The sequence below is a fragment of the Oryx dammah genome, unplaced genomic scaffold (assembly GCF_014754425.2).
Source record: "Oryx dammah isolate SB20612 unplaced genomic scaffold, SCBI_Odam_1.1 HiC_scaffold_11, whole genome shotgun sequence".
NCBI classification, from domain to species: Eukaryota; Metazoa; Chordata; class Mammalia; order Artiodactyla; family Bovidae; genus Oryx; species Oryx dammah.
The window spans coordinates 22,504,870-22,576,958 of record NW_024070195.1 but is presented as its reverse complement, the minus strand read 5'-3'; the positions used below and the strand labels follow the sequence as shown (position 1 = coordinate 22,576,958).

The following is a 72,089-nucleotide window of genomic DNA, read 5'->3' as shown; positions in this document are numbered from 1 at the left end:
CCAATTAAGCCTAAGTGTACATATTTTGAGCTTTTGTTAGTTCTGAGAAAAAGACATTGATGTTACTCTTCTGAGATATTTTCTCCTTGTTGATAATATCCATTCTTGAGTTCTTCATTCCAAAGATGGTGCCCTTTCCCATGCAAAACTGGTTATAAAGTTTAAATAAACCTCTATATTCACATTTGCTTATCACTTGATCAGATAATGTTTTTGTATCAGCATGTATTTCTAATCAGATACTATAAAAGTTAGAAAGAGCCTAGGCTTAATCTTGGAATATATGCTCTCCTATCTCAGTTCAGTTCAGTTGTTCAATCATGTCAGACTTTTTGAGACCCCATGAACTGCAGCACGCCAGGCCTCCCTGTCCGTCACCAACTCCCGGAGCCTACCCAAACTCATGTCCTTTGAGTTGGGATGCCATCCAACCATCTCATCCTCTGTCGTCCCCTTTGCCTCCTGCTCCCAATCTCTCCCATCATCTGGGTCTTTTCAAATGAGTCAGCTCTTCGCATAAGATGGCCAAAGTATTGGAGTTTCAGCTTCAACATCAGTCCTTCCAATGAACACCCAGGACTGATCTCCTTTTGATGGACTGGTTGGATTTCCTTGCAGTCCAAGGGACTCTCAAGAGTCTTCTCCAACACCACAGTTCAAAAGCATCAATTCTTCTGCACTCAGCTTTTTTTATAGTCCAAATCTCAAATCCATACATGACTACTGGAAAAATCATAGCCTTGACTAGACAGACGTTTGTCGACAAAGTAATGTCTCTGCTTTTTAATATGCTGTCTAGGTTGGTCATAACTTTCCTTCCAAGGAGTAAGAATCTTTTAATTTCATGGCTGCAGTCACCATCTGAAGTGATTTTGGAGGCCCAAAATATAAAGCCTGGCACTATTTCCACTGTTTCCCCATCTATTTGCCTTGAAGTGATGGGACTGGATGCCATAATCTTAGTTTTCTGACTGTTGAGCTTTAAGCCAACTTTTTCACTCTCCTCTTTCACTTTCATCAAGAGGCTCTTTAGTTCCTCACTTTCTGCCATAAGGGTGGTGTCATCTGCATATCTGAGGTTAATGAGATTTCTCCCAGCAATCTTGTTTCCAGCTTGTGCTTCTTCCAGCCCAGCGTTTCTCACGATGTACTATGCATAGAAGTTAAATAAGCAGGGTGACAATATACAGCCTCGATGTACTCCTTTTCCTGTTTGGAACCAGTCTGTTGTTCCATGCCCAGTTCGAACTGTGGCTTCCTGACCTGCATACAGATTTCTCAAGAGGCAGGTCAGGTGGTCTGGTATTCCCATATCTTTCAGATATTTCCACAGTTTCTTGTGATCCACACAGTCAAAGGCTTTGGGATAGTCAATAAAGCAGAAATAGATGTTTTATGGAACTCTCTTGCTTTTTTGATGATCCAGCATGTTAGCAATTTGATCTCTGGTTCCTCTGCCTTTTCTAAAACCAGCTTGAACATCTGGAAGTTCATGGTTCATGTACTGCTGAAACTTGGCTTGGAGCATTTTGAGCATTACACTACTAGTGTGTGAGATGAGTGCAATTGTGCAGTAGTTTGAGCATTTGGGATTGCCTTTCTTTGGGATTGGAATGAGAACGGACCTTTTCCAGTCCTGTGGCCACTGCTGAGTTTTCCAAATTTGCTGGCATATTGAGTGCAGCACTTTCACAGCATCATCTTTCAGGATTTGAAATAGCTCCACTGGAATTCCATCACCTGCCACTAGCTTTGTTCGTAGTGATGCTTCCTAAGGCCCACTTGACTTCACATTCCAGGATGTCTGGCTATAGGTGAGTGATCACACCATCAAGGTCATCTGGGTCATGAAGATCTTTTTTGTACAGTTCTTCTGTGCATTCTTGCCACCTCTTCTTAATATTTCCTGCTTCTGTCAGGTCCATACAATTTCTGTCCTTTATTAAACCCATCTTTGCATGAAATGTTCCTTTGGTATCTCTAATTTTCTTGAAGAGATCTGTAGTCTTTCCAATTCTATTGTTTTCCTCTATTTCTTTGCATTGATCACTGAAGAAGTCTTTCTTATCTCTTCTTGCTATTCTTTGGAACTCTGCATTCAAATGGCTATATCTTCCCTCTTCTACTTTGCTTTTCACTTCTCTTCTTTTCACAGCTATTTGTAAGGCCTCCTCAGACAGCCATTTTGCTTTTTTGCATTTCTTTTTCTTGGGGATGGTCTTGATCCCTGTCTCCTGTACAGTGTCACGAACCTTTGTCCATAGTTCATCAGGCACTCTGTGTATCAGATGTAGTCCCTTAAATCTATTTCTCACTTTCACTATATAATCATAAGGGACTTGATGTAGGTCATACTTGAATAGTTTATTGGTTTTCCCCATTTTCTTCAATTTAAGTCTGAATTTGGCAGTAAGGAGTTCATGATCTGAGCCACAGTCAGCTCCTGGTCTTATTTTTGCTGACTGTATAGAGCTTCTCTATCTTTGACTGCAAAGAATATAATCAATCTGATTTCGATGTTGACCATCTGGTGATGTCCATGTATAGAGTCTTCTCTTGTGTTTTTGGAAGAGGGTGTTTTCTATGACCAGTGTGTTCTCTTGGCAAAACTCTATTAGCCTTTGTCCTGCTTCATTCTGTACTCCAAGGCCGAATTTGCCTGTTACTCCAGGTGTTTCCTGACTTCCTACTTTTGCATTCCAGGCCCCTATAATGAAAAGGACTTTTTTTTTTTTTTTTTGAATGAAAAGGACATCTTCTACCTCAGTGTGGTCTAACTCTTATCTCCCTCCCTCCTTCTCTTCCTTCTTTTTCTTTCCTTCTTTCTCTTTTATTTTTATTTATCTCAATAAGCCTTTTTTAAACTTTTAAAAATTATTATTTTAAATTTTTAATTGTGGTAAGAGCACTTAACCTGAGATCTACCCTCTTCATAAATTTTTAAGCACACAGTACAATTTGATATTGTCAGTTCTTTTTTAAAGTAACAAAGAAAGTTGGCTCATGTAATTTTGAAGTTCAGAGGGGATCGACTTCCAGTATGGTTGCATCATGGCTCTGGCCCCATTTGTGATTCTCCTGGATCTGCTCCCATCCATGGAGCTTCATCCTCAGGCTGCCTTCCAGCAGCATCCATAGTTGCTGGGCATACCTTCTTTTCCAGGGGTGAAGTTAGATTCCTCCCCACACTCCAATCTCACAATCATTGTAAAAAAGGCCCTGGGTTTGTCTGACTTGATCTTACTCGAGCCTGTTCTGCCTCTTGGAGCGTCTGGTTCTAAATGGCTGTTTAAGGAGATGGAGCTGATGAGCACTTCTAAGTGACACTTGGCTCCAGGACTGACTGGAGTCAGGAGGAGTTTCTGCTAAGGTGTTGGAGGAGGTAATTGAAATGATGAGCTAGCAGTTGACTCGAGAGCTGGACCTCAGCAATCAGAGCCTCCTCACCTCCTCCTCTGTCCTTGGATGTCAGTTCGGCCCATCGTTCCACAGCAGGAGCCATATTTCAGGGTTGCAGCTTTGAGAGAGCAATGTACTGCTGAGACATCTGGATGGTATGCACGACTGAAACCAGGTAAGGCCTGTATGTAAACTTTAAGATTCTTAGGGTGGATGCCAAGATCTACTCTTCTGGCAGCCACCCAGGAGAAGTCTTGTAAGTCCCCTGCTTACTTTTTAATTAGCTGCCACCTACTAATCTGGAGTGTTCTCTATTTATGTTCTCTCCCCCTGCCCTCTATTTATGAGTCAGTTTTTATTTCACCCCAGAACTCCTGAGTTTGTGAACCAACACAAGTATTCTCTGCTCTGACTTGCTAATATCTGATTTTACCTAAGAATACAATTAGCCTGACAACAGGACGCGGGAGCTGGGACACCTAAGCCTGAGCCCTTCAGGATTTAGTACCATATGAGGGGTCTCTTTGAAGACTTATGAGTTCCAGTGCTGAGCTTTTGAAGGTTACACTATACATCATGGTGAACAGATTGAAACATGGCTACACGCCACAATCAATATAAGTAAAACCTGGGAGTGGTATTGATAAGAAAGCAGTAGACACTCAAAGCGCTCTTATGTGCCCCTGTTAGCCTATGTAGCTGCTTTATCTGTCTGTCCTTGCATCACGGATAATGGCAAGGCTGCTACTCTGCTAAACTGACTTCCACTCTTTCTCTCTTAGACAAGATTTTACTGTTTTTGTTCTGTGATCTATTCACCTATTTAGTGCTAACACCACACTCTCAGGTTTACTTTAGGTCTAGGACTATAGTAAGCCTTGAGGTAATGTTGTTTAAATATTCAAATTGGTCTTTTTTCAAAAATGTATCTTTGATTTACAAATAAATTTTGGAATCAGCTTGTCATTTTCCACTGGAAAGATTGCTTTTCATAAGAAAGGCATTGAAAGTATAGATCAATTAAGGGAGAGTTTACATAGATCAGTGTCTCCCAATCTTTTAAAATTATCATCCCTCTAAGAATCCCATTCCTACAAAATTTTAATGCCTCAGACAGTGATGCTAGTGGTAAAGAACCTGTCTGCCAATGCAAAGGACTTAAGAAGTTTGGTTCAATCGGGAAGATGCCCTGGAGGAAGGCATTGCAATTTTCAACTTCATTGATTATTGTCCTTTATTATTTTAATGTATATTCATAAATTGGGTTATTTTCTTATTCTTTTTCTCTTTTGTTAAGGTTGAAATTCAAATTATTAATTTGAGAACTTTTAAAATTTTCTAGTAGGAACATTTAAGCACTCCTTTAGCTGCATTTCACAAATCTTAATATGTTATATTTTGATTACATTTAAGTACATATTAATTTCCTTTGAGACTCTCTGATCAGTGACATTAGTGGGAGCAGAGCCCATAAGAGTCAAACTTCTGATGGAGGGGAACCTAATTTTCCATTCTGTGGAGTTAACAGTTTCATGAGACTAGAACCAACTCCAGCTCTCCCTGGATCCCCAGCTGGCCAGCGTAACTGCAGATTTCAGATTTACCAACTCTATAATCACATAAGCCAATTTCTTAAATCTCTCTAAAGGTACGCATCCTATTGCTTCTGTTCTGTAGAGAATCTAGACATATACAGATATTGGTACTCCACATTCTGAGCATTAGGAATTCACTTCATGCTCCTTGAGCCAGAGTGTCAGCGGGCTTCTCCTAGAGCTCTCTGTGACTGTGGTATGGTGTTACCTGTTCTTGCTTCTGTTTCTGATTGTGTTAAACTCAGGCTGAGATGTTGCTGATGGAAAAAATGGAAAACACCACCAATTTGGTGGCAATTTGAATTCTAGTATTCTTCCCCAACCCACCTGCTAATATTTATTTTTCAGGATGCTCAAATAGCTTCTCCTTGCTTTCTGCTCAGATTTTACAGGTGCCATTTCATGGAAGAGACAGAGGGAGCATGTTTATGTCATCATCGAGGGAACTAGAACCTGTATTTTGGAAATTTTATTGATACTTGGTGAAGCAAAATAGTCAGGACTTCTTTCTTCCAGTTTTAGTTGTCCATACTGTTTTCAATTCTGTCAGTAAGGGAAGGGATTGGCTCTAACAGCACTTGCTGGTAGGTCTAGAAATAGCTGTGACGTGGTGGAAGCACATCAGATTAGTCAGTAGACTTGAGTTTAAATTTGGACATTACTGTTAAATACCAGTATAATTTTATTCTAGGCTGTTATTCTTTAATTTCAATTTTGTTTTCTGTTAAAATGAACATAGTCTTTAAAAAATGCAAAAGTAACTTTTGAGATAAACTGTAGAAAACAGCACATTGTTATTTGGGTAGCAGATTAATGAGAGCTAACATCTCTTGTGTGCTTACTGCGTGTGACACGATTATGACACTATTTAATGTGATTAGTATATATTAGAGGGCTAACCAAGTGGCTCAGCGGTAAAGAATCCATCTGCCAATATAAGAGACCAGATATGCAGGTGCAATCCGTGAGTCAGGAAGATCCCCTGAAGGAGGAAACAGCAACCCACTCCAGTATTCTTGCCTGGAGAATCCCCATGGACAGAGGAGCCTGATGGGCTACAACTCATGGGGTTGAAAAGAGTAGGACAGGACTGAGAGACGGAGCACTAAGTATATTAACTTATTTGATAGTCACAACAGCCACACGAGAGAGGTACTAGTACTACCTTTTTCTTACAAACAATTGAACCACAAAATTGTTAATTAGCTTTCCTAAGGTCACATATTTAACAACTGTTGGGCCATTGTTTAAACTCAAGCAATCTCAATCTAAAAACTGTGCTGTTAACTAATGCATCACTGATAGCTCAGTTGGTAAAAAATCCACCTGCAATACAGGAGACCCTGGTTGGATTCCTGGGTTGGGAAGATCCCCTGGAGAAGGGAAAAGCTACCCACTCCAGTATTCTTGCCTGGAGAATCCCAGGGACAGAGGAGCCTGGTGGGCTGCGGTATATGGGGTTGAACAGAGTCGGACACGACTGACGCGACTTAGCAGCAGCAGCAACAGCACAGAGTCAAACATGCCAGAGCGACTTTCACTTGGACTTGGATGTATATACTACACTGAGAATGAACCTCATGGTTTATTGCTTTCATGAAATAGTTAAAAAGAAAGAGGGATTGAATCAATCTGTTTGGAATATTTCACTAAATTATTTAATCACAAAGCAAAAAAGAATTTGAAATAATGGAGCTTGAATTCCTTCTTCTAATATAGAGAAGTAACTAGAATAACTTTGAAGGCCCCTACAGTATTTATTTTCTCACCAAGACTTGAGATTATGGCGATTGCTAGCCTGTACTAAAGACATGTGCTCACCAAACCTTGTCCCAAGAAACAATCCATTCATTTCACATAGATCAAGCAGCAGCTGCTGAAAGCCATCATTTTGCAGTTTCCAAGCAATTAAAACTTGTCTCCTTGGAAATTGGCTGTTGTCAAGCAAGGTCTTGTTCTACTACAGCCACTAGAGGGATCATTAGAAAATTTCCAGACAATTGTATTATTAAAATATGAACGTTTACACCAAGTCAGTCAGTAGCTAATTGTTTAAGTGCTTCAGAACCATTTTCCCTGAAGAGCAAGGTGATTTATTAGGGCACACAAGGTTGTCTCCAGAGGCCCCAGCTTTGTTAGGCAATCACTGACACTTCTATCTCAATTTTGCCTTAAGGTTTTAACAATCTCACAACTTAACTCCTGGAAGAGGCCTCTGGGGGCAGGCTTCTTAACAAAGAACATTGAGATAAACTTTATTCAAAGTTTAAAGCTTTCCCCAAGGAAAAGGAGATGGGTAACTGAGCACAAAATACCAGTCAACCGTAGTCATTACTATAGAAAAAGGAAGACACTTTAGGAAACCTCCAGGGTGTTTTATTTTCTCTAAGAGCCGCTGACTCCAGAATGAATGAGAACAGATGCTTTAACCTCTGAGCTACCAGGGAAGTCCCGAATGAGATCTAGACTTCTGTTAATATCAACTCTCTTTATATTCATGCAACCGTTCATTCATTTATTCACTCAGTTCATTCAATTAGCTATTCTGATATCCTGGATCATTGTTATAATAACTTCTCATATCCAAAGTTCTAATTACCAAGTTGAATAATAATTTAGGTAACATAATTGCAAAGAATGTGTCTCACCTTGTAGCATGGAAGCTTTTTACCACTTGATATTTCTATTTGCAGCATTTAAAATAAATTTGTCCAGTTTATAACAAAATCTCCTGCTTTTCTACAGTTTTACTACTCTTTATGAATCATGGTTTAGATTTTTCCTGCTGCTATTGCTAAGTCACTTCAGTCATGTCTGACTCTGTGCGACCCCATAGACAGCAGCCCACCAGGCTCCCCGATCCCTGGGATTCTCCAGGCAACAACACTGGAGTGGGTTGCCATTTCCTTCTCCAATGCATGAAAGTGAAAAGTGAAAGTGAAGTCATTCAGTCATATCGGACTCTTTGTGACCCCATGGACTGCAGCCTAACAGGCTCCTTCGTCCATGGGATTTTCCAGGCAAGAGTACTGGAGTGGGGTGCCATTGCCTTCTCCTTAGATTTTTCCTATTTGAACACAATTTACTGTTAGGATTACAGATTAGGATTACAGTCTTGGATTACAGTCTTTTTTTTTTTAAGACTGGCCTTGTGGCCAGGGATCTTGGGTCCGGGATGAGGGATCAAACCCACAACCTCTGCAGTGGAAGTGCAGAGTCTTAACCACTGGTCTGCCAGGGAAGTCCCATGATTACAATCTTATGTTTGATATTTATTACTAGATTGTCTATAAATTCTTTTTACCTAGATTTGAAAGCTATATACATTTTATATCTATATATAAAATGCTACATACAGATATTACAAACATACATACATATAGATACATTTAATAAAATTGTGTATTTGGAGTATTTCATTAGGTAATTCCAACTCATGAAACATGTATTATCACAATTAAGAACCTACACAAAGTGAGATTTTGAGCTAAGGAAGAATAACCCCCTAAAACTGGCCCACACCCCTTTCTAGTAAATCCTCTCCCCCAAGCAGCCACTGTGACCATAATCTGTTTCTGTGCTTATAGTTTCAGCTTTTCCAGAAAGTAATCATATAAACAATTGTAAAAGTGGAATCAAATAATATGTAGTCTTTTACACTACTTCTTTTTCATGTCTTTGGCTTAAAAAATAACTTCAGTTTCAGACCACACCCTCTAGAGCTGGCACTCACATCTCTAAGAGTGAGAGTAGAAAACTTCTGCTTTTTTCTGTGACTTCTAGCTCCCCAGAGTATATATTCTCCTTCCTTATTTCCACCACACACCCCAAAGCAGCAGTCTCTTCCACTCATATTGCTCAGAAAATCTGGAGAAAATTCCACAATAATGTACTCTGATATCTTTATAAAATAATGAACTCACTCTTACTTTTCAGTGATTTGTCCTTTGTTCCCAATTTTTCCTGTTTCCTTCTGGAATTGTTTCAAAATTTACCATTTTTCTTTAACTTATCTATACTCTCTTCATTATTGGTGGTGCCCTCACCTTCTGTTTTACAGAAGAATGTAAGTCATTAGGCAGCATCATTTAATGGCAGTTTTCATATTCTCAGCCATCTTCTACAAATTCTCTCATGTCGGCATCACCAAATACAATTATTGCTAAGAAATATTATTCACCCATGACACTGTTGCTAATTGCAAGGAAGTGATTACTGGCCATAGGCAGGAAGTTTGGGTGTAGTAATAGAAGTGAAAGCCTGATTACGCAGTTGGACGCAGCATGAATGGACACAGCCTATCATATAAAGACTTCATAAATACAGTATGCAGTCTTTCCCATGACCTCTTTTCCATTTCTTCATGTATGATGTTGGATGATTGATATCATCCTATCAACTTATTCTTACTTCTATATTTGGCTGTAATGTGCTTACTTGGAGAAAAAAGTTGTTCAAACATATTTAGCTTGTCATGCAGTAGCTTCCTTAAGCCACAGTGCATCTAGATCAGGATTTCTCAGTGGCAGCTGCATTGACATTTGGGGCTGGATCATTCTTTATGTCTGGAGTTGTGTACATTGTAGGATGTTTAGCAGCACCACTGGCCTCTACCCACTAAATGTTAGGAGCATCCTCCCAAGCAACTGTGACAACTAAAGATACCTCCAGACATTGCCAAATGTTCCTACAGACAAAATCACCCTCTCTGCGCATCACTGCTGTAGATGGTACAAAGTTCTGTATTTTCCAGATAATGTAGTAACTGTTGTTTTGCATTTTGAGTTAACAGTGGTAATTCAAAGGCCATATCACCATCAAATGACTGATCAACCAACCCACTGGCTTCTTCCTCACTCTAGGCTCCTGCCTTTAGAAAATCTGAAATTGTAAACTCTTTTTCTGTCCCCTTTTAAAAAGACATAAATCTGGTGCGCTGAGATGACCCAGAGGGATGGTATGGGGAGGGAGGAGGGAGGGGGGTTCAGGATGGGGAATATGTGTATACCTGTGGCAGATCCATGTTGATGTATGGCAAAACCAATGAAATATTGTAAAGTAAAATAAATAAATAAAAATAAAAATTCAAATACATTAAAAAAATCTTTTTAAAACTTCCTATCATTTTTTCCCCTTTTTTAAGCATCACTGTGGAGCTTGTAGGTTCTCAGTTCTCTGACCAGGGATTGAACCCAGGGCTGCAGCAGTGAAAGCCTGGAATCTTAATCACTAGGCCACCAGGGAACATCCTTTCTTGTCAGTTTTACAACCCAGGAATGTCTTTCTCAGGGATGGGAGCCATCATTTTGAAATATAATTGTCAAGGAAGAAACCTTTCTGATCTCTTAATATCTCTGGGAGAGTAAGAGTCTAATCTTCACAGGAATCAATTACTGCTAGAGTTATTAGAAATTAATAAAGTGGCTAGGTTTAAGTTCAGGATTTAAGAATCAGTGTAGTATTCTTAAGTTACAGTTCTCAAATTTCTTAGTAGCAACACACAGAACCAATCCTAACTGTATTTAGCTATACCACACAGTCTCTTGGAAGGTCTGATAATCAAGCTTGGAAGATATGAGCTCAGGACAATGACGCTGTCCTAGAAGGGAGTACCCTGCTATCACTGCTAGACAGACTCTGCATTTCCTACCATGGATGTGGGGAACAGGGATACAGACTCTACTACTTCCACTCCCCCAAACTGAATGCCTGGACTACTAACTTCTTTAGAAATGGATGCCACATAGTTCTTGCTTTTCACATTTTTGTTTTCTTAGTTAAAATCTCAGGCTGAAATATCTAATCTCAGAATCAAGGTCCTATGTCTACATTTTAGCTGAAATAAACACCAAGAAAGTGAGTTTTTGTTTTCTGCCTTGGGAGATAGTGGTAAAAGTAGTGTGGGAATTCGTACAATTTATGGCATTGTTCAAAGATGCTTGGTACCTGCAGTGAGTGTTTAACACGAATAGAAATTGAATCAGGTTTATAGTAACCGCACAAATGTAAAATCATAGAAAAAGGCTATTGAGAAGTGTGAGCTACTTTCATAAAGAGAATTAGCAAAATATTAGTGTAAAATATTTTAGTGTTTCTTGGTTAAACTATATAACAGAGTACATATCCCAAGTTAATTTGTAAATTTTGAATGATTGAATGCTCTCAAGAACAAATGCAGTGTTTATTGAACTGAATGAAGAAGTTCAAAATAAGAATACAAGGCAATAAAAATACTTTGTAAATCAAAGAATAGTCCTCTACCTAAATCACTACAGTAAAAAAAAATACAATATTACTTAACTAGCTTAAATACATAAACATAGATTAATAAAAATTTGAAAGCATGGAAATGGAGATAAACATGGACATACTTTATAATTCAGTATCATTAAATAATAGGTCAATAAAAGAAATATTTCATAAATTAACATATTTAGTTGGTGTGTAGCATAAAAAATATAATTACACATTATTGCAGATGAATTGAAGAGCCTAATAACTAACAAAAAAGATTTATTTATTTGTCATTCAAGACTATCCCTGGTAACTTAGACTGGTTAAGTTTTGTTGCTACAACCTTTAGAAACTCATATCAAATTATATGAGATTGCATAGTAAAGAAAACTAAAATAATAAAGTTAAAGAGGGACTAAAAAAATGGTTTTTGCTGTTGTAAAACACAGACTTCTAAGATTTATAAAACTTTTTACATAATGGATAAAGAATAAAAATATTTAAAATTAAAAGGAATAATATGAGAGCAAAATAAAAATTGTAATATATTTAATATCTTCATCTATCACATTAAAAATAATTAAAGTTAAAATATTGCAGCTATAAAGATTAAAAATCTCTACACTACCCAATGTGTGTATATTTTATATACTTTTATGTTCCAGGCACCTATTGTGATTTCAGCCACCTAATAGAATCTCTCTGCATGTTTGTTGTATGAATTCATAAATCACGGGAGACATGTAGAACGACATGGCCACACATTCCTAATAGCCACATAAAATGATTTAACATTTTTAGAAAACAATACAGTCACATACTCAAAGCAGCTTAACATTTCACACGCTTTGACTCAGCAATCTCATTCCATGGAATTATGAAGAGTAGAAATTCAATTTCTAGCATGAATGAATAATTGGAAAAAATATATATGTATAAAATAGGTGAATGATTAAATGTATTATGATATGAATTCCATCGAATTCTGTGTATTCAAGAAAATTATATTAGTGAAACTATTTAAATATGCATAATAATTGTATATATTTGTATCAGCATGTAAACTTAGTATTTAAAAGACAAAGATTTAAATGGACATTTGGAATTAAACAATTGGTGAGTGGAACTGTGGGTAAATTGTCACTGTTTTTCACTATTATTTTGTCTGTGCCGTTTTTCCAAAAGTGCTATGCTTGTTGGCATGACCTGATATGTGTTTGTATCTGCATGTCTATACGTATTGGGAGGAAAAGGAAAGTAGTGGACCTACACTAAAATATTATATATAATTGTTTATTTTCTCTTAATTTGAAAGAATAACAAAAAGTCTTATTTCAGTGTCTAAAAAAGCGAAGATGTCAAATTAAGCACTTTCATTATGATTACGGTTATAGTATTTGGCTTAGCAACAGGAAAAAAAGTGTTGTTTTTCCTCAACATTACTATATACATATTACATGCATGCTCAGTTGCTCAGTCGTGTCTGACTCTTTGGCAGTGTTTACCATTTATATATAATGGATTCCAGTTATTAAATATGCTCCTCGTGTGTAATATTGGACAGCCATCGACAACAGGACAAAAATGGTTTTTTCCTGGTGAATTCACCACCCAACAGTAACTTTCTTAAAGCTCCCTTCATGGCTTCATTCCTCAAGCTGTAGATCATAGGGTTCAGCGTTGGGGGCACTACTGTATAAAAGATAGATATGATAATGTCAGAAGCAGTTGGAGAATCTGAAGTTGGTTTTAGGAACTCAAAAATGCCGGTGGAAAGAAAAAACGACACAACAAAGAAGTGGGGCAGACAAGTAGAGAAGGCCTTGGAGCGGCCCTCAGCAGAGGGTATTCTTAGAACTGTGGAAAAAACGTGCGCATAGGAAAGAACAATGGAGACGAAGCAGATGAACGCCAGCACAGTCGTGAAAGTGGCCACTCCAATCACGCCTAGGTAATCATTGGAGCAGGAGAGCTTCAGCAACTGGGGGATATCACAGAAGAACTGGTGGATTACTTTGGCCCTACAGAATGTGATGGAGAATGTGGCAGCTGTATACAAGATTCCAGAGATGCCACCACTCAGCCATACAGCTGTCATAGCCCCCTTACAGGCTCTGGGATCCATAATGACTTCGTAGTGCAGTGGTAGGCAAATGGCGGCATAGCGATTGTAAGACATCACTGTGAGAATGGCCACCTCAACCCAGGCCAAAGACGTGAAGAAGAAAACCTGAAGCATGCACTGACCGTGGGCAATATAGCCATTGCCTGTCAGTGCATTTTCAATGGACTGGGGGACCGTGACAGAAATGAAGGAGAGGTCCAGGAGCGAAAGGTGTTTCAAGAAGTAATACATTGGGGTTTGGAGATCTTGGTCCAGAGTTGTGATGGCGATAATCAGGAGGTTTTCTGCTAAGGTTAATAAGTATATTAACAAGAAAAGCAATGCGTGTAAGATCTGCAGCTCACGGTTGTTGGAAAACACCATGAGGAGGAATCCGCTCATTGTGGTTACATTTGCCATAACCATTTTGAAGGTACAAATTGTGTTGGCAGCTGGAAGACAAAAAGGATGGAGGAAATGCAGTAGAGAGATGTTAAAATATGCATTTATTCATCAATGCTTCTTTCAACAATTAATTTTTGAGTACCTGTCATTCATCAGCTGTGCCCTAGATGTTGGGGACTCAAAGGTGAAGATATGTGTATCTTGTGTGCAGGGAGCTTACAGAAAACAAAAGTAAACCTGAGTGCAGATGTGATCAGAGTCACTGGTCGTATCACAGAAAAATGGTTGCATTTCCGCCACTAAAAACACTATTCCATTTCCACAAAGTGAAACTTGTTGCTTTGCTTTAAGTCAAGAACAGAAATTAAGTGATCAGTTCTTAATTAGGGGTTTCACAAAATTGGATAGATTATATTGCTCTATTTTAGTATTCTGAAGGGCCCTTTAGAGGAATTGTGGTTGGATGGGATGATATCTAAGGTTCTTCCCTGGCAAGCCATTCTAATAAAGAGAAAGTTCCTATAATTGTGAGGCCAACAACCAAATTATGCAGTGTTACTGCCTTTCCAGCTAACATTTTATTTAATAAACACGTCTTGAAATCAAGAACAAAAAAGCTTTTACAAAGGAATTACTTACATGTCACTATCAGATTTAGTGTTTAATCTGTCTAGGGCTTCTGGTACCTAACAGTTTTCTCTCTGAAATTTCATTTCATTTCTCTTCATACTGTCTTCAGCTAAAGTCATTAAGTATGTATTGACTATTTACTACATGCAAAGGCATTTGCAAAGAAGAGGAAGAAAGAGTGATTGCTCTGAGGTGGCTTTCAATGTGGAAGGAAAACTTTCAAAAACCCAATATACAACTTCAGAAAGACACTCTAAAAAGGTATAAAGTGATCTACAATTCAGAAAGGAAATAAATCAAGTTTTAGGCCATTGTGTAGTGTTTTGGGCTTTGCAGGATGGAGATAAACAAAAGTTCTCCATTCATTAAAATATACCTCAGTATATGAGAACTGACCAGTCACTTAGTCATGAGCCTCTCATATTCCTTAATTTTTTTCTCTGCCTGTGAGCTCTAGGCAGCAGCTAGGGGGAAAAAATAAAATGAAAAACTGCTGAATGAAACAATCTCTTTGAGTTTTATTCTGAACCATGTGCAAGATTGAGGGCAGGAGGAAAAGAGGTGTCAGAGGAGACATGAGGAAGACAGAATAAATCTGAACTATAAACAGGAAAGTTTGACATTAGAGAAGAGAAAAAGAAGGTAAATGAGAAAGGCTATTGAACTAACAAAAGCCTCTCAGACTGATGAGAAATGGGGGTGGGGTGATGATCTAAATAAGATTCTCTTAGATATGATTAGCGACTTAGATATGATTAACAGATGTGAAATCTCACCAGAAATTTGTATGTGTGTGTCTCATTAATTCAGTTTCTTGGAAATCAACCTCCTCCGTGAAGAATGAACTCAACATCTGCCCCCCTCCAACTACCAGCAGAAGTCAGTAGTATTAGATTTACAATTTTACATTAAATTTAAATTTTTAAACTTTTGTTTTGGCTGCCAAATTAAAAGTCTTTCTCTTTCTCTGTGCATGTGAATTGCAAAGTTAATCTAGAATATCACCCTCTTACTCCATTTTTATTAAAGCCTCACAGCTGATAGAAAACAGAAAGAATTAAAGAGTAAAGGCTACACTTTCAACAGTTTTTCCCTTTCTGCCTTGGAGAGGCAGTTGCTGTCTGTTTTTTTGTTTCTCTTTTCGTTGAACTGATAAAATAATAAATGACTTCATTATCCATACTTACTTTTGATATTGGTACATTAAGTATTTTAGTCTGCCAAATTTCCACCAGTGATTATCAACAGTCTGGGAAATAAACTGAAAAATTTTGAGCATTCATTTTCATGAGACAGACACCATGCTAGAGTTTGTCATAAAATATGCCTCAAGTTTTATTTTTTTATCTTCTATGGCCTAAGCATTTTAATCTCTATTTTTAAAAGAAAAAGATAAGATTCAGAATACTTAAGTGACAGAATTGAATCTAAGCACCAAACCTTTTCCTTTGCAATTCATACCACTGTCTTACATCTAAAATCTCTGAGTATTTATGGAAGACACGCAGAAACATTGGGGAAAAAAAGCCAAAACTGAACATTTATCTATTCAAGGCTTTGTCTTTCATGGTGATATCAGAGACTATGATATCACTATAGTACAGTTACTCTACTGTTATAGTACAGTGTAAGTACTATACATGTTATAGTACAATTACTTTACTGAATGTTTATATAAACATATAAAATATTAACCTTTCTTAAATTATTGACTTTTCTTAAATTGCTCATTTTATAATATATTCATGTGAATTAAATCTATGACCTTTGTTAATAGCTCATTTTCCTTGTTAGAATGAATAGTCTTGCTTTTTCAAATTCAATTTGAAGACTATAACGTTCTGTCAATTTCCATAAAACATTTTTCTCTTTCCTCATTCAAGATTGTAAAACTTACCACAGCCACTATTGGTGTGTGGGTAGTTATGAAAGTTGATCAAAAATTTTTGACCTTTCTCATCTATAATGACATCTTTTAAAACATGTTGTTTCCCTTGAGAACCCAAGGTTTCTGTTGCTTTGGGGATCTTTTTTCCCCCCGTCTTTTGTAATGGAAGCCTGAACTGAATGATGAGACTATTTCATTTTCTCTCCTTCTCTGTCACCTGGGACTTGAAACTTTCACATAGAGGAGGAGTGAGTTGGTAAACTGTGGGGATTTTCTTCCTAGTTCAACGGTTTGCAAACTTTAGCAGAGGTATGGATCACCTGGAGAGCTTGATAAAACAGGTACCTAAACCTCACACTTAGTAATTCTGATTCAGAAGGTTTAATGTTAACTCTATACATTTGAATGCCTAACAAACTGCCTGATGCTGCTGCTGATGGAGTGAATGCCACATTTAGAGAACCACTGTAATAGCTAAATCATGCATTCCAGAAAGGCAAAGAAAATTTTAAACATTAAAAGAAATTTTTAATGTCAGGTGTCCTTGGAAACTAGAAATCAGTGTTTATAGAAATTGAGGTCTATGAATTGCATCTCAGATTTGGAACAGCTATTTTGGGCAACCATTGTGGTCTCTAATAAACATAAAACTATCTACTAAAATATCTTAAAACAAATTTAGCAACAGTACCTGAGAATCTCATAAAGAGGCTCAGTCCATTAAAATTTATTATTTAAATATATGCAACTACTTTATAAGTATACTTAAAAATGAATGTAAATCCATGATGTTGTTTTGTAATTTCTGAATTCTTTTACCATCTTTTATATGCATTATTAATATTTTTAAGTAATAATCATATGACTATAGATTTATTCAATTTATATTACAAAGGCTTCTTATGAAGCTGTAAGGACATAGATTTACTGTTTTAAAGGCTACACAGCATTCTATTGAAGGCTCTCTCATTAGAGTATAATAGTAGAATAGGCTTATTTTTACAGATGATACAAAAACATATATACTCACATGAGATCGCAAAGAGTTGGACACAGCTGAAACGACTTAGCATGCACGCACGTGGAGAAACAAATCATTTGCAATGAGTAGAGGCAAATACGGAGAAGGCAATGGCACCCCACTCCAGTACTCTTGCCTGGAAAATCCCATGGACGGAGGAGCCTGGTGGACTGCAGTCCATGGGGTCGCTAAGAGTCAGATACGACTGAGCGACTTCACTTTCACTTTTCACTTTCATGCATTGGAGAAGGAAATGGCAACCCATTCCAGTGTTCTTGCCTGGAGCATCCTAGGGACGGGGGAGTCTGGTGGGTTGCCATCTATGGGGTTGCACAGAGTCGGACACGACTGAAGCGACTTAGCAGCAGCAGAAGCAACTTAGAAGAAGCAGCAGCAGAGGAAAATAAGTGAGCTTGGAATCAGACAAATATAACTTTGAATCACTATTTACTATTCTTGGAGAAGTCTCAAGAAATTAATCTGTTCTAAATTTAGTGTCCTAATTGATAGAATGGGGCATAGGTAGAACAGGTCTGCTGCTGCTGCTGCTAAGTCGCTTCAGTTGTGTCCGACTCTGTGTGACCTCATAGATGGCAGCCCATCTGGCTCCCCCAACCCTGGAATTCTCCAGGCAAGAACACTGGAGTGGGTTGCCATTTCCTTCTCCAGTCAGGAAGCAACAATTAGAACTGGACATGGAACAACAGACTGGTTCCAAATAGGAAAAGGAGTACGTCAAAGCTGTATATTGTCACCCTGCTTATTTAACTTCTATGCAGAGTACATTATGAGAAACGCTAGGCTGGAAGAAGCACAAGCTGCAATCAAGTTTGCTGGGAGAAATAGCAATAACCTCAGATATGCAAATAACACCACCATTATGGCAGAAAGTGAAGAGGAACTAAAGAGCCTCTTGATGAAAGTGAAAGTGGAGAGTGAAAAGGTTGGCTTAAAGCTTAACATTCAGAAAACTAAGATCATGGCATCTGGTCCCATCACTTCATGGCAAATAGATGGAGAAGTAGTGGAAACAATGTCAGACTTTGTTTTTTTGGGCTCCAAAATCACTGCAGATGGTGACTGCAGCCATGAAATTAAAAGATGCTTACTCCTTGGAAGGAAAGCTATGACCAACCTAGATGGCATATTGAAAAGCAGAGACATTACTTTGCCAACTAAGGTCTGTCTAGTCAAGGCTATGGTTTTTCCAGTGGCCATGTATGGATGTGAGAGTTAGACTGTGAAGAAAGCTGAGTGCCGAAGAATTGATGCTTTTGAACTGTGGTGTTGGAGAAGACTCTTGAGAGTCCCTTGGACTGCAAGGAGATCCAACTAGTCCATTCTGAAGGAGATCAGCCCTAGGATTTCTTTGGAAGGAACGATGCTGAAGCTGAAACTCCAGTACTTTGGCCATGTCATGCGAAGAGTTGACTCATTGTAAAAGACTCTAATGCTGAGAGGGATTGGGGGCAGGAGGAAAAGGGGACGACAGAGGATGAGATGGCTGGATGGCATCACGGACTCGATGGACGAGAGTTTGAGTGAACTCCGGGAGTTGGTGATGGACAGGGAGGCCTGGCGTGCTGCGATTCCTGGAGTCGCAGAGTCGGACACCACTGAGCGACTGAACTGAACTGAGAACAGTTGCTTGATAAAATTAAAAGAAAAATGTGTATACTGTACCTGGCATTTATTAGAGACTGAAGAAATAGGTATGGGGAAAGCTATTATAATACATAAAAGGAAGGGAAAATTATATGGGTACTTAATGCACATAAGAAACCTGGAGGTCTATTGGAATTCACAGAATACACCACAGATATACTATCTCATGAACACAATCAACTTATGTGGCAGCAGTCTGGAATCTATTTGTTAAAAGCCAACTTTATTTTTGTCAAGCCTTTCTATTTTTTATTGGGGTATAGCTCATTAACAAACAATGTTGTGATAGTTTCAGGTGAACAACGAAGGGACTCAGCTATACACATGTATCTATAAAAGCCAGCTTTAAATTGTGCTCACCATGTCCCAGACTAATTGCCTTTTCTCTTTTATTTCAGAAAAAAATCCTATAAGATGCCTAAAAATAAAAATTGAATTTGTAGAAAGAAGGCCAATATCCCTAAAACCATAACATCTTAAATTCTGAAGAATTATGTTTTGAGAAGACTATAAAGAACAGAAAAGTTAGAAGGGAGTTCTGGAAAGAAATCAGATGTTTTCCTCCTACAATCTGAAACATAATAACAGTACCTTTTATTTGTATGGTACTTTAGAGTTTAAAAATGGCTTTTAAATGCATCTTTCTCTGAGTAAATTCTTCTTTTGACAGTATCTTCCTCAGAGCTGCCTTCATGGCTTCATTCCGTAAACTATAGATAACTGGATTGAGCATTGGAGGTATCACCGTATAGAAGATGGAGAACATGAGATCCATAGCTGACTGGGAATCAGAAGGGGGCCTTAGAAACTCAAAGCCTGCAGCTGAGAGGAAGAAGGTGACTACAAAGAGGTGGGGTAGGCAGGTAGAGAAGACTTTGGTTCTTCCCTCAGCTGATGGAATTCTCAGCACTGCAGAGAAGATGCGAATGTAGGAAAACACAATAGAGGTCAAACAGATAAACGCTGTTGAGGTTGTGAATGCAGCCACTGCAATCTCATTAATGAATTCATAAGAGCAGGCTAGTTTCAGCATCTGAGGAACATCACAGAAGAATTGGTGAATGACTCTCTCCCCACAGAGTGGTATGGAGAAGTTAACAGCTGTGTGCATGAGCCCAGAGAGGCCCCCAGCAACCCACACAGCTATCACTGCATGCCTACAGGCACAGGGGTCCATAATGGTCTCATATTGCAGTGGTTGACAGATGGCTACATACCGGTCATAAGACATCACTGTGAGGATGGCCACTTCTGACGAGGCCAGAGCTATGAAGAAGAAAACTTGAAGAATGCACTGACCAAGGGAAATGTAACCATTGTTCCTAAGTGAATTTGCGATGGACTGAGGGACTGTGACAGAGATGAAACACAGGTCCAGAAGAGAGAGGTGCTTCAGGAAGAAATACATGGGGGAATGGAGGCGATGGTCCAAGGTAGTTATGGTGATAATGAGGAGGTTGCCTGTCAAGGCCAGCAGGTATGTCACCAAAAACAGCAGTGCATGTAGAATCTGAAGCTTACGGTCAGCAGAAAACCCCACGAGGAGGAATCCACTCGCTGAGGTCAGGTTGGCCATGATCACTCTGAAGGTAGCATGGATGACTCTGTTGAGGAAGCCAAGGAACAGCAGGAAAGAATGTATATTGATATAGCTATTAGTCAAGTAACTAAGTGTACTCAGCAAGGAGCTACTAAAATCAAGACAAATCTATCTTCATGGGAATGTGGCAATATTTAATTCAGAAAAATCCTCATCCCTTTTTCAAAAACTGAACTTCTAAATGTGATCAACAGCTTCACATAGGTTGAAAAAAGTTATGAGAATTTTCTGGAAAGATAATAAGCAGATAAAGTCTTGATGGTTGATGAATGTGCAGATGAAAGATAAATTTTCCTATTTTTTGAAACAGATAACAGTGACAGGGAGATGATTGGGAGAAGAAATGAGTTCTGATGGGAGAAGCCCAGTTGGAGGTGTGCCAACCATAAAGTTGGATATGAGGATTTGGAACTCAGAAGACTATGGCAGTGCTTGAAACACTGCCAATTCAGTAAGAGTGCTCTTACAAGAATACTTCTGAGTTAAAAAAAGGATGGAAAAGAGGTCTGAGGATAGACTTTTAGATACCATCAAATTTAAATAGATGTAGAGAAGAGGACTGAGTCAGACTGAGAAAGAATATTTACAGAAGAAGAACACCCTGTAAGGAGTAACATCGTAGAGCCAATGGAAGACAGATGTTTTAAAAGAAAAAAAAAATGTACAATTTTTGCTAAGTTGCTTCAGTTGTGTCTGACTCTTTGTGACCCTGTGGACTGTAGTCTACCAGGTTCCTCTGTCTAAGGGATTCTCCAGGCAAGAATACTGGAGTGGGTTGCCATGTCCTTCTCCAGGGGATCTTCCCAACCCAGGGATCAAACCCACATCTCCTGCACCTCCTGTATTGCAGGCAGATTTTTTTTTTTTTTACCACTGAGCCACCAGAGAAGCCCCCATGTACAGTAGATTCATTAATGTAAGAAAGGAAATTTAAAATAACAATAAAAGTATTGAATTTACCACTGTGAGGGTCATTTGTGGATTTGCTAGAAGCATTTGGGAGGACTAATGGGTACAAAAGCATGAAAAACGCGGTTTAAAAAACAAATGAAATGTGAAAGGAAATATAAAAATTTTGGAGTACACCTATAAAATGTTTCATAAAATATAGAGAAGTTTCACTCACCAGAGCTGATCTTCATCAGTAGGAACCAATCTCTTTTAATCCTAAAATTGAACATCTTTATTCTGGAATTGAGTTGGTGGCTTGATCTTTGTAATTTTTATGTAGGGAAAGGACTGAGATGTTTTCATATAAGATTAAACAGTGAGCATAGACCCAGAGACATTTTAACTTTCCGCTGAGCCCTTGATACCCATGAGCCTAGGGACAGCTCATGAAGTCAGTGCTGCCCTGGCACTAGGGCACAAACTTGTTTAGCGTGGTTGATGTTTCACGTAAACACTATGAGTTCAAGCATGGGACTTCATGGACCTGTCCCTCAAGGATTGCTTCAGTTAAAAGTAGTTAATTATCATCTGGGTTGAACTGAATCTTAGATTCTGCATTCCAGGGAGTAAAAAATATACAACACATATAATTTATTTTCTATAGTATAAGTTCAGACTTAAGTTTCTCTAGTAAGAATGATCAATTTAAACTTTACTGTTCACCCATGAAGTCATGCATGTTTGTATGGACCTCATTTAAAAAGAGAATGTTTAGTAATTGTTACATAAATGCATACAAAATTACAGAATCAAAGGAAATTAGAGTTAAAAGATGACTTCTGTGTCACTGAGTCTAGGTTTCATTCAAATACTGTGTCTTTTCTAAGATAACTCTGAACCTGATCATCCACTCACCATTTTAACAATAGGCTACCACAGATGGGTAATATGTCCAAAAATGAACATATTCTGTTTTCAAATCCTATGATAATGGGAAAGGCATTTAAAAAAAAAATCGTGGTATGAACATTGAACATGATGGGATCTACCTTTTAAACAATAAGATAAAAAATTTTAAATGTTTAATCTTGCATCTACTCCTAAATGTAAAAGAAAAGCAAAATAATGCTATTTGCAGAAATATGATGGACCTAGAGATTTTTATACTAAGTGAAGTAACTCAGAGAATGAAAAATATCATATGATATCACTCATATGTAGAATTTCATTTTAAAAATATAATAAATGGAGATATCTATGAAACGGAAACATACTTACAGGTACTGAAAGCAAATTTGTGGTTACCAAAGGGGAAATGTTGCAGGGAGGGTTAAATCAGAATTCTATACTTTTCTTTAGTATTTCCTTGTTTCTACTTTATGTGAGTTCATTTTGTTTTTTATTTAAGGTAAAATTTTATATTATTGACTCGAGATCTTTATTCTTTTTTAAAAATGAACATTTAATAATAAGTATTACCCTTTAAGCACTGCATCCCACAAATTTTGATATGTGGCATTTTTATTTTCACTTACTTCCCAATACTATCTAATTTCCTTTGATTTTCTCTTTGATCCATGGATTACTTAGAGGAATATTACTTAGGTTTCAAAGGCTTGGATATTCTCCTGTTATCTTTCTGTTGCTGATTTCTAGTTTAATTTCATTATGGTCTGAGAACATGTCACAGATAGATGAGTGGGAAATTTAAGACCTGAAATCTCATTCACCTTTTACTTTCAAGGATTTGCTGACTTAGAACCTAGTGCTGTGTGATTGAGGAGAAAGACCTAACTATCCCCTCTATTTTTCCTTCTGAATACCAAGGATTAAAATACTGGAATTTGTTTAACAGGTTTCTTTTTTCTTCTGCTACTCCTTAATCTAGAAAATTAAAGTAACTAGTAAGATTGATTCATGTAGAATTATTGCCATAAGCGAGTGGTCCTAAGGCTATGGTCCAATGTAGTTATTAATTGAAAATTTCCCCCAGAATTTAGTTTATGAAAAATCCAAGTATTTGTGGTAAAAAGAGTGATAAAGTTTCAGTTGGATACCTTTATATTAGTAGTGCCATCTTTTTGTACAAATTCAACTAATGTAAGAAATATGACTTTAAACCTGCTTGCTGGTTTGTGTTCTCTATATAACACTCTCACCAATCAAGCTGTAGATTTAGAAAGAAATTTAGAGATTTTAAATTTTATAATTCTAGCTCAGACAATCATGTGCTGGCTTACGTTTATAAACAGGACTATTCTTGTAAGGGGCAGCATGAACAAAAGTGGCTTATATTTCTAGTAATTTTACATGATTCATAATGGGAATACTGATATTTTACCTAACTGCAATATTTACTGCAGGTATCAGTTTTAAGTGTTTTTTTTTTTTTTTACAATTATATTTAAATAATACAATTTCTTACATTTGGGATTTTATGTGTATGGTACTTATATTAGTCAAGGTAACATAGGTTTTGCTGCAGTAATAAATCAATTCCAAATCCCAGTGATTTAAAACAAAATACTTGGGCTTCCTTCATAGCTCAATCGGTAAAGAATATGCTTGCAATACAGGAGACCTGGGTTAGATTCCTGGGTTTGATTCCTGGGTCAGGAAGATCCCATGGAGAAGGAAATGGCAATCCACTCCAGTATCTTTGGAAAATCCCATGGACAGAGGAGCCTGTCGGACTACAGTCCACAGGGTCGCAACAGTTGGATACGACTTAGTGACTAAACCACCACCACCACTGTATTTCTTATGCACATAAAATCTGACTTGGGAAGTTGGTGCTTTCTTCTTTCCAATAATTGGGGGATCCAGATTTTATCTATCTTGGGATCCAGTCGTCTCAAAATATGGCTTAGACGAAGAATGCAAGAAGTAGGAAAAATTGTTTTTTAAAAACTGTCAATCCAGAAAAGACATGTATCTGTTAGACTCACATTTTATTTTCCTGAATTATGTAGTCCCAAAGGAATTAGAAGGTAGATGTTAAAATGGGATATCACACATGGTAGGAAAGAGGAATCTGTGTAGTGCCGCATTATCCAAGACTTGATTTGTTTTTAACATCGTTGGGAATTTTCTAGTGCTCCTCTAATAAATAGACACTAGACTTTGTTTTGAAGTAGATAATTTCACCTTGTTGAATATGCTTCACTACTGCTCTTTCTATATCACAAAATATTTTTCAGTTTAATGACTTACTGATATTTATAAAATTTACTAATATAAAATTTAATTAATTTACTGATGTTTTAGTAATACTTGTAAATATATTTAAATTTTTTCATTAATTGTATTTTCAACATTGCACTATATTTATTTACCTGCTTGACAGTACCTATACTGTAATTCATTTAACTGTGTATTTTAATGTATAAAATTCTAAAATATCAGATATCATTTATGTAAAAATATCAAAATTTCAGAATTTTTTTAAGTCTCAAGTTTTTGCTCTGATATGTCTGTAATACTGAAGGTAAATCAAAACATACCCTTAGGATTTGGGAGGGCATATCAGAAGCAACCTCCAACAGCAGCACTAACTTTTTTTGTGGTCCCATGTTTTTGCTTAAAAATGTATGCAACTTCCACAGCATAATAGATCCATGTTTGTTCCAATACAAAATAGTAGTTCCAATGTTCATTTATTTAAATTTTATCTAGACTGTCAAGCAAAACTAATAAACTCAAGAAGATGTAGCATTTTTATTTAATAAGCTCAAATACCCTCTGAGAAGTACAACATACAAGCTCTGAGAAATACTCTGCTTTATCAAGAATGAATAAATTAATACTATAAACATTTTAATATAAATATTAGCATAGATATTATATTATTAATATAGTGACATGAAGTCCTGTGTAAAAATTGATCATGAATTGTGACAAACACTGTTATCAAATTTTTTTAAAGTTTAGTATGCTTTTCCACATTATGTTAGAATTGAGGAAACAGATTTTCTTTCTCTAATATAGCTGCTGCTGCTGCTAAGTCACTTCAGTCATGTCTGACTCTGTGCGACCCTATAGACCGAAGCCCACCAGGCTCCCTCGTCCTTGGGATTCTCAAGGCAAGAACACTGGAGTGGGTTGCCATTTCCTTCTCCAATGCATCAAAGTGAAAAGTGAAAGTGAAGTCTCACAGTCATGTCTGACTCTTAGCGACCCCGTGGACTGCAGCCTACCAGGCTCCTCCGTCTATGGGATTCTCCAGGCAAGAGTACTGGAGTGGGTTGCCATTGCCTTTTCCGCTAATATAGCTAGGAACCTTCATTTCTTTAAAATCCATTTCCTTATATTTTAGCTTCATCTGTCTCCCAGTTGGACCACAGAAAGCGAAAGTGTTCACTGAACTTAACTGACACAAAGTAGATCTTTGCACTGTTCTTTTTAGGAGGAGAATGGAGGGTTGCAGTGGGAAAAAAGAGAAAAAGGAACAGTTCTAGATTCAATCATGTTGGGTGCATTTACTAAACATTTATTCTGTCCAAAGCACGAAAGAGAAATCTGCAGAAATCTGAGAGATTACAAATATGAATGTTATACGGGCTTGGGAAGGACTTATATTGAAAGGCAATGCGTTGATAAAGTGTTCAAATAGAACCCACCTGAGAGAAGGACACCTCATGTGATTGGCGTTAACCAGTGTTGTCAGAAAAACAAATTCTAAATGCAGTTAAATATACTGAGTAGGAAAATGCCAAGATTCTTACCGATATGTGGGGAGAAAAGAGAAATTCATAGGAAATATTCCATTATATGAGGTGATCTCGATTTACTGGAATATTTTATTTTTGGGAGGAAGAATTTTTGCATATTTTAATTACATCCTGTCTTCAGTATTTGCAATTCCAAATTTTACATGATTTTTGGTGGTGTTGAATGCACATAGATTGTTAATGTTCCTAGTCATATACCAATTTAATTTAGATTCCAGAATTCATACCATCCAGTGTATTTATTCTCCAAAATTAAGGAATCTGATGAAACACTGATGGATTTTGAGAAATTCATGTTTATTAAGACCTTAGAGATTACCTTATAAAGGGACTGTGATTCATTACTTTGCAATAACTAGAGGACTAAAATAAGTAAAAATGGTTAAATGATTTTGGAAAGGATGAGTTTATAAAGAAAGTTTGGGTATGTGTACTATAAAAGAGAGATTGGCAGAAATTCTACTGATCCTCAGAATAATACTCTGTAATGACTCATATGGGAAAAGAACTATGTACAGTTCTATGAATTTAGAATTAAAATTTAGAATTAAATTTGTTTTATAGGCCACAGAACTATAGTATTACATATTAAATTTAAAGTTTGCTAAGAAAGGCAATTTCAAGCACCTTTCAATTAAGGCAAGTGTTAATGTCCATATTTGGTGGCAAAAAACTATAGTCAAAGATAATGAATGGTTTTCCCCAAAAGGCACACATATGTTTATCACTTTATCTATGGGGCTAAATATACTCATTAATGAAGAAAAAGAAAAAGATTTGATTTGCATTCCAGGCAATGATGTTGAGTTTTTACTGAACTCACTCTCTTTTCTTTAGGCATGTTTAACTAATACGCATTTGCAAGGCAGTTGGCTATAAGACCTTTATTTCAAGTAAAGCTAAGAAGTCAACCAAGGCTTTAAACTCAATGTGATTTTCTCATAACTCCTACATTGAACTAGGCCCAACTTACCCAGTCAAGTGGTAAAGGAAGTTGTCGCTTTATTATTATTATTATTTTTTAAGTTGTCTCTTTAAACTCATAAATTACTAGTAAGTTTTCTTGAGTTAGAATATTTTTGGCCTTAGGTTTTTCCATCATTGTTCACTGTTCAAAGCATCTTTCTGCTTTTTTCTCTCTTCCTCCACAGTAAGTTCTATTTGTATTTGCCCTGACCTCATTGTTGTTTATCATACGAGTGTAAGACTGGCTAAGGTTTATGGCAAAAGTAACATTTAAATCACTGAGTCTAAAATTTTTATGTATTTCCCTTTGCGTCTATCTGTCTTATATGGTTTTGACCTAAATGTTTCTTGATTTCACTTGCCTCTGGGGCCTTTGGTGGATGACATAATTGGACATTGACTGTTAGAAGATGAATAAATGCTGTCAATACATGTTGGTTAAAGTTAACTCAGGATAGTAGTGGTGTTTTTAAAAACATGGGATCATTTCCAGTTTACTTGGGATTCACTTAGGAACAGTATATGCCAAATATACCTTTTAAAGCTTTCTAAATATCTTTTCTCTAGCTATTACACCAGGTTTTTCCACTGAAACTAAGTTAACTAGTCATAAGGGTTAGGAAAAAATTGATATGACTTGCTAAGATCTGATATTGCAAAAACATTCTCAAAAGTAGATAAAGGCTGTATGGAGATCATTAAGAGTTGATGGTTTTTTCTTTGTCCTGTTTCACCTGTGAACTTTATGACACTGTCCTCTCGTCACTTCCATGTCTGAAATCTTTGAAAGGCAGAAACAGTCATCCTTACTTCTCAGGTCTTCTCTTCAAAGATCATCTTGTCCTGACCCAAAATTCCTTAGTTAGTGCCCTTCTAAGGGCAGCTTTGACATCCTTGTTTCTCAGTGTATAGATAAATGGATTGAGGGTGGGTGTGACAATTCCATAGAAGAGAGCCATGATCTTCCCTCTGTCCCGTGAATAGCTAGAGGGAGGCTGGACATACATACTGATGGCTGTAAAGTAGAAGAGAGAGACCACCAGCAAATGTGAAGCACAGGTATTAAAGGCCTTCCAGCGACTTTCAGCAGAGTGGATTCTCATTACTGCCCGGGCAATGAACACATAAGTGCCCAGGATGAGGGAGAGGGGCACCAGAAGTAGCAAAGCCCCTAGCACATTGAGCTCAGCCTCATTCACATGGGTATCTGTACAAGCTAGTTTCAGAAGAGCAGGAACTTCACAGAAGAAATGGTCCATCACCCTCTGTCCACATCTTGGGGTCAACACGGTGAGAGTGGACTGAACAAGGGAGTTAGCAAAGCCACTAATCCAGGTCCCAGTGGCCATGTGGATACAGCGTCTCTGGTTCATGATGATTGGGTAGTGAAGGGGCTTGCAAATAGCAGCATAACGGTCAAAGGCCATGATGGCTAGAAGTATGCATTCCGTAGAACCCAAGGCCAAGAAAATATAGAGCTGGGCAACACAACCACCATAGCTAATGGTCTTTTCTGGTCCCCGAAGATTGACTAGCATCTGTGGGACAGTACTGGTAGTATAGCAGAGATCCAGAAGGGATAGATTAGAGACAAAAAAGTACATGGGACTGTCCAGCTGGGGATCCAGGCGAGAAACTAGGATAATAGAGATATTTCCAAACAGGGCAAAGATGTAAGTCACCAGAAAGATTACAAAGAGTGGTGTTTCCAGCCAGGATCGATCAGAAAATCCCAATAAGATAAAATCATCTAGTGAGCTCTGATTACTGACCTGCATATTGGCACTGATGGGAGAAATTCCAGCTGAGACCTCTAAATACCCACTTCTCTAAGGATGGGAATCAATGATAAAAGGGAGCCACTGGAAACTAAAAACCAGAGATGCTAAGATGAAACTCTCATTTCTGCTTTAATCTGCATCTATGTTCCAATTATGATGAAATATCAAGCCAACAATTATCAGTATAATGTTGAAAGATTATTAAGAAAAGAATAAGAAGAACCAGCAAAATAAGTGGAAAATTTTCCTTATGTGATGAATGTCTTCTGGTTAGTTATCATTCCTTTGGATTTTGTTGTCTTCTCTTCTAAAAAGTTTCAATAGAACTACCATCAACCATACTTGTCATGAATATTTAACAGAAACAACAGAGTATAGATGAAAACAGATTGCAAGAAGGCAGAGTTTCCCAAATATAGGTTGAGTAAAGGACAGCATGAAAAAGGCAGGTGGATTAGCAGTCCAGGGGGAGCCAAGGCATTTTAGTATCTTCATCTTCCTCAAACTGATCCTAGTCAGAAAAATCACAGGAACTGGAGCACGTCATAGATTTTGCACAGTGAAAATATGGAGTATCAGGACTCCTTTTACCGATTCCAAGCATTAGTGCTGATCCTATTAAGAAAATTTGAAAGTAGGAGGAAGAAACAAAAAATTCGAACAAGATAACATACACACAAAACAATCATGCATTTGAAACTTGCTTGCTCTGAAATGCTACTCAACAGATACCTAAATAAATTTGATCAATTTCTAACCTGAGTGAAAACACCAAAAAGAGTTTCAAATACTTGACTCCTTTAAGTAAATTTCTCTTATTTTTATATACAAATTTCTAACTCCTCAAGATAATTATGAGCACATTAAACATTTCCCCCTCTCCCTTCCTTCTTTATTTTGTTTTCTTACTTACTAACTATAATATTTCTACCATTTGAGGTGCCTCTATCTCGCTCTTCCCCCATCGAAATCACACGATTCCTTTATTATAAATTCCTGAAGGAAACTCTAGTGATTAATTTTTTATTCTCTAAAATCTCTTTAGGTTTGATTCACTGGTTTTGGCAAATTTTGCATTTTAAGTTACTTTATAAAGACATTTTCCTTCTTCCTTCAGATCCCAGTGATTCCTTTTACCAGATGCGTGATTTTAGAAATGTCATTTAATCTTTTTTTACTTCAATCTTCTTTTCTCTAAAATGAGCATAATTATATGCATCTCATAGGACTAAGTGATTTAATGTAAACTCAGTTATTTTCATATGCTAATAATTCAATAACTATGATTTCTTTCCAAAATTATGAATTCCCTAAAATATTGGACTTTCCTTATTTTTGTGCATCTATAAACAGTGTAGAATGGTATTTGTAACAGATAATAAATACCGACAGATAATAAATATGTGACTACTAGGAAAATAGCCCTGGAACCTCTGATTCCTTATTTTTCTGATTCTCTTAATTGGCCTTACATTATAATCTTCTTGTGCCCTTAACATGGTAGAATTATTGGATTTAGTTGGTCAGGTCAGGTTTTTTTTTCACATTGGTGTCATTGAGCTGTGGAATTAGACAGTGTATGTAGGGGGGTGAGTGACAGTGAGAAATCATAGGGAGAAGTGCTTGCTTCATAGCCCAAAGCTCAGAATTGTTAATTCTAAAACAGAGCTTCTTACCCAACTGTCTCACACTTCTGATTTCTTTGCTCTGGTTATAAAATCACAATTTTGGGGGGATCCTAATTGTCTTCTTTGAATTACAATTGCCAATGTGTCATCCAAGTTGTCAGACTGGACCAACTATTCTTTAACATTGTCTCTTGCATCTATCCATTAAATTTATATCTACACAGAAAAGTTAAAGCAGACACAGCGAAAATAATTCAATGTTCCATGGCTTCTAGCTTTCAAAGTGGTCTCCTCACTTACAATGGCTCTCTCATCTTCAAAGCATCTTAACATGTTTGTAGAAAAGTCTTTCCTAAGTTCAAATTTGATCATGCATACACATCTAAACTCAAAATTCAGCAGTGAATTTCCACATTGTAGCACATTTTATTAAAATGCAGACTTACAGTCAATGTCTCCTATAATCATGGTTCAAATCATTCCATTTTATCCAAACTTTTTATTCTCTCACTGGCGTTTATGCTGATATGAGACACCGTTGTTGCTTTCCATCCTGTAAGGGCCATTTCAAGTACTAAAGTGTTCCAAATTATTCCCCACTCTCCTTTTTTTCTGTTCCTGACTTGGGAAGATCTCCTGGAGAAGGAAATGGCAATCCACTACAGTATTTCTTGCCTGAAAAATCCCGTGGACAGAGGAGCCTGGTGGGTCCATTGGATCACAAAGAGTTGGGCACAACTGAATGACTACGCACTACTTTCCTAATTCTCTAGAGCACTTTATTTGTAATTCTCTTTTGGTACACTCCATATTTTATAAAAATTATATATATATATGCAATTTGTTTTTGTTTCTGTACCTGTCCTATTTTCCTGACCAGATGGATTGTCTACTCTTAAAGAGTAAACATGTGATAGAGGTAAGAGTGTATGTTAAACATAATAAGCGTTTACTACATTTTAATTTCCTCTTGATGAAAGTGAAAGAGGAGAGTGAAAAAATTGGCTTAAAACTCAACATTCACAAAACGAAGATCATGGCATCTGGTCCCATCACTTCATGGGAAATAGATGGGGAAACAGTGTCAGACTTTATTTTGGGGGGCTCCAAAATCACTACAGATGGTGATTGCAGCCATGAAATTAAGACGCTTACTCCTTGGAAGAAAAGTTATGACCAACCTAGATAGTATATTCAAAAGCAGAGACATTACTTTGCCAACAAAGGTCAGTCTAGTCAAGGCTATGGTTTTTTCCAGTGGTCATGTACGGATGTGAGAGTTGGACTATAAAGAAAGCTGAGTGCTGAAGAATTGATGCTTATGAACCGTGGTGTTGGAGAAAACTATTGAGAGTCCCTTGGACTGCAAGGAGATCCAACTAGTCCATCCTAAAGGAGATCGGTCCTGGTTGTTCATTGGAAAGACTGATGTTGAAGCTGAAACTCCAATACTTTGGCCACCTCATGTGAAGAGCTGACTCATTTGAAAAGACCCTGATGCTGGGAAAGATTGAAGGCAGGAGGAGAAGGGGATGACAGACGATGAGATGGTTGGAAGGCATCAATGACTCGATGGACATGGGTTTGGGTAGACTCGGGGAGTTGGTGATGGACAGGAAGGCCTGGTGTGCTGTGATTCATGGGGTCACAAAGAGTTGGACATGACTGAGCAACTGAACTGAACTGAACTGAACTGAATTAACTTTAATTCAATTGAAACCAACAACTGTGAACCTCTTCCCTTTGTATTTCCTATATGTTAAATTATATTAGCACCCTTGAATTTATTATTTTTTTCTTTATGACCTCAATCCATTTCATTGCTATTTCATCACAACAGAACCAAGATACAGCTTTTTCATTTCATACCCCAAAACTAAAGCAGAGTTTAAATACACCCTGTTTTACCCTTAGAGCAAATATTTTAAGGCTTTTCTGCTCATTCCCAAAATAATGCAACTAATCAATCAATAAATACATTTATTTTACTTATCAAAATCCATGGATTTTGATTGCCACTTCGAACTCCATACTGCTTGCATGATAATTGGATCAAGAAAAAACTATAATGTTAAGGGAAATATAAGCAGTAGCTGAAATATTAGTAGGACTACTTACATGGTAAAATTATATAAAAATGTTTCTGGAAATTTTCAAGTGCCTGTGAACTTCTATGGAAAATCAAGTTGATCATCTTCTGAGACTCCCCCTTATAAATCCTATCCTTATATATAGAATAACACTCTTCATTTAAAACTGGTCTTATCCACTCTTTTCTTCTCCCATTTCTTATCATATGATAGTGGGACTTTAGAAATAGAATCTTGCAAATATGATTATGCTTGGCATTATATTTTATTTGCAAAGAGATGGCACAGATATCACTGCCAGTTATTAGAGAAACATAGGATCCTGATTCAACATTGAGAAACATTTTTATGTTTATACATAATGTCTGAACCAAATTTTGCCTCATCCATTTTGATCAAAGAAAAATCACTCACATGTTGCAGGGTTACTTTATAGAAGGATGCCCCTCAATGAGCACATGAGTATTTCCAATTAGAATCATAAAAGATACAATTATAGAATTCACCCTCTCTGAATTGCTTTCTTGCTACATAAAGACTCAGGATCTCATTTTGTAGTTACCTGCACTCAGACACTATTTTCAAATCTAAAGAAAGCTGAAAATTTTCTCCTACCTTTCACAGATTACTCCTATGCTATTTTCCCAGTCTTTATTATTTTCTCTTATATCCCTCTAAATGGATCCAGCATGCCTTTAAGTTTCTGAGATAAGCTTGGACTGTTATGAATAAAATCAAATCACATACTTACTCCAGGAAGAGTAAAAATTTTTAAAGGAAAATATGTAGCATGTTTTATTGGTTTTCAGAATACATGATAATATTGAAACATAGTGATAAAGTGTGATGATAAAATGATAGCGACAGATAAGTAAAGAGGGGGAAAAATGAAGAAAGAAAATAGGGAAAGAGGGAGTTTCCTGGTGGTCCAGTGGTTAAGACTCTGTGCTTCCACTGCAGGGGGTATGGGTTGGATCCCTGGTCAGGGACCTAAGATCTTTCATGCTATGTGGTAAGGGCAGAAAGAAAAAAAAAAAAAAAGAATCGATAGAATTATTTAGGAAAAAGAAAGAAAAATGGGAATGAGAGAGAAAAGATATACATAGACAGAAAGAGCGTACTGTTTTGTCCAACACATTGCAGATGATCAGTTAAATGTGTCTTCTGAATATGCAACAGGAGAGAGAAACAGAAAAAAAATAGAATGCAAAGATTACAGGGGTGAGTCCAAATCCAGTAGTTAATTTGCCTGGAAAGGGCTGTGGGGAGTTTTTGCCTTTCTGGTTGTGTATGAAAACTATGGGATTAGTAGAGCTTAATTTGTCTAAATAGAAAGTTAAAGGAAATGCTGATGAGCCCCCCAGAGGATGAGAAAATGGAGCTGGGAAGACAGAAGAATCTGTGCTTCTCCACAAATAGGACCTGCAAAGGAATGAAAGGGCAGCAAGAAAGAAGTATCTTAAAACATGGCTTAAGGAAACATTGGCCATTTTTATAGATGTTTGCATCCTGATATACTCTTTAACAACTTCAGAAGCATGATTCAAATATAATATGTTATGACAAAATAAAAACAATTCATTTCACCTCTAATTTATTTCAGATATCATCTGAGGATATTTGCTGTGATCTCAATGCCATGCTCTCTGCCTATTGGATTCCTTTGTTCTAAATTGTCATAGATTTAAACAATCTGATTTGTTTGAATAGTAGGACCTTCAGAGCTTAATTGCTATCTAGACAAAATCAATATCTTGCTGTTCACAAACTTTGCAATACAAAAAGCAGTTTTAATCTAGAGAAGTGATAAGAAAAAACACACCTAAAAATATTTAAATGAAAATATAAAGTCCCAAAGGTACCTAACACTAATAGTAAATTTATATTTTTCCATAGCTTTCCTCATAATAAAATAATGTATATCTAGGATTTAGAAACACCAAAATATATCAAATTTCCCATAAACATTTATGTAACCATATATATATATATATATACACACACATATATATTTGCTTTGGTACTCATATAGCAATCTTCCTCACATGTATGTTTGTTTTCTTATCATAATAACCTTCTAAAGTAAAAAAGTTTTTTTTAATGATAGATGAGAAGAAACTCGAACAGCAAGAAGTTACAGGACTTACCCAAGTATATAAACCTAGAAAATTCAGAAGCAAAAATTTGAATAAAATAAGATTTTGGATCCTAGGTCTGTACACTTTTCCTAATTTCATTGTTCTCCTCTCAAACAAAAACATATGCATCTGTGGAATCAACCTTTTAAAATTAAAAGAAAATCACTTAGCATTCTACTGCTGAATGGTCCCTTTACTCCATCTTATAAAGCAATCAATGACAGAGCAAGGTGACTTGATTTTTTACTATCCTTACCTCCCCAAATTCCTTCTGCACTTACTTGATGTTGAGTTGTAATTCATCAGTTGTTCAGTGCATGACAGAGTGGGGGAGTTATGGGAGACTGCCCTGTGGCTGAAACATAATACCGTAATACCCAGACTGGGTTTCTGTTTGCCTTTCTTCTCAGTTCACAGAGTTTCAGCCAGGCTTTCTCTGACCTACTGAAGGGTCAACTTTAAGAAGCTAACTCCAGTTTAAGGCTATCCATAGAATTCACAGATCCACAGGAAGCTCTCCCAGGAGTTGTCATGCTATTCATATCTTGGCTCACCCTTCCATTTAAACCTCTGAGATTCAGCATAATTAACATTTATACCACCAGCATGTCCAGGAGAAAAAACCAGAGGGACTAGAAGGTGAGACAACCGCAAAGACAACCAGGAAAATGTTTCTAATGATACACAAACATTGGGCATAGCAGTATGGAGAGTCATCTAAGAGGAAACCAAATCAATTCCAATAAGATTTAGTGGTTGTTGATATTATATATTAATAATTATATTAATACATATTGATAATTACATTAAGATAGAGTATATGGTATATAGACATTATATATAATTTTATATATTATAGATTAATTTATATATTATATTAATACAGTAATGTATGTCAATATATTAATAACTATATTAATAATATGCAATATTAAATAGGTAAAATGATACTTTACATATGCTTACTATTCTGAGAAAAATAGGACAACTAGGTATAGTTGCAAAAGTAATCTTTCTAAATTATGATTCTTTTCATGTTTCACCACCATAGTGGCTCCTCATTCTCACTCTATATTTGTATTTATTATAAAAGCTATTTAATAAACATAAAATGTATATTTATTTGGTAGTCATAGTCACTGTATAAATTAGGGGTATACATTTTGATAATTTAGGTTTGAAAGTGAAGTCACTCAGTCGTGTTCAACTCTTTGTGACCCTGTGGACTGTAGGCCACCAGACCAGGCTCCAGTGTCCATGGGATTTCCCAGGCAAGAATATTGGAGTGGGTTGCTATTTTCTTCTCCAAAATTTAGCTTTAGCTAATGATAATTCTAAAACTCAGAAAAAATAAAGTAACTTGCCCAAAATATACAGCCAGGTAGAATCAGAATCTGTTCAGTTGGCCATTCATATCCAACCCTTTGTGACCCCGTGGGCTGCAGCACACCAGGCTTCCTTGTCCATCAGCAACTCCTGGAGCTTGCTCAAACTCATGTCCATCAAGCCAGTAATGCCATCCAACTATCCCATCTGCTGTCGTCTCCTTCTCCTGCCTTCAATCTTTCCCAACATCTGGATCATTTCCAATGAGTCATTTCTTTGCATCAGGTGGCCAAAGTCTTGGAGATTCAGCTTCAGCATTAGTCCTTTCAATGAATATTCAGGACTAATTTCCTTTAGGATTGACTGGTTTGATCTCCTTGAAGTCCAAGGGACTCAACCAGGAATAAAACTAGTGCTTCTAAATTCTATCTAGGTTTTCTTCCTCCAAGTTACTGAGCAATACTAATCCAGACTCCCCAGTTCGAATGCCAAAATTAAAATTGAACATGTTTTTATCCAATGTCTCTGCTGTATTAGCCTTCCTTTTTTTCTTTCACAATACATATGTAGTAGGAAAAGTAATGGACATATAGCTGCTGTGATTGTTTATAAATATTAAATCTGTAATTTTGGACAAACAACTCCAAAAGCCAGACTTTGTACTTCTTTATCATAAAAATTTTGGTTATTCAACTCCTGACTAACTTGGCTTCAGATTATGATATGAAATTAATTTTTTGAGAGGAATTTCTATTAGGCTTCAGAAATAAACCCAAATGTGCATGAAGGTTTATTTTACAATAAAGGTAGAACTTTATATTATTATAATTGCATGTCATCAAGACAATTTTTTAATAGAATGTGATTGTGCCAACTGATTAAAATCTTTTTAAAAAGGTCATAAATTCCTACCTTCAAATTAACTCCAAAACAATAAAACCTTTAAGTGTAGAAACATGATAATAGCATACAAAAGATCTACAATCACTCAAAAAATCACTAAAACTCAGGGCTTAAAATGATTGAAGCATCTGTTACATAAAAATTTCTGTAAAGACAAATAAGATACACAAAATGAAACAAAAAATGTGATAAACTTCCAAAAATATTTGTGAAGCATCTTCTCTGTCCATGGAATTCTCCAGGCAAGAATACTGGAGTGCATAGCCATTGCCTTCTCCAGGGAATCTTCCCAACCCAGGGATGAATTCAGGTCTCCCACACTGCAAGCAGATTCTTTACTGTCTAAGCCACCAGGGAAGTCCCATGTGAAAGACTAAAAAAGGCTAAACTCAACATATACATGTCAATTATTAAACAAAAAAATCAGTATGGAAAAAAATGATCCAACTGAAACAAGAGCAAAGGTACAGGACATAGGCTTTTGCTGGACTTTCAAATATATGATAAAGTGATTTATTCTTATACATACAAAAATGCAAATTATATTAAATGGGTAATAATTTTTGCTTATCAAATTGCAAACAGCAAAATACTTTATATCATGTTGAAAAGCCATTTTGCTTTAGCTTTTTTTTTTTAAGAGTATTTTAAGACTATATGTGAAAAGTGAAGTTGCTCAGTCATGTCTAACTCTTTGCGACCCCATGGACTGTAGCCCACCAGGTTCCTCGGTCCATGGGATTTCCCAGGCAAGAATACTGGAGTGGGTTGCCATTTCCTTCTCCAGGGGATTTTCCTGGCCCAGGGATCGAACCCAGGTCTCCAGCATTTTGGGCAGACACTTTACCGTCTGAGCCACCAGGGAATCCCTTAAGACTATATACTATGTGCAAAAATGTACATCTACTGACACAGCATTTCCATTTCCAGAATTCACCCAGACAGATATTCTCACATAGGCATGCAGAGACGGATGTACAAAGACCTTTACTGCAGCACTGTTTGCATTAGCAAAAGGCTACAAACATCATAAGTGACTACCAGCCCTGGAGTTGTTAAATATGTCTTTACAAAGTAACATTATGTATTTATTAAAATTAACGAGGCAAGTCTATGGCTACAGAATTAGAATGGTCTCTAAGGTATATATATTTGAGAAGAAAAGTTACAAGAGGGTACTAATAACACAAGATGCTATTTATTTATCTATCAGCATACATGTATAAATAAATGTATGTATAAAAACACACTTGCACATACCCTAAGTGTGCTAGTTTGTATACAGAAGATATCAGGAAGAGCAGAGTGCATTCATGGAGTTAGGAGTGAAGGAGAAGTTTATTTGTCCCATGAATAGTCTTACTATGTGTATTTTTTGTCTTCAAGAAATACAGGTTTTTCACATTTTATAAACTTTTAACAATAATAAAGATAAAACAACTCTACACAACTATGGTGTCCTTCATGGGAGGTTTCCTGAGGGATATAAAGAGGATATGTTGACAGGTGTGAAAAAAATGTGCTTAAAGCCTGCAATGCAGGAGACCTGGGTTCGATCCCTGGATCAGGAAGATGTCCTGGAAAAGGAAATGGCAATCCCCTCCAGTATTCTTGTCTGGAGAATCCCGTGGACAGAGGAGCCTGGTGGGCTTCAGTCCATAAGGTTGCAAAGAGTTGGACACAACTGAGTGACTAACACTTTCACTTACTTTCAAAGCTTGAAATAAACCAACATCTTACCTTAACCAAATTCCCCTTATATGCATCTCTTTATTTTTCATAAGACTTGACTTTTTATTCAATGATTTCTCAAAGATATATGTAAATAATATGAAGTCAAATATTTCTACAGAGTTAAAAAATATAAACAGCAGCAGCTAGTATTCCATATCCTCTCAACCTCCATTTTCTGTTATGACAAGAAAGTACATTCAGCTCTTCTAGATTTTTTATCTGGCAGTTTCTTGAATATTTCAAATTATTTCAACATTTTCAAACATAGTCACTCATTGCTTAAGAGTGCTAGATACCACTCCATGCACTTAGAATGCGTCAGCAAGTAACAAAGATTGTTGTCTCTTTGAAGTTAAAATTTAAGGGGAAGGAGGAAGATTATAACAAATAAGCCTAATAAATTATGCTGTAGAGTATTTCAGAAGAGGAAAAGTGCTCTGGGTGAAAGAAACCATAGAGTAGGAAGAGAAGCATCCGGTGGATGAGATGGACAGATGGTAGAATTAAACGGAGCCATCAGGAGAGCTCTCCTTGAGAAGGTGAGATTTAAACACTTGAAGGATTGGAAGAAGTGAGCCAAGCAGGTATAAAGCTTCCCAGCCAGAGAATGGCAAAGGCCTTACCTGCTGTGTTTTAATAACAACATGGAGGCCAACAGGCTGAGCTGAGTCAGGAGGGAGTTGGGAGACGAGGTCAGGAGATGCCACTGTAAGAATCTGGGCTTTTCCTGTGTTTAGACATTTAGGGCTTTAAAAAGAGAAATAAGAAGATGAATGATTGACCTTGAATTTAAGAATATCTGCTGTGCCTAGAATTCCCTGGAAGCATGGAAGTGATTACAAAAACAGACACTAAGACAGTAATCTAGCTGAGAGATGATGGAGACTCGGAGCAGGGTCTTAGCAAGAGAAGTGGTGAAATTCTGGATATCTTTGAAATTGGAGATAATAGGATTTCCTGAGGCATTGGATGTTGGCTGCTGTGTTTTATTTCTGCCTCCCAATCTTTTAAAAGCAGTCAGATGTCATACTTTTCTCTATAAATCACCTACTGTCTTCCACTGCTAGTGGTAATGAACCCACCTGCCAATGCAGAAGATTAAAAGAGAGACTCAAGTTTGATCCCTGGGTCAGGATGAGTCCTGGGGGAGAATCAGGCATCCCACTCCAGTATTCTTATCTGGAGAATTCCCACAGACAGAGGAGCCTGGTGGGCTACAGTCCATGGTGTCTCAAAGAGCTGGACATGACTGAAGTGTCTGAGCACACAAGCACCTACTTTCCATCTCCCTAATGTTTATAGATCTCTTCTCTGCTCATAGTTTGGCTCCAGTTTGATTTGTTCTTACAGATTCATACAATTTTTCATTTAATACAATTTTTATGGTTTTTAGAAAGGAGTGGGAGTAAATATTTTTGCTAAATTTACTATGTTTAATCAGAACCATTTTTCAAAAAATCTATTTTGATAGCTGGTTATGAGGATAAAATAATAGAAAATATATGTTAAGCTTGGGAAAATGTACCTTAACTTTTTATTCAGCAAAGATTTATACAATTATAAAATATAAGGTGCCATATTATTTTTATTCTTGATGTATATCATTGGAAGCCAATGATGTGATTTTCATCCTTCAAAGATTATGCCCTCTAAGCCTTACCAGATTCAGGATATTCTTTCCTGGAAGGCAACTTTCTTGATTCCATGTATATTTGCAGTTTTATCTCTTCCTTCAAAGTACTACATAGTAAACAGTGAAAATGACAGTTGCTCAGTCATGTCTGACTCTTTGCAACCCCATGGACTGTAGCCCATCAGGCTCCCCCATCTATGGTATTTCCCAGGCAAGAATACTGGAGTGGGTTGCCATTTCCTTCTCCAGGGGATCTTTCCAACACAGGGATTGAACCGGGTCTCTTGCATTGTGGACAGATTCTTTACCATCTGAGTTACCAGGGAACCTCATGAATCCCCTATAAAATAAATTTCATGATTTATGAAGCAATTATAATAGATCTATCCTTTAGTATGAATTTCTTAAACACATAGATATTCGATATACTTGCCCTTTTGTTTTATTTTGCATCTATCATGATCTTCAATTGATTTTAATCATTTCATAAATAATGAAATATATTTTATAGGAGTCGGACATGACTGAGCGATCTCACTTTCACTTTTTACTTTCATGCATTGGAGAAGGAAATGGCAACCCGCCGGGGTCCAGCCCCCGCAGGATCCAGGGAAACCCGAAGGAGAAACGGCGTCGGCGATTGATTGAGAGAGGGAGAGACATAGACAAGAATGTTGTAGATAAGAAACTAGAGGAGAGAAGAAAAGAGGCTGGAGTTCCTTGGTTTATACAGAAAATCAATAAAGTCTCAAGACAAGAGACTTGCACCGTCTACGTGAGGCCACAGGTGCCCTCCTGGTCTCCCGAGGGAGTGAAGGCGCAGGGCGCCTTCCCGTTCAGGTCTTAGAAACCCAGGCAAATAAGTAGACATGGCAGATCTCTGTACTCCAGATGGGAACTAGCCAGAAAGAGAGAGTAAGAGGAGGAAAATGACTGACACAAGATCAAGCTGCTTTGATGAGCGAGATCCATAGCTTTATTTTTAAACGGTACTTATATACCTTTTTTGTACATAGAGAAAATGAAAGATGCAAGGTCATACAGAGTCAGCCCAACATTCCAGCAGTATTGCTCTTATCGAAACCATGATTTTTCTGCATACCTTTTTCACAAAAGATGTTGTGTACAGTATCTTTGGCCTTGGAGGCCTGTGAACATTTTATGACCCTCTTTTGATAAAGGCTGCTCAACCAAAAAACTTGTTTTCCCTCAAAGTGTTTTTTCTTTATATTTCTAATCTATGTCAGCCTCAGAAAATGCCAAACAGAGTTACATTTTTCACAGAGCAAAGGTGCAATGAGTTACAAGAAAGAACCAATTAGCTCAGAAGTTTGATATGGTTAAATTCAAGGCTACACTTGTTTTTCTAGCATTCTCACTATGTTAACTAATGCATTCCCAGGTGCACAGTGGATAAGAGATATGGGAACTTAGCAACAAGCATTGGCCCAATAATGAAATCCTACATCAGCACTAGCACTACTCTAATAACTTTTAACTCTTTCAAAGACTCTATATTTTAGGCTTTCCATGCCTCTCACAGTTGGGAGGCTGTAAATAATCACATGCGTAGCTATAAGGGTCTGGATATATCTGCCGAGCAAGCTAGAATGCTAACAGAGGGGGTTTGATTTGAAATATTCCTCTCATGTCCAGGAGACGTATTAGCTATAGCCCTAAGTTGATTTTTCTCCAGAGAAAAGTGGTCAGGGTTAGCCCCCTGTTAATGTCAGAGGAGTTGGTGAAAGTCATGAAACAGTAAAACAGACAGATTCTGGTTTTGGGGTAGATGCTTGAGAAAGCCTAGGGAGCCCCTTGAGTTCTGAAGCCTTGCTTAACAGTTCTCTTCCACATGACTTTGTCATGGGTGAGATCTCCCATGGCGGCTCCCGGCAGCAACCCACTCCAGTGTTCTTGCCTGGAGAATCCCAGGGATGGGAGAGCCCGGTGGGCTGCCATCTCTGGGGTCGCACAGAGTCGGACACGACTGATGTGACGCAGCAGCAGCAGCAGCAGCAGCAGCAGCAGCAGTATTATATATTATTCCTCAATAATTCTAGGATATTCTAATTCCTCACAGTGATAAAAATACAATGGTGCATAAGTTATTACTGATTGAGTAAATTAGGGATAAACTTACATGTTGATTTATGACTCGGTTTGTCAATTCTTACGTTTTCATCTTAAGGAGAGTTCTTAAACAGTAGAGATCACAGGTTCATTTTCTTTAGTATAAATTTCTTATTGATTTAGGTTTAATGTGAGAAATTAAGTAACTGTGAAAATTAAAAAGGTTAACTGTGAGGATAATAGGGAGAAAGAGACAGTTTATAGTTATAAAAACTAAGAGAAAATATATGGACAATTATACAGGTGATTAATGGATCCTGCTGGTACAGCTTTTCAGGAGAACCTTGCCAATAAAGACTTCATCTGTTACTATTACAGTAGATGAATTCAGTCTGGAGGTTGGGAGGTGAACTATAAGCAAATATGAAGTGGACTAGGAATAGAGATATCTTTGTTCAGAGTTTACATGAGGAACACATTTTCCCCTCGGCTCTGGCAATGGAAAACCACCAAAATCAAAGCAAGACTTAGATACTATAATTGATTCACAATTATTAGATCACAGTGGTCATGTATAGATGTGAGAGTTGGACTGTGAAGAAAGCTGAGCACCGAAGAATTGATGCTTTTGAACTGTGGTGTTGGAGAAGACTCTTGAGAGTCCCTTGGATTGCAAGGGGATCCAACCAGTCCATTCTAAAGGAGATCAGCCCTGGGTGTTCTGGAATGATGCTAAAGCTGAAACTCCAGTACTTTGGCCACGCCATGTGAAGAGTTGACTCATTGGAAAAGACTGATGCTGGGAGGGATTGGGGGCAGGAGGAGAAGGGGAGGACAGAGGATGAGATGGCTGGATGGCATCACTGACTCGATGGACGTGAGTTTGAGTGAACTCCGGGAGTTGGTGATGGACAGCAAGGCCTGGCATGCTGCAATTCATGGGGTCACAAAGAGTCAGACATGACTGAGCGACTGAACTAAACTGAGACTAATTGCTATTGGTTTGTCTATGAAAAAAAAAAAAAAGCATGTTTGAATGAAACAACTTACCAACATATTTGATTAGATGTCAAAAGCAGAACTCATTTGATTTTCATAACTGAAACTAGTAGAGTTGTGAGTTGCAACAACCCACAAAATTTATGCCTGGAAAACATATATTTACTATCAAGGTCACTCAGTCTGACACCATGCTTATCACCAAGATCAACAAAGTTTATTAATGATAACTAACATTGACCAAATTCTTACTATATGCCTTCTAAGGCTGTCCTCAGTTTAGAAATGGAGAAAATGAGGGTTAGAAATGCTTAGTGATTTACATGGAGTTATGCAGCTGGGAAATAAATGATGGAGACAGGACATAGAGTCTGATCTCTGAGTTCAAATATTCTTTACTACCACATTCCTATACTTGTTCTTTCGGAAATAACAGCTTAGGTTCTGTTGTCACCATTGAAAGCAAATGTGTCACACTTTTTGAGTGGAGAAAATAAACATGTTTTTTCCATATTATGAAGACAAAAAAAATGGACTAACTTATTTTTGCCACATTTTCAGGTGACTATTTTTCATCTTCTTTCCTTCTCTCTCTCTTTCTTTCTTTAGAATTCTGTTTTATTTGGCAGATTTTCTGAGGACTTCAGGTCTGGGAAGCAGTCTCTCAGAACAGCTCTCCTCAGGTGATTATTTTTCCATCCAGATATAAATGAGTAACTGTTAGGTAGTTAGAATAGGGAAAAGGAGTCCAAAATGGTGGTGGCTAAAAGACAAGGAAGGGAAAAGCCCTCGAAGATAGAACAAAGGAAGGTCCGAGGACTGGAGTGAAGACTTCAGGTAAAATAGCACTCCCGGCTAAGCCCAATTTGCATAGGGCAGGCCCAGGGGGAAGAAAAAAACATATAAAAGAGGAGCCAAAGGGCTCTCTCTCTCTCTCCCGCGCTCTGGGGCCCTCTTCTCTTTGAGTCTTTGGATCTACGTGCCCTCACACCTCGAAGATGGATTTTCCAGCTATCTCCTAAATAAAATAGAGCTGTAACACTCTATAACACTGATTTGTCTAAGAGCTATAACATGGTCCATTCGAGACCTGAGAGCTATAACAGGGTCTGTCCAAGACCCGAGAACTGTGACATGCTGAGGGGGCTTTAATGTCCATCACTCCAAATCTTTGTTGTTATGAGACAAAAACCAAGGAGAATACACTCGCCTGACAGTAACTAATTATTGACTATGTAAATTGAACATAACTGTAAGCAGTAAGCATAGATAAACTAAAATAGAGGGAATATTATGATAAAAAAATCAGAAGATTGAAAAGATGTTAATTGCTATTTATTGATCACCTTTTGCATATGCTTTACTTATTGTTTTGTGCTGGTCTCAGCCTATGGGTAAACAGTGTTGTGGCTGGATTAGCCCTTTGTGGTTCTTATTCTGATTGCAAGATGTCCTCAACAATAACCACTGAGAAACTTGAAAAAAGAACAAGGTTCATTACTAACAAGTTCAAGAGTATACATGGCAAGTCTGGTCTTGGATAGAGAGAGAGCAGGTCTAGGGTTCTGCTTTCAATGAGGCTGAAGGTGGCCTTGGGTTTCTGGGTTCCCTCTTCATTGGTGAAAACATAAGAGAGGGAAGTAAAAGAGCAGGAAGTGAAAAACAAGTGGCCCAAATTGTCAGTTACCCCAAATCAACCAAGATCTCTGAAACAAAAGAGTCTAAGAGTATGGGATTTGGGGCAGCCTGGCTCTTTATCTATTCATGTGATTAGCAATGGTTCTTTTTAAGAACATTTGAAGTGGATGCCTTCATAATCATAGTTTAAGTCAGGCACTTGCATTACAAAATGAACAAAGAAAAGCCTCTTAAACTTACACTACATTGCCTTTTGGATCTTTTAATAAACATAGTAATGATGTTTCATTCATTTTTTACTCCTAAGTAAATATGATACAAAAAAGCTTTAATAAAACTTGCACAAGCTCAGAAAGGAAGTTGTGGAGTTAAAATCCACACATTTAGAGTCTATTCTCTGCACTGGACACCACACAGCAAATGAAAGCTCTTTATTGTGATAAATGGGAAATTACTTTTTAGACAGAGTTTTTTCCAGGAATTGTTAGAATACTGTTGGGAAGGGATATAGTGTAGAAGCAGCCAGGGAAATGGTTGTTAAGCACCTCATAAAAATGGAAAGAAATGAAAGACTAAAAGGGGGAAAGGAAGGAAGCAACAAAAAGGAGGGAAGGGAAGGCAAGGGGTAATACAGGAGAGAACAATTGGAAAAATAGAATGAACAGTGGGAAAAGGGAAGGAAGATTGAAGAAAAGCAGGAAGGGAGGGCAAGAAACAGAAATTACATGAATAATGGACAATTAAAGGGTGTGGGGAGACAGAGGCTTCAAAGGGTCCAAAAGAAGCCTGGGAAAGAGGTTGCGAGGACAGATGATTCTGAGGCCGAGTACCAGACTGTGATGACTGTGTGTGTTCCTTATAGGTTAGTGTTTCTTTAAAGAAAGAATGTACAAGATGACTTTCAGCTTCACTTTGCCATCAAAAAATTGACTTCTTCGTGCTCAGCTTCATTTTTTTTATGAGCCTAGGTCTCTGGCTCTGTGAAAAAGTCTTCCCAGTGCTCCTTTCACATCTTTATTCCTCAGTGTGTAGATGAGAGGATTGAGGGCTGGAGTCACTACTGTGTAGAAGAGGGAGATGAATTTCCCATATGTATGGGTATAAGAACTGTTGGGCTGGATGTAAACAGCTGTAATGGTCCCATAGAAGAGGGATACTACCATCAAGTGGGATCCACATGTCCCCAGGGCTTTGCGCCAGGCCTGGACTGACTTGATCCTAATAATTGCCTTGACTATATGTCCATAGGACATCAATATCAGTGCTAAGGGCAAGAGGAGCAAGACCAATGAAGCAATGAATAGCTGGACCTCATTGGCGTGGATGTCCACACATGCAAGTTTAATCATTGAGGGTACCTCACAGAAGAAATGATGGAGCCACCGGTGTCCACAGCGAGGCAGCCAGAGGGTGACAGTGCTCTGGGTGAGAGTGTTTCCTACTCCACTCAGCCACGCAACCCCTGCCAGAGCCTGGCACAGCCGTGGGTTCATTACAGCTGCGTATTGGAGAGGTTTGCACACCGCAGCATAGCGATCAAAAGCCATTACTGCCAATAAAATGCACTCAGTGGAGCCCAGAGCCAGAGAGACGTAGAGCTGGACAGCGCAGCCCAGGGCTGTTATGGTTTTGGCTGGTCCTCTTAAGTTCCACAGCAGCTGGGGGACAATACTGGTAGTAAAGCAGATATCAACTAGGGAGAGGTGAGTAAGGAAAAAGTACATGGGTGTTCTGAGTTTAGAGTCTGTAGAGGAGATCAGAATAATGACTGTATTTCCCACCAGAGTCAGGAGATACGATACCAAAACAACCACAAAGAGTATCTTTTCTAGGTTGGGCTGATCAGAGAAGCCCACCAGGACAAAGTCTTCTTTGACACTGCTGCTGTTAATGCCCATCACCCTGTTCACAAAAAGAAGGAAAACATTGTAAGAATTTAGAGAAAGGATAATGTGTTGGCCTCTGATCACAATGTGGTGGTGATGGTGGTTTGGTTGCTAAGTTGTGTCTGCCTCTTGCAACTGCATGGACTGTAAGCACGTCAGGCTCCTCTGTCCATGGGATTCTCCAGGCAAGAATACTGGAGTGGGTTGCCATTTCCTCCTTCCTGACCCAGGGATCTAACCTGCACCTCCTACATTGCAGGCAGATTCTTTACCAATGGAGCCACCAGGGAGGCCAAGATCAACCTTTAAAAATTTCTCTTTGAAACACTGACTCTGAGAGAAATTACTGTGCCCCATAGAATAAATTTTGGCAATGTCCTTCAGAAGCTGCAGCAAATGACAATAAAGCCCAGACTACAAAGAGAGGTACATGGTGGCTAATTTTAGAAGAAAGAATTTTCTTGAGAGATAACTATTAGAAGGTGAGATAAAATTTATCACAAAAAATAAAGAATAGCAGAAGAATAAAATGCATATGATTAATTTGTAGCTTATGAAAAATCATTCAAATTAAATGGGGAAAACTCAGTAATACTGATGTATAATATGTGTAAATAATATTTCAATTCTTCAACTGTAATTTTGAGTTGGGCATTTTTTCCCCAGGATTTTTATATATATAAATAACAGCCTACTTCTGGAGATTATAGAGATCATTTTTCCTATAAAATGGCAAACATTTGGCTATTGAAAGGAATAATATTAACATTTATATCTAAATATTTAATCATCATGCACACATGACTTCAAAAGTCTATTTCCTTTAAGGATTAGTCAACTCATTTATCCTACCACTTATTAGTGATGTAAATTCATGAACATATTCAGAGCAAACCTCCTTGCCTTCTTTGGTGTGTGGTGTTGAGGAAGGGAGTCAGCTTTCCTGTCTTGTGTGTTGAAAGAAGAGGTGGTTGAATCTGATGAAAGGAATGAGGATGAGGAAAGGAAGTCTCTTTGATGGGATGAAAAAGGCTGCTTCAATGCACTTCAAATCCACATTGAATTTTTATCTTCAGGAAGATTAAAAGGCCAGGATTTGTAACGGACTTTTAAAAAGTCCAAACAGCTATAAATGCAAATGTTTAAAGTATATTCACTGATACAAAACTTATTTCCCAAAGACCGTAACTCTATTTCCTGTTTAAGACCAACAGTTACTTTTACATGTCATGAGTGAAAATCACTCAGATTTCAAAATTCTTCCTTAATAATTGCATATCCTAAAATTGTTTTATTACTTGTTGGGAAAATTAATCGTGGACATAAAATATACTCTTATATATAAGATGTATTGATTTAACTTATCACATAAAAATGATACTTAGAAGAACCCAGTGAAAAGGAAAGAAGTTAAGGGAAGCATCCAGTGTGAGATCTAGACATTCAACAGCAGCATGATGTCACTGAGTGATCACTCAAAATAGTTTGAGTTAATAACAGTAAAATGAGCATACAAAAGGACCTCTAAGGAACAAACCAGTTTATATTATACAGACATATTTTTCTTACAAACACTCTCACAATTATATATCTTCATATGCATGCACAAAAATACAAATACATGCATATGTGCATAATTCCTTCAATTCTATAATTCATGGTCAATTCCTAACTATTTTGTCCCCTAAAAAGTACTCATTTTTCCTATCAAAGGAGTAATAAAAAGCCAAACCCAGGTCTCTTGTTTGATTTTCTTTAATTCAGACTGCAGGTTGCTACCTTATCCTCTCAAATGAGAATTTCTCCTGTTTTTTAACTCCTACCACGTTCCCCCACACATATATGCAATACCTCAACAGAAATACCATGAAAGATCAATTCACAGTCATGAACTTGCTCCTTATTTATACAGAAAGTTATAACAGTATGTTTACTTTAGGTTTCTAGAAGGATTCTATTCCACTCTGATGCAAAATTTATCATCACTCATGTACTATATGATCTTCACACCTGGATGAACATTACTTTAAAATAGAATCTCAATTTGCCATTAAAAGTTAAGAGTCATAAGCATGATGTAGATATAAAAGCAAGGCATCAGAAGATGTAAATAAGTTAAAAGAGGAACATTTCCAGATTTCCTTTTTTTTTTTTTTTGGAATACTGATACTCTCATTGTGAAAAAAAAAAACTTTAAGTCATAGGATTCAAATTATTATTACTTTGAAATGAGCTCTGAAGGCCCATGTACTAGTTTTAGGGACTGTTATTTAAGATGGAGCTTCCTTAAGGTCAGCAAGTCAGGAGAGACTGGAAAGGATACAGAACACCAAATATGGAAAAGTTCCCTGGAAACAGTTCTCCCAACATGGCAATTAATATCAGGCCCTGTAGCATCGTAAGAACTGTCCCAAGAGATGATCCTGAAAGAGAGAGTTTGTTCCTCTGATTTTTCACTGTTGTTTCCATCTAGGCCACACCACAGAGATATTTAAAGTCGGCCCTCATTACCACCCAATGCTGAGTTGTTTTCTCATTTCTGCCATATTCATGTTAAATTTGTAATAATATAATCTATATTATACATATATGTACCTACTATTTACAAATATATTCTTTTATATTTGTAATTGAAGGTTACAAATTGAATTGTAATCTTGAATATTTGTATATTTAAGAATATACAAAAAGAAATCTTGTATTATTGAATTGAAGATACAAATATATCTTCATACTTTCTGTATTTTAGCCAGTCTGGTTGTATATTTCATGATTTCAATTTGTACTCCCCTGATAACTGATGAAGTTAGCTAATTGACCTCACATTAATAATTGCCTGATAATTGACTAAAAATAACATATATGTGAGAAACTGAAAAGTCAGTCTTTTACTACAGAGACTAGTAAACATTCCTGCCTAGATTCCCCTTTTCCCTTTGCACAGGTTTACCCTGGCAAGTTCAGAAACTACACTTATCAGCTAGAGGCACAGAGGAAAATGCACAAGATGGAAAGCAGGGACTCAGCTCACCCAAATCGCAACTGCGAAGTCTCGGACAGGACCAGGCTCAAGCTCAGGAAACACAGAATCTTTACATGTAAATTAAGTGTCACTCGACAGTGGATGTTTTAATTACTAATGTGAAAACACTTTATTACTAAAAGTTGACTTACCATTTGAAAATGGCTGGAAAGATTATGGGACATTCTAAAGATGTAACCCAGGAGCAGGGAAAGAACTGCTACATGGTACAGGAAGCATGGATGAAGGAATAAAATTGTCATTCTTCTACTTTAATCACACCCATGAGTACTCTTACTGTTAGTATATCATGGGTAAACATGGACTGAGTTTTGCTAGGTACCAGGCACTCTGCCAAACACGTTACATGAGGTACCTCACTTATCACTCACCACCCTAGGAACTTGGTATTATTGTTCCACTTACTATAATGGAATAATTTTACCTACAAGTTCAATAACTTGCCCTGAATATTAAGAAACTGCTGGGTGTTTAAATATTAATAGAACAAAAGACGAATGACAGCATGCTGTAGAAGATAAGGGATACATTAGATCATAATGCTAGAGAACCTGGAATTCTGTGCTACTGATACTTTATTTAAAAAAGAAATGTCCAACCCAAGATGGAGTCACTGTGCTAAGCTCAGAAAAGTAAACCGAGACACAAAACCTAACTTAATTGTAGTTACAGCCTCCTTCAGGAGTGTGGTTTTAGCTAGTCAGTCTGGAATTTTCTTGTCAATACACTGAAATAAAATTAATATTTTCTGACAGTACTATAAAAATTTAAAAATAAAATTTCTTCTCTGCCCTTAGCCTCCCCTTCCCCCACACAGTGAATTGTGTCTCTACGTTATGTGTTGATTAAACCTGTCCCATTGGCAGGAACACCTGATTATCCATAAAGGCAGCCACAAGACAACTCCTTAAAAGACAACATTTTTTCTTGATCTTGTTTAGGGTCATATGACTCACCATGAAGGTGCTAAAATCTGATTATATAAACTGTCAAGAATATATCATTTGATGTACAGCCCTCTGTCTCAAGAAACATGTATAAACTGTGTTTTGACTTCTAATGAGGGAACAGTTCTCTGAGCTTTCTGAGAAGCTCTTCTTGGGTTATAATGCTTAAATTTGGCTGGAATAAAATTTTCCAATTCTTTCTTAGATAGGCTGAGGCTGATTAAATTTTTGTTGACAGCGCCAATGAGGTAATCTAATACATAGTCCCTTTTCATCCCCCTAGGTAGCTTACCTGAACCTGAAACAATCCAGTCTTTTCACCTTCTGCCTATAAAAGTCTCCTATTATGTATAACTTCTCTTTACTTGGTAGATGGGAAGCTACTTGATTTATGACTTGCTAAATAAAACAAATTAAATCTTAAAATGTACTAGGCTGAACTTTTGTTTTTGGACATTAGTAATCAGTGGCTCAGTGGTAAAGAATCTGCCTGCCAATGCAAGAGATGCAGGTTCGATCCCTAGGTTGAGAAGATCCCCTAGAGAATGAAATGGCAACCCACTCTAGTATTCTTGCCTGGGAAATCCCATGGACAGAGGAGCCTGGTGGGCCACAGTTCATGGGGTCACAAAAGAGTAGCACAAGGCTTAGCAACTAAAGAACAGCAATCCTTTGAAGCCACTTAAATTAGAAAAGTAGAATTATATATGGAAAATAATTTTATGGAATAATCAAACTTGTCATGGAGAAAAGAAAGGTTTGAAGAAACAGTTTGGAGGTTTTAGAAATTCAGTCATAGATAACGACAAGTGTCTCAGAGACTAGAAGGTGAACTACATGAGCTGCTTGGGTTGGTGTAAAGGTCTGTTGTGCAGCAGAGAGCATATTACACAGCTGAAGGCACTCACAGTTATTGAAATAACTATAATCTCCACACCAAATATATCCATAAACTCTTTTCAGCTCAGGGTCACATGCTTGCAAACTTATTTAAAATCAAGATAGAGAATCTGAATTAGGGCAATGGAATGTGAATAAGATGGAAGGAATAAGAAGACTTTCATATTCATGTGAGGGTCAGGTAGACCTAACTATAAAGTAGAACTGATATTTAGATTTTATGCTGAGTTAGAGGAGTTATGAAAAGGAATGGGGATCCTTTGGTCTATTTAAAGGTTATTAAAATAATTTTAGAAAGTGGTGAAAGTTTCTATCAGAGAGATCAAATGGCTAAGGTCTATCAAGTCATCATGAGTTTTTAAATCACAAAAATGGTGTAGAAGTAGCCTTAATTATTGTGTGATTTCTATTAATATATAACAGACCATGGGCTAAACTCAGATTTATTTATCACAACAGTCATGTAAATTCGGAACTCTTATTACCACTCAAGTATTAAGTACTGATCTACTTGATTAGCTTGATAGATTGGGTTTTGAACTCAAGCATTTTGACCCAAAATATCAATCATATTCTCTACAGCACAAATTACACAATCTAAACTGGCTCTTAAGAAGTGAAAATTGGTGCTGATCTAAAGAGAAGTGAAGTAAAGAGAGATTTTGGTTGGTCTCTATTTTCAGTACAATGAAAAAGCGCAATGTACAGGACAATGTAGCTGCTAAGTAGCTTCAGTCGTGTCCGACTCTGTGCGACCCCATAGACGGCAGCCCACCAGGCTCCACTGCCCCCGGGGTTCTCCAGGCAAGAACACTGGAGTGGGTTGCCATTTCCTTCTCCAATGCAGAATACAAGACAATTGCAAACAAACCAAGCACAAGTTAAGAAGGATGAAGACTGAAGAATTTGGAGGTTATAGAATACCATAGTGTTTTTGAAAGTATTTAATAATCTTTAAGATTTATTCAGCACTTACCAGAGCCATGAGTCATTTTAAAGTACATTGCATGAATTAATGTATTTAATTCTCACTGCAAACCTGTGAGGTGATTAAACTGAGGAACAGAGAGATTAAGTAAAGAACAAAAGGTTTTACATAGCTAATAAATAGAAAGAGCAAAGTTTAAAACCAAGTCTGGCTTCAGAACCCATGTGTTTTACAGTTTCAGAGACCCTGAAATAAGAAATTCAGCATCGAGTAAGATTCAATACAAGGTTTTGCCCTGTAGACCCTTGGTCCATTTGAAATTAGATTACATTAAGGTACATTAAGTTTTAGTATTTCATTAAATTATTAAGTAACTTCTATAATTATTTAACAATTATTTCTATTGCTTTCATTTAAAAGCAAACCGTTTTCTTCCTTAATAGCATTTTAAGTAGATTCACAAATCTGGTACATTACTGTAAAAAGAGCCCATATTTTCAAGTTTTGTTTTGTTGTTGTTTTTTTTTCCTTGAAAGAATTGGGATACTGTGGTAGAATGTTTTAAACAGTGTCACACTAGGGCTCTTTTACAAAAGAACAGTAATTTCCTCATGCTAATATATACTTTTCCATTTTCTGTTTCATATTCAACACTATTTAATTCCCTAATCAAATATGTAAGCACATGCATATTGGGTAGATCACTAAATCTCCCTATTCTGGGATATGCCCTTTAAAGACATTTAGTAGAAGAAAGTATGAATATGTTTGTAAAACACACACATACACACAGATAAAGTTCCATGAGATACACAAGTAGAGTCTAAATGTGCTTCTTTTTTCTAAACCACAGTAGCCATATTGTTGGTAAATACAGACAGAAAGGTAAGCAGTCACTTGGGAGTAGTTATTAAATCTTTGGTTTCCTTAATAATTTTCCTCAATGAAAAGTCACTGTTTCCTTGATTTTTCCTTAGGAATTTTGTTCTAGTCTCAGCATTCTTCTCAGGGCTCCTTTCACATCCTTGTTCCTCAGAGTATATATGAGGGGGTTGAGGGTGGGAGTTACAACAGTGTAGAAGAGTGTAAGGAACTCCCCCTGGCTATGGCCATAGGATCTCTTTGGTTGAATGTATACGGCTGAGCTGGTCCCAAAGAAGAGGGACACCACCAGCAGATGGGAACCACAGGTCCCTAGAGCCTTACGCCAAGCTTGGAATGACTTAATTTTTGTTACTGCTTGCACGATGAATCCATAAGAGACCAATATCAATGCCACAGGAAGAAGAAGGAGAACTAATGTGGCTACAAAAAGCTGGACTTCATTTGCATGGATGTCAAAGCAGGCCAAATTGATCATGGCAGGCACTTCGCATAAGAAGTTGTGTACACGGTGATGTCCACAGCGAGGAAGGCGAAGGGTGATGGTTCCTTGAATAAGAGTGTTTCCTATTCCACATAGCCAGGCTATTCCTGCTAAGGACTTACAAAATGATGGGTGCATAACACTGGTGTAATTGAGAGGTCTGCAGACTGCTACATAGCGATCAAATGCCATGATGGTCAGGAGAACACACTCAGTGGAACCCAGTGAGAGGGACACATAGAGTTGTACGGCACAGCCTGTTGATGTGATGGTCTTGGCTGGTCCCTTCAGGTTCCACAGTAACTGGGGGACGATGCTGGTAGTTAAGCAAAGGTCAAGAAAGGAGAGATTTGTGAGGAAGAAATACATAGGTGTGTGAAGTTTGGAGTCCAAGCAGGAGACAAGGATAATGGCTGTGTTGCCCAGGATGGTCAAAAGATAGGATATCAAAATGACCACAAAAAGGATGGCCTCCAATTGAGGCTGGTCTGAGAATCCAAGCAAAATAAAATCTCCCCCAGATGTTTCATTAATTTGTTCCATTAGTCTGTTATTGTAAAAGAGAAAAATGGACACAAAATTCAATTGAGGGAAATAACATTATTACTACTTACTTCTAAAATTTGAAGTAAACTCAGATTTTCGTAACTAGTCAGTTTTCACAGAGAAGGAAAAATGGTAATTATTAAAAAGGCATTCTTAAAAACAAAAGCATTATTTTGTGTCGTCATTTCTTGACTCAATAAATATTTGACCCATCCTCTTTTTTTGTGTGTGACCATTCTCTTTTCCCATTTGTTGAAAATTATTATTTAAGGTAATTTTTCTAAGAAGAAAAGAAAAGCTCTCAGTTTGAGTGGCTATATAATTCTGTTAGTAGAAGTGGGAGGAAAAGTGGATAGGAATGCTGAAGCAAATTTAAGCGCCTAGTATGAAATGAATTATGAATGATCATTGTTTGTTTCCACAGAAATTACAATGCAAAAATAATGAATAACAGTTGAGTCAGTAGATCAGAAAAATAAATGGAACATATTTTGTGTCTTTGTTACTCAAAGACAAAGCAAGTTCTGATAATGTTTCTTATAACTAAATATTTGATCAGTGTGTATAGGGTCAGACTGGGGTGAATTTCAGCAGAAAGGAAAGCTGAATAATTTTATAAGCTATTTAACAACTGATCACAAGTTTTTATACCTCAAAGTTGATGAAAAAAAAGATATTTGTGATACATGCACATAATAACACAGATGCACAAACTCAGGTGTGCAGTTTGTTCAGTTTTTGATAAAATGTTCAGATTAAAAAAAATAATAAGGTAAAAACTCACACACACCCACCTAATTAAAGACAAGGAATTGGCATTTGGTAACATCATGAAGTGATCACTGCAACCTAACAGAAGCAGAAGATATTAAGAAGAGGTGGCAAGAATACATAGAAGAACTGTACAAAAAAGATCTTCATGACCCAGATAATCAGGATGGTGTGATCACTCATCTAGAGCCAGACATCCTGGAATGTGAAGTCAAGTGGGCCTTAGAAAGATGATGAGATGGCTGGATGGCATCACTGACTCGATGGACATGAGGCTGGGTGAACTCCGGGAGTTGGTGATGGACAGGGAGGCCTGGTGTGCTGCGACTCATGGGGTCGCAAAGAGTCGGACACAACTGAGTGACTGAACTGAACATCATGAAAAAGCAAAATATGTCTTTGCCATCAGTTTTACATTCTGCAGAACAGAATCAGTCCAGATTATATTTTGCCATACCTCTTCATTTACGATTTTTCTACAACATCATCTTCTGTGTCCCCAAATTTTATGCTCTCATCAAGAGTGTGTGCTCAGTCATGTCCAGCTCTTTGCAACCCCATGAACTATAACTCGCCAGGCTTCTCTGTCCATGAGATTCTCCATGCAAGAATATGCAGTGGATTGCCATTTCCTTCTCCAGTGCATCTTCCCAATTCAGGGACCGAATCCACATCTCCTGAATTGGCAGGCAGATTGTTTACCACTGCACCACCTGGGAAGTCCCCTTTATGTTCTAAAATCAGTATCTTGTTGAATCATTTAGGAATGCTGCTGCTGCTGCTGCTAAGTGGCTTCAGTCGTGTCCGACTCTGTGCAACCCCATAGACAGCAGCCCACCAGGCTCCCCCTGGGATGGGGAGCATCTCTCATCCCTGGGATGCTCCAGGCAAGAACACTGGAGTGGGTTGCCATTTCCTTCTCCAATGCATGAAAGGGAAAAGGGAAAGTGAAGTCACTCAGTTGTGTCCGACTCATAGCGACCCCATGGACTGCAGCCTACCAGGCTCCTCCATCCATGGGATTTTCCAGGCAAGAGTATTGGAGTGGGGTGCCATTGCCTTCTCCCTCATTTAGGAATAATGAAAGCTAAATTCGTAAGCTTATTCAGATATGTATATACTTTTACAAATAACATGGCATCTTAAGTGAAATAAACATACTTTCAAAATTTTGTTTTTAATGTTATTGAAGAAAGTTGAACAAATGTAATTGTATGTATTTAAAGTGTACAACATGATAACATGCTATACATATATATTGCAGAATGATTACAAAGATTAAGAAAATTAACATATTCATTACCTCACGTAGATAACATTGGTTAACTCTTTTCTCTGTGTGAGGTGAGAATGCTTATGATCTACTTTCAGCAACTTTCAAGTCTACAATACCATGTGATTAACTAAAATCACCATGTCACACATTAGCTCCTCAGAACTTACTCTTATAACTGAAAATTTGTATCCTTTGACATGCATTGCTCCATTTACCCCTCCCCCTAGTCTCTGGAACCCACAAGTCTAGTCTCTATTCTCTGTTTCTCTCTTTGTCTTTTTTAATTTCAGCACTTAAGTGATACCATATAGTATTTTCATACAGGTTGTAGCAAATGGTAGGATCTCCTTCCACATGACTGCATTAGATAGATAGATAATCTCATTTTTTTTAATCCATTCTTCCATTGAAGAACATTTAGCTTATATCAAGATTTTAACTACTGTCAAATGGAAGAAATATCTAGAGGAATATCTTTTTCCTTTGGGCAAAAAGTTCAAGAACTTTCTTTCTGCCATGCCTTTTTCTGATTAATTTTGTGGTATGAAAAATGATTATATTTGGCAAAGATGCATAGAGGAAGGACTCCTGAAAGGGAATCTGGAGGAGAGACACAGTGAGTCTTTAAAGTTGCTGAGTCAGTCAATGCTGGCTAATGTACCTGGAGGCCACTCAAGACAGAGAGAGAGGTGGTGATAAAAGAAACTAAGAGGGGTTTCTTCCATCGTCTAGGTCATCCTCCTTCTGCTTTATATCTTTGTCAGCATGCAGAAAAGAAGACGGGCAACATGATTTAAACATGTTACAATTGCTTCACTGAAGTGAATATCACTGCCCAATACCAATGAACTCAGTAGAAGTAAATAGTTCTTGAGCAGTAGTCCTTCGAGAAAATCAAATTAGAAAAAACTGAGAAGTACATAGGAAATAGATGTTCAAGACCTCAGGGATCTGTATCTCTAAGTTGCAAATTAACATGGAGTTTAGAGTGTCCAGAACAGTGCTTTCTCAAGGGAGAAGTATAAAGTAAGGCATTCCTCAACTGGACATTTGCTTTATCTCCAGCCAGGCAATATCATAGACAAACTCCATCACCTTCACCCCAGCCCCTCAAGTGTATGCATTCTTATATTCTTTTCTGTGGGTGAAGAAAAGAAAAAAAAAAAAGCAATGTCTTTGCTATTAGGCTTTAGTTACATAATTGGATAAGTGAGACTTGTTTCTCATTTGTAATCAATTATCTTCATTAACAAATATAAATATTTTTCAATGTCAATAAATATTAACTGTAACAGCAGTGCCTGAGTAATACTTTGTTATAAGAATGCACCAGTTTATTTGAATAAGTTCCATATTTTTAGTCATTAAATGTGTTTATAATTTTACCATAAGTTAAAAATTTGAAATTTTTTATAATAAAATATGTGCTTTATAATATGTCTTCATAATATTACATATTTACTTTACAAATATAACATTGTTATATTTAAATGAGTTGAAAAAAATCCATATTTCTCATAAGGTCAGTGCCTAAGAGTTCAACCACTCATTCCAATTCAGTGATTATTTTTGTCATGTAATTTGAAATGGCAGCCCACTCCAGTATTCTTGCCTGGAGAATTCCATGGATGGAGGAGCCTGGTAGGCTACAGTCCATGGGGTTGCAAGAGCTGGACATGACTGAGTGACTTCACGTTCACTTTCAATCTGCTAGACAAAAAATGTACACATCACCATGGTTTTTGATTTGCCTGTGAAAATCTTCCAAATATTAAGTTTATGCAAGTTTTTATCTATGGTTTTTTCCATTATCCAAGTAAAATTCAAACTCTTCAGTAACATCTTTACATATTTAATCCTTTTATGTATATTTTCACTAAGTTGTTTAGCCAGAGATCTCATATTCGATCATCACTGACCCCTTAAATAATGTATTAGTTCCTCACTGATTTGACATATCGAATATTTGTAGTTGTTATCATCTTTGAATATTAACGATTAAGAGGAAATATATTCAATTACACACATACAATGGAATATTAGCCTGAAAAAGGAACAAATTTCAGTCAATTGTAGTGAGATGGATGAATCTAGAGCCTGTTTTACAGACTGAAGTAAGTCAGAAAGAGAAAAACAAATATCATATATTAACGCATATATATGGATTCTAGAAAAACAGTAATGATGAACCTGTTTACAGGGAAGAAATGGAGATGACACATAGAGGATAGACTTGTAGACACAGCAGCGGAAGGAGAGAGTAGGATGAACTGAGACAGTAATATCGACATACCTACACTACCATGCGTAAAATAGCTAGTGGAAAGCTACTGTATAACACAGATCGCCCGCTGGTGCTGTGATAACCTAGAGGGGTGGGATGGGAGGGAGGGAAGGAGGCTTAAAAGGGAGGGGAAATGTGTATGATAATGGCTGATTTGCATTGTTGTATGACAGAAACCAAAACAACATTATAAAGCAAGCATCCTCCAATTAAAAAAAAAAACAAGATTGAAGTGAATTATTCAGAAACACTTTCTGAGTGTTGAACTACTCTTAATATATATTAGAATAATAAGCTGTTTATCGGGTAGTCAGAGCTTAAAACTGAAAGTGAAAGTGAAGTCACCCAGTTGTGTCCGACTCTTTGCGACCCTGTGGACTATAACCTACCAGGCTCCTCTGTCCATGGGATTCTCCAGGCAAGAATACTGGAATGGGTTGCCATTTCCTTCTCCAGGAGATCTTCCCAATCCAGAGATTGAACCCGGGTCTCCCACCTTGCAGGCAGATGCTTTAAACTCTGAGCCACCAGAGAAGCCTAGTCAGAGCTTAGTGCTAGAGAAAGCATCTGTAAATTTGTTGCCATTGGCCTTTTTTTCAACATTGATAAATTATTTTCAGCACATAAAGAATCTTAAGTGTAGTCGATAATTTTCCAAAAGGCATTTGTGGCATTAAGTGAGATCATGAAAGTGAAGTGAAAGTTGCTCAGTCATGTCTGACTCTTTGCAACCCCATGGACTATGGGAATTCTCCTGGCCAGGATACTGGAGTGGATAGCCTTTCCCTTCTCCAGGGGATCTTCCCCAACCCAGGGATCAAATCAGGGTCTCCCACATTGCAGGTGGATTCTTTACTAGCTGAGCTACAAGGGAAGCCCAAGAATACTGGAGTGGGTAGCCTATTCCTTCTCCAGTGGATCTTCTGGACCCAGGAATTGAACCGGGGTCTCCTGCGTTGTAGGTGGATTCTTTACCAGTTGAGCCACAAGGGAAGCCCCAGAATACTGGACTGGGCAGCCTATCTCTTCTCCAGCAGATCTTCCTGACCCAGGAATCGAACCAGGGTCTCCTGCATTGCAGGCAGATTCTTTACCAACTAAACTATCGGGAAACCCCTTAAGTGAGATTCGGTTTTATATAATGAATGTCTCAGTGTAATCTATAATATCATACATATCAGTAATTGAGTTCTTGAGCCTCATTCAAAAGAAAGGTCAATATTTTCAATATTCAGAATCAGTCTTTCTCAAGCAGCATTTCAAGGAAGAAAGAAATATTGATTAATCCCAGTACCCTCCAATTATTATGCTGCTGCTAAGTCACTTCAGTCGTGTCGGACTCTGTGAGACCCCATAGACGGCAGCCCACCAGGCTCCCCTGTCCCTGGGATTCTCCAGGCAAGAACACTGGAGTGGGCTGCCATTTCCTTCTCCAGTGCATGAAAGTGAAAAGTGAAAGTGAAGTTGCTCAGTCGTCCCCAACCCTCAGTGACCCCATGGACTGCAGCCTACCAGGCTCCACTGCCCATGGGATTTTCCAGGCAAGAGTACTGGAGTGGGGTGCCATTGCCTTCTCCGATAATGGTATCTAAATCCAACTTAAAAATTCATTGCTTTGGAGTAAGGTGTTGTCTACTGTGGGAATTGGTAAGATTGTTTCATAGAAAATAGATTTTGTCACCAGAACATGATTAGAATTGGACTAAATATTTCCTAAGAAGTATACTTTCTGGAAAAGAAGAGTGTACAAAGTCCAGAGTGTGGGGCCAGTTACAAACAGTTTTGGATCTTTTGCAATAGAGAGACTTTAATGTATAAGTGGGTTACACAAGTGATGGGGTAGCTGGAAAACCAAACAGTGAAATGAGAGTTGAACTTGAGACTAGAAATAGCTGGCAGCTGTTCCCACTGCTGGACTTGAAGAAGCAAAAGAAGCCAAAGGCCCAGGATAACCTGGTGGAAGCAGGGACAATGATAAGCTTGCCAACAGAACTAGAACGAAAAGAAGAGATGGCCACCTCACCTTGAAAAGCCTCCTACAGCACAGTGGAAGGCAGAATTACCCTGACTTCTCTTTTCTCTTCTTTCTGCTCTCCTGCCAGTCAGTGTCTCCCACGTGAGAGCCAGTCAATATGGGAGCCTGGAGGAAGCAGCCTTCAGACCCCAGTGCTCCTGTAATACGGAACAGTGAAGAAAAGGGACAATGAAAGAATCTGAGGGCAAACAAACCCAGGACCGGCACACCTAGCAAATATTTTTATCCCTTTTTGGCACTACATTTTCACACTTTGTCACTACAGTTGAAAGAAAAGGTTATAGAAGGAAAATTACGACATAGTCTACATATCAGTTGTTTCTAATGTTTACTATTATGTGAGCATTAGTCGCTAAGACATATCGAACTCTTTGAGACCCCATGGACTGTAGCCCACCGAGCACCTCTGTGCATGAGATTCTCCAGGCAAGAATACTGGGGTGGGTTGCCATTCCCTTCTCCAAAGGATCTTTCCAACCCAGGGACCCAAGTCGGATTTCCTGCATTGCAGGCATTCTTTACTGCCTGAGCCACCAGGGAAGCCCAACCTCATCAGAAACTTTTACAAGCAATCCCAATACATGAACACTGTAATTTTCAAATTAGATGTATATATTTATATCTTATATTTTATCTATATATTTATAATTTTTGTAAAATATAAATTGCACCTGAATGGATTATTTTACACAAAACCTGATATACACCATCTACTTAAGAGACAACTGTAGAATAACACTGGAAATACTTTATGAAGTGATAATACTGCTGTGTGTAGAGCATAATTCCTTTTTGATACAAAGGCTTAAAAAATAAATTTATTCATTTTAATTGGAGGCTAATTACTTTACAATATTTTAGTGGTTTTGCCATACATTGACATGAATCAGCCACGGGTGTACATATGTTCCCCATCCTGAACCCCCCTCCCACCTCCCTCCCCATCCCATCCCTCTGGGTCATCCCAGTGCACCAGCTCTGAGTGCCCTGTATCATGCATTGAACCTGGACTGGCGATTCATTTCACATATAATATACATGTTTCAATGCCATTCTTCCAAATCATCCCACCCTCGCCCTCTCCCACAGAGTCCAAAAGACTGTTCTATACATCTGTGGCTCTTTTGCTATCTCGCATATAGGGTTATCATTACCATCTTTCTAAATTCCATATATATGCATTAGCATAGAGAAGACTCTTGAGAGTCCCTTGGACTGCAAGGAGATCCAACCAGTCTATTCTGAAGGAGATCAGCCCTGGGATTTCTTTGGAAGGAATGATGCTAAAGCTGAAACTCCAGTACTTTGGACACCTCATGCAAAGAGTTGACTCATTGGAAAAGACTCTGATGCTGGGAGGGATTAGGGGCAGGAGGAGAAGGGAACTGCAGAGGATGAGATGGCTGGATGCCATCACTGACTCGATGGACGTGAGTCTGAGTGAACTCCGGGAATTGGTGATGGACAGGGAGGCCTGGCATGCTGCGATTCATGGGGACACAAAGAGTCGGACATGACTGAGCGACTGAACTGAACTGAACTGATACTGTATTGATGTTTTTTTTTTCTGGCTTACTTCACTCTGTATAATAGGCTTCAGTTTCATTCACCTCATTAGAACTGATTCAAATGTATTCTTTTTAACGGCTGAGTAATACTCCATTGTGTGCATGTACCACAGCTTTCTCATCCATTAATCTGCTGATGGACATCTAGGTTGCTTCCATGTCCTGGCTATTGTAAACAGTGCTGCGATGAACATTGGGGTACACGTGTCTCTTTCAATTCTGATTTCCTCGGTGTGTATGCCCAGCAGTGGGATTGTTGGGTTGTATGGCAGTTTTATTTTCAGTTTTTTAAGGAATCTCCACAGTGTTCTCCATAGTGGCTGTACTAGTTTGCATTCCCACCAACAGTGTAAGAGGGTTCCCTTTTCTCCACACCCTCTCCAGTATTTGCTTGTAGACTTTTGGATAGCAGCCATTCTGACTGGTGTGAAATGATACCTCATTGTGGTTCTGATTTGCATTTCTCTGATAATGAGTGATGTTGAGCACCTTTTCATGTGTTTGTTAGCCATCTGGATGTCTTTTTTGGAGAAATGTCTGTTTAGTTCTTTGGCCCATTTTTTGATTGGGTTGTTTATTTTTCTGGAATTGAGCTGCAGGAGTTGCTTGTATATTTTTGAGATTAATTCTTTGTTCGTTGCTTTGTTTTCTATGATTTTCTCCTATTCTGAAGGCTGTCTTTTCACCTTGCTTATAGTTTCCTTCGTTGTGCAAAAGTTTTTAAGTTTAATTAGGTCCCATTTGTTTATTTGTGCTTTTATTTCCATTACTCTGGGAGGTGGGTCATAGAGGATCCTGCTGTGATTTATGTCAGAAAGTGTTTTGCCTATGTTTTCCTCTAGGAGTTTATAGTTTCTGGTCTTACATTTAGATCTTTAATCCATTTTGAGTTTATTTTTGTGTGTGGTGTTAGAAAGTGTTCTAGTTTCATTCTTTTATAAGTGGTTGACCAGTTTCCCCACAAAGGCTTTATTTTTAACCATTCCTTAAAAGATTCTGTGGCATGCATGTGTACAAAACTGAGGTTCTCTAACAAAAACTTTAATGAATTAAAATTTTAATGAGGGATAAATGAGAAGTTTAGGTTAACAGAAAAACACTACTATATTGTAATATAAAGTAAATTAAAAAGGCTATTGAATATCAGTCCCTGGTGATAATCTATAATGGAAAATAATATTAAAATAATGTAGATGTACATATATATTATATATGGGGCTTCCCAGGATGGCTCAGTGGTAAATAATCTGCCTACCAATATAGGAGATATGAGTTCAATCTTTGGGTCAAGAAGATCCCCTGGAGAAGGAAATGGCAACCCACTCCAGTATTCTTGCCTGGAAAATCCCATGGACAGAAAAGCTTTGGTGGACATCAGTCCATGAAGTCACAAAAGAGTTGGACATGAGTTAACAACTAAACATCATAAATCATATATAAATATATTAAAAGTACAAGAATATATAAACTATATATGTATAAAATTGGATCAATTTGATGGACACCTGAAATTAACACATTGTAACTCAACTATACTTCAATAAAAAGTCTTTTAAGATACTATTTAAATAATATTGACACAACATTATCTAGCTTTATTTAATAGTATGTAATAGAAAGTAGGTGAAAGACCTTAACAGGCTCTGCAAATTTTATTATGTGTAGAACTAAAGGATGTTTTCACAGACTGGAACTTCACTGGTCCTTTCTATCTGTTATCCAGTATACTATGACAACATGAAAGTATCTCTTTTGAATACCTTTACAACAAAATGCCTGTGTACATGCAGGCATGTGTTTACAAGGTATTATGCAATCTATTATCTTCCACTGACAACAGAAGCACAAGTCTCTGTGCCTCTTCTCTCTCCAGGGGCCTGTCTCTCTCTCTTTCATATAGTGATGGGAAGTTACCTGGGAAGAAAAAGTCAAGAAATTTGTGCTGAGTAAACAAGCTAACCACCATCCATCTGAAGAGAGCTTCAGATTAGAGGGATTTGAGATTACAGGAGTATGAGATAACAGGAGAGACTGAGTTTACTGCCCACAAGGGGTTCCTCCACTGCCTGTCCTAGATCTGTGATCATGATTGAACTTTTCATCAAAACCCCCAAGAACCTCTACCCTGGATTGCCATTCTTTCCAGAAGGTAGAACTAGTCCTCACTTTGGCAGCACATATACTCAAAAACAAAAAAGTGGAAAAAAGGAAAATTCATTTTAAAAGTTGAAGAAATCTAGAGCTACTTGCCTTCAGCAGTGAATGAAAGTAGTTTTTTAAATGTATGACCCAACATTGACTAATGATGAATAATTGACCACCTTCTCCTCTTTGCAGATGTAAATCCCCGTATTGTCACTTTGATTAACAACAGGAATATGAAAGAGAGAACAGGTTCAGTGTGGTCTGTTTGGAAAATATTGGTTATTCTTGCAACATAAATGCACAAGGAAAAATTTGCGAAAATGTAGAATTACATCAAGCAAAATGAGGCCACGCATGTGCTGACATTTTTCCAGGAGTCATTGAATACTTCAACAATACAGTTATTTTATTCTTTACTGAATAGTAGAGTCAAAGTTAGCCAGATAAGGTCAATGTCAATTTTAGTGTATCTAGTGTTAATTTTAATTCAGGGTTTTTATTTTCCCACCAAAATGTATGGGCAGATAGACAGATGATAACCAACATGATCACCAGGGTCAGTTACTTTCTTTTGCTCTAATTCTGGAAAAACAATCATACTGTACTCAAAATACATGATAGTTTTGTCTTAGCAAAAATTCAAAATTTAGCTGATTTTTACCTTGGATAAGCCACTTATTCTCTCTAAACTGGACTATGCAATAATTGCCTGAGAGTCTTTGTAATGGCCATGGGTTCTTAGAAGTAAGTTTTATTTTCTAGTGGAGATATTTAAGGGAAAATCAGAAATTTTCAATGGAGGGTTTATTGTTGTTTTTTATTACTTTGTTTTTAAGGAATTTGTTTAGATTTGATATCACAAGTAAATGACTGCAACCATTTTGGAGATCTCTGAACTGACATTCAGAACCACAAATTTTCATAACTATATCTCTTAATCTTTGCAAGTTAATAGTTAAAAAGACACGGGTAAGTTCTACATAGTTTACTTTTAACAGAGTCAACACATTGTACTAGGTGGCTGAATTCGTATACTCTTGTAATAAAATGACATTAAAGTATGTGACCTGAGGGGCTACTAGGGGCAAGAGTTTGCTACTTTAGGGACTATAAAGTAGATTTTTCTAGAGAGTAGTGTTTACTCTCTAGAAAGTAAATACTAGAAAGTATTTCTCTCTAGAAAGTTGTCAGACTAGTGACTCAATTAGGGAGATCACAGAAGTTTCCTTTAACAGAATTATCAGTTTAGTAATTATTTGCTCCACAGAAAAAGAATGAATATTAATGATAACCATATCTAACACTTGCAATGTGAAAATTCTAACTCTTCTTAATTTGTCTGTAGGTCTCCAGTTCTGTGGACCTTGTTAGATTCTTGTTCTCTCAACTTATCTTTTATATCTATTATCTATCATGTATCCATATGTGTAACCATCATCTTTCTTTCCATTTCTTTGGTTTTCACACTATGCACATTAAAGGCCTGCATATTTTATCTTCAGAGAATTTGGGACACATTTCAAACTTGCTTTTGTATATGTTCTAATTCTATTCTATAATTATATATATATTTTTTAAGCACTGAGTGTTTTCATGACGTATATTTCTTTCGGTATAACAAGTCAACACATTACATTTTTTATTTTCCACAATTTTATTTTGTCTGTTATTTCTCTATATAAAAATCACTATCAAAGTGTTCACTTTACTCAGTTAGTTATTTTTCCACTGACTTTAATATCTGATTTTCTTCCCACAGAAAATAGGAATGACCAAGAATGGTGACTCACAATTAAGCAATGAAAGGAACAAATGATAGCACTTTGGCAGGTTTCATATAACTGGGTTTTTCTGACCAGCCCCACCTGGAGATGGTTCTCCTTCTTGTCGTCTCTATCATATACATTCTGACACTGATGGGGAACACAGCGATCATTCTGGCCTCATACTTTAACCCCAAACTCCACACACCCATGTATTTCTTCCTCTCTAATCTCTCCTTCCTGGACCTCTGTTTCACCACCAGTGTTGTCCCACAGATGCTTTGGAATCTCAAGGGGCCTGACAAGACCATTAGCTACACTGGTTGTGTGATCCAGCTGTATGTTGCTTTGGGGCTGGGCTCCACGGAGTGTGTCTTGCTGACTGTTATGGCCTATGACCACTTCAGTGCTATCTGTCGACCCCTCCACTATGGAGTGATCATGCACCCAAAGCTTCTCCAGCAACTAGCAGCTCTGGCCTGGATCAGTGGCTTTGTGGGGTCCACGGTTCAGACCATCCTTGTTTTCCAGTTGCCTCTCTGCAGCCATCACATGGTAGATGACTTCACATGTGAGGAGCCTGCCCTGATTAAGATTGCCTGTGTGGACACAACCTTCCTGGAAAATGAGCTCTCCATAGCTTCTGTCCTCTATGTGGTGATACCTCTGGGGCTTATTTTGGCCTCCTATGGCTGCATTGTTAGGAGTGTGCTGAGGATAAAATCCACTGAAGGCAGGAGGAAAGCATTTGGACTTGTGGGTCCCACCTGATTGTTGTGGTTTTGTTTTTCGGGACTCTAGCTTCCATTTACATTCAACCCAAGAGCAAATACACACAGAAGTACAGTAAACTCCTCACCCTCTTCTACACTGTAGTGACACCCTCACTTAATCCTTTGATCTACACCTTGAGAAACAAAGAAGCTAAGTGGGCGCTAAGAAGGTTGCTGGGAAGATACCCAAGTTAGGGACAAATGTGAAATATCCACATACAATCCCTCAGATATTAAGGACTTTTAGCATCATCTGATTTTGGTTTTTCCTTTTGTTTGTAAAGATCACAGCTAAATCTCCTGAATAAAATGGTATGAAATTTTCTTTCAGTGACATCCTGAAGCTGCCTACTGTAAATCCTCATATTCCTTTCCAGAAATGTTATGTCTCTTTTTCCTTTTGGCTGTTTTCTAAAAATTCTATGAATAAATAAATATTTATAGTGGTGCACTTGTATACATATTACAATTTTACAAATCCTGGACTTATTGCTCTAGAGATTAACTAATGGCAGGGCAGATATGTTCATGACAGATCTATTTTCTCATCACAGAAGAAATCACCTGCCTCATAGAGATAGAACTTTCTTGAGAACTTTCTATTGTTCTCCAGATCTCTCATGCAGTATTTCCACAGGCTGTAACTGTTCTGTCCACTGTTTACATACAAGCATAAAGGTCCACTGGAAAACCTACAATTACCTAACAGTTTTTCCTTCAGGGGATTATTGATTCTTGTTCATTTACTAGAGGCATCTGGGACTAAGTACATCCAGGGACTTTTCTGATCTCTTCCACCCACAGAGAAAGCTTCCAAGAGATATGAGCCATGAGACTGAGTATTTCTCATTTATACATCTCTTGTCCTCACATAATGGCTCTCAATCTCTTTTGATCAATTCTTTAACTCTCTATCTGGAATCTAGGCAAATATGCATTAATATTTTAAAGTACTGTCATTTAATCTAAATATCTATATTTGTCACAATAAATAGATTTCTTTACCGAAACATGTCTTTGGCCTGCTATATGTAATTCACTTTTATGGATATCATAACTTGAGAAAATAATTCTCTTTATATTGAATATAAAGTTGTATCTATTCTAATAACATACTTTAAAATCTTGGTTTCATGTTCAGTTTAAAAATATTGACCTTATTTTACCCATATCCACAGTTATTTGCTTATAAAATATTATCAATAGTTTATTGGCTTTAATTCTAGAGCCTGCTTAAATATACTTGCAACTTGCTATGGTTTTATGAATGTAGTCTGCTTTTTACTTAAACAGGGATTTCCCTGGTAGTCCAGTGGTTAAGACTGCATGCTTCCAAAGCAGGAGGCATGGTTTGATCCCTGGTTGGGGAACTAATTTCCCAGATGCTGTGTGCTAATGCTGCCAAAAAATTAATTCTTTTAATAGAGATTAAATCCTAGGAATCATTTTAAGAAAGACAAATAATTCTAGTTGGATATATTAAGCTGAGTAAATTAGTAAAGAAAAGCAACTATGCTGGAGAAGAAAATAAATGATCTAGTTAGGAGGCATTGATAAGGTTAACAAGGAGCGTCTAAGTAAACTTTCTATATCTGTTCATAAGATAAAATTTTATTGACATTAATAACTAAAACTGGTTATATTCAAATCAAATTACTTCACTGATTGATTAGGACAGGTAAATGCTTACTAAGCAATAAGAATACCCAAATCATTTACAATCTTATAATTTTAATAATACAATAAAATCTTAAAAGCTATTGAAAATGATATCCTTATACCCACACTAGGATAAAACATTAATACTTTCCATATATTCTTTTTGCATGTAGTAGCGTAATTTTAAAAATAAAACAAATCTATAAGAAGATGCACTGTAAAGAATACAGAAAAGACATATCACATGAATACTAGCCATCAAAGAAGACTGGCATGATCTTACTAGTATCAAACAGGGGAGCCTTTAAGGCATGAACTATTAATAGGAATAAGGGGAGACATTGCATAATGTAAACTATTTAGGTAACTGGAAAGCTATAATAATCTTTAATTAAAATGCTTTCTATCAAATAACTTTAAAATATGAAGCAAAACCTAACGTATAAGAAAGGAAATAGGCAAATTTACAGCCAGAATTGAATGGATAATTAACTGGTAGAAAAGATATAGAAACATAAATGATTAAGGATATAGAAAATGTAAAGAGCACAGTAAAAAGTACAAAATTAATATAGTGAAAACACTGAAGGCATGAAGACATACAAAATTTTTCAGGCACATACAGGACATTTATAAAACTTTGACATATATTGAATAATAAATGAATACATTTCAGAAGTTTAAAAGCATAACAGCATTTTGGCTAAAAAAAAAAATCAAACGAAGCTAGAAATCAGTAACACAGTAAACAAAGGATTAATGCTCTTAATGTGTAAAAATTTCTAATATGGAAAATGGATATAGAATAATTTAAAATAAACCCATGTATGTTAACAAGCACTTTAAAATTATCAGTATCATGCCAATTTTGTTTCATCTATTTAGTCAACTAAACTGTCCTGCCTAACCTCTCCTTTTCCCTCTGCACAGGTTTGCCCTGGCAAGTTCTGAAATTGCGCTTATCAAGCTAGAGGCACAGAGGAAGATGCACAAGGTGGAAAGCAGGGACTCAGCTCACCCACATCCTCACTGCAAGGTCTCAGACGGGAGCAGGGTGAAGCTCAGGAAACACGGAATCTTTACATGTAAATTAAGTGTTGCTCGACAGTGGACATTTTATTTACTAATGTGAAAATACTTTATTACTGAAAGTGGACACTTTTACCATTTGTAAATGACCAAAAAGGTTATAGCACACACTGAAGCTATAACCAGGACCAAGGAAAGAACTGCTACATGGTACAGGCAAAATGAATAAAAGAATAAAAATATTGTTGTGTTTTAACCACATCCCATGAGTAGTCTCACTGTTAATCTATCAGTGGGTAAACATGGACTGAGTTTTGCTAGGTGCCAGGTACTCTGCCAAGTATGTTACGTGGGGTACCTCGCTTATCACCTACCACCCTAGGAGCCTTAAACTTATTCCACTCACTATTGATTTGAAAACTTTACCTTCTAGAAGTTCAACAACTTTCTTGAGGAATTAGAATCTAAGCTGATCTGGATCTGGAGTCTATGATCTTATCTAATATGAAATACTCTCCTAAGGATCATAGGAAGTCCAACTTCCTTAGCATAATATATATCACTCCCTTTGTGATATGGTACTTTTTAAAATCTTTCCAGTGTATTTCTTGTCATTTTCTATTACCCTCTCACTCCCCTAGATATAATAGAATAGTTTAATTCCCTAAAAGATCTCTGTTTCTCATACTTTGATTAATTAGAACATGAAAGACACATTTGTGAAAGATGAGATTTAAGTTGGACTTTGAGAAGTATACGGTGTAATTTCCATAAATTTAATGAAAGGAAAAAATATTCAGAAACAGCTGGTGTCTACTGATTGAACATAAGATGAATGTCATGAAAGACAGGAGTAAGAATATGGAGAATCGAATTTTCTGCTATTCAGACTTTTCAGTTCAGTTCAGTCACTCAGTCGTGTCCGACTCTTGGCAACCCATGAATCGCAGCACGCCAGGCCTCCCTGTCCATCACCAACTCCTGGAGTTCACTCAGACTCACATCCATGGAGTCAGTGATGCCATCCAGCCATCTCATCCTCAGTCGTCCCCTTCTCCTCCTGCCCCCAATCCCTCTCAGCATCAGAGTCTTTTCCAATGAGTCAACTCTTCTCATGAGGTGGCCAAAGTACTGGAGTTTCAGCTTTAGCATCATTCCTTCCAAAGAAATCCCAGGGCTGATCTCCATCAGAATGGACTGGTTGGATCTCCTTGCAGTCCAAGGGACTCTCAAGAGTCTTCTCCAACACCACAGTTCAAAAGCATCAATTCTTCAGCACTCAGCTTTCTTCACAGTCCAACTCTCACATCCATACATGACCAATGGAAAAACCATAGCCTTGACTAGACAGACCTTTGTTGGCAAAGTAATGTCTCTGCTTTTCAATATGCTAAGTTGGTCATAACTTTTCTTCCAAGGAGTAAGCGTCTTTAAATTTAATGATGCAATCACCATCTGCAGTGATTTTGGAGCCCCCAAAAATAAAGTCTGACACTGTTTCCACTGTTTTCGCATGTATTTCCCATGACGTGATGGGACCAGATGCCATCCATGATGTTCGTTTTCTGAATGTTGAGTTTTAAGCCAACTTTTCACTCTCTTCTTTCACTTTCATCAAGAGGCTTTTTAATTCCTCTTCACTTTCTGCCATAAGGCTTTTCTTGATGTTAAAAAAGAAAAATATATAAAAGAAATATTAATAACCTCATACATGCAGATGACATGACCCTGATGGTAGAAAGCAAAGAACTAAAGAGCCTCCTGATGAAAGTGAAAGAGGAGAGTGAAAAAGTTGGCTGAAAACTCAACATTTCAGAAAACTAAGATCATGGCATCTGGCCAATCACTTCATGGCAAATAGGTGGGGAAACAATGGAAACAGTGACAGACTTTATTTTCTTGGGCTCCAAAATTATTACGGACAGTGGCTGCAATCATGAAATTAAAAGATGCTTGCTCCTTGGGAAAAAAGCTATGACCAACCTAGACAACTTTGCTGACAAAGGTCTGTCTAGTCAAGCTCTGGCTTTTCCAGTAGTCATGTGTATGGATGTGAGAGTTGGACTATAAAGAAAGCTGAGTGCAGAAGAATTGATGCTTTT

At 37.4% G+C, this 72,089-nt stretch overlaps 5 protein-coding genes and 1 pseudogene across 5 annotated transcripts; 1 reads left to right on the top strand and 5 right to left on the bottom strand.

The window, feature by feature from the left end:
- Positions 1–12,701: 12,701 nt before the first annotated feature.
- On the bottom strand, positions 12,702–13,758 carry LOC120869747 (olfactory receptor 14J1-like). The gene is given in 2 exon segments (XM_040249024.1): positions 12,702–12,824; positions 12,826–13,758. Coding segments are annotated over 2 exon segments (1,056 nt in total).
- A 5,793-nt stretch (positions 13,759–19,551) lies between these two features.
- On the bottom strand, positions 19,552–20,517 carry LOC120870349 (olfactory receptor 14J1). The gene has a single exon (XM_040250007.1). The coding sequence runs from the start codon at positions 20,515–20,517 to the stop codon at positions 19,552–19,554; it is 966 nt and encodes a 321-aa protein (XP_040105941.1).
- A 7,444-nt stretch (positions 20,518–27,961) lies between these two features.
- LOC120870366 (olfactory receptor 2B2-like) lies at positions 27,962–28,906 on the bottom strand. The gene has a single exon (XM_040250024.1). The coding sequence runs from the start codon at positions 28,904–28,906 to the stop codon at positions 27,962–27,964; it is 945 nt and encodes a 314-aa protein (XP_040105958.1).
- Positions 28,907–40,393: 11,487 nt separating this feature from the next.
- On the bottom strand, positions 40,394–46,966 carry LOC120869746 (olfactory receptor 2G3-like). The gene is made up of 2 exons (XM_040249023.1): positions 46,052–46,966; positions 40,394–40,459 (listed from the first exon to the last, which is right to left on the bottom strand). Exons 1-2 carry the CDS (start codon positions 46,964–46,966, stop codon positions 40,394–40,396), a joined length of 981 nt encoding a protein of 326 aa, XP_040104957.1.
- A 6,779-nt stretch (positions 46,967–53,745) lies between these two features.
- Positions 53,746–54,681, bottom strand: LOC120870381 (olfactory receptor 2G3-like). The gene has a single exon (XM_040250042.1). It carries the CDS (start codon positions 54,679–54,681, stop codon positions 53,746–53,748), a length of 936 nt encoding a protein of 311 aa, XP_040105976.1.
- An 11,881-nt stretch (positions 54,682–66,562) lies between these two features.
- On the top strand, positions 66,563–67,494 carry LOC120870383 (annotated as a pseudogene).
- Positions 67,495–72,089: the final 4,595 nt, after the last annotated feature.

Excerpts from the sequence above, each read along its gene's own strand:
- LOC120870349 (XM_040250007.1), bottom strand. The coding sequence starts at position 20,517 with ATGGCCAACCTGACCTCAGCGAGTGGATTCCTCCTCGTGGGGTTTTCT.
- LOC120870366 (XM_040250024.1), bottom strand. The coding sequence starts at position 28,906 with ATGCAGGTCAGTAATCAGAGCTCACTAGATGATTTTATCTTATTGGGA.
- LOC120869746 (XM_040249023.1), bottom strand. The coding sequence starts at position 46,966 with ATGGGCATTAACAGCAGCAGTGTCAAAGAAGACTTTGTCCTGGTGGGC. Across the intron at positions 40,460-46,051 it reads GAGCACTGGGAAGACTTTTT|GGAAGAGATAAAACTGCAAA; the intron begins CACAGAGCCAGA and ends TAGTACTTTGAA.
- LOC120870381 (XM_040250042.1), bottom strand. The coding sequence starts at position 54,681 with ATGGAACAAATTAATGAAACATCTGGGGGAGATTTTATTTTGCTTGGA.